Raw genomic sequence first — 55,206 nt, 5'->3', positions numbered from 1 at the left:
TTATCGTTGATTATGGGCGCAGAGCCGTAGAGTGCGATTGGCCAGGTTGGGGGCGCTAATATTTTGATCTGCTTTATAAAATAAGTGAGGTTGAGACAGAAAATAAGTCAGGATAAGAGTATCATGCCCAGGTACACACAAAATTATTGTTTGAAAGTCAAACTGAAAACCAAAGCAGACAGCAAAAAGGCACATAACTAAAACTCTACAAAAGGTAGAAGACTACGCTACGGTCCTGTTAGTCCACAGTAAACAACGAGCAAGACAAAGACTTCAAACTTCTACAAAACAGCGAAAAATATTGCAAACTTTTTCCGCTCGTTTTCTCAGTTTTATAGGAACAAGAGGAACGGAAATATGGTTATGGGCAGTAAAGCAGGCCGCCTTTATAAAGCTGTAGCAAAGATCGTAGAGTAAGCTAGATCAATTATGATCGAGATAAACCCGTACCATGAAAATGAAAGTCTTCTCGATGCGTGGATATACCGTTCTTCAGTATATCCACGCATACCAAGTTCGAATTGATAACTACACCATCGATCTCAACTTTGTGAGCGGGCATGCGAACGCGTTAGTTCTTCACGAAAGTCTTGTCGCCAGTAACGTCATTTGTTTGCTTTAGACAAAATATCACAAGTCTGAGCTTATCTAGGCAAACTTTCGAGATATCTGGCACAGCTGAATATTTCTGAGTCTTGCGAAATATTAGACTACTTCGCGGACTATCTTTGATCCAAAAGAAGATCGGATACTGTCGAACCCAGTTCAATGTGTTTGATTTTAAATGGAAGCTCGGAGTCTTTTGCGACGAATCTTGTTCGACATCCATTTTAGGATCATTTTTGAATGATATAGTTTGAAAGACAAGTCTGAATTTGAGAGTAAAGGAATAAAGTGGCCATCTATCTTCTCACGATATATGGCTGGGTGCAACCTATTTTATTATAAACTGGAACGAAGAATATGTGAAAAACTTAATCAGTTGTAGATCATAAAAGCATATTTTTTTCGTTTGTGCAAAAAGTTGGGTGGGCGCTATCTGGAATATAACCGGAATGACGTGCCTGCCCGTGGACTGGTAATTCAAATCTAATGATGTGCACCGTAATCAACAGTCCCTCAATCAATTCAAAGTTCCTAAAATTGTCTCCTCAATATACTTGATACACGGTAGAGTGCCATAGTCTTCCTGAAATTTAAAAGGTCCTTTTATGCCTGAATCTGCGGCAGGTCCGGACAAGCGTAAAGTGACTTAGTACTTTATGCGGTCGAAACCAACAAAAAATTAAGTCGCGGAAAGCTTCCACACTAAGACTTTGTAACGTTGAAACTCTTGAATGAGCTAGTTTTTGTCGCTCACAAATTTCCTGCCGGAGTGTCATATAGTCACACGTCGTGCTATCGTATGACAAGCGCCATTTAGCACATTTCGAGAAAAACGATTCTTAAAGAGTGAGATTGTATATGTTGAAATGTATAAATGTTAGAAGCTTTTCGTAAAAGGCAATGGATGCTTCTACGCTTTCTGTAGATACCTCTCGATTTATGCGAAGATCATTGACTATATTGACAGTTTTTGCTAAAAATGTAAACCAAAGTCGTTCGCATACGTGTCATAGGTGTGTATTTATGACAAAATATGTATGGCATGTGCACAGATGATGAATCATAAATGATTTGTAAAATTATACGCAGCAGCAATAGCAGGCTACAAAATAATGGCATTGATTCACACAATTTTACTCCCTTATTCGGGAAAAACAATAAATAAAAGTTATTGTTGACAAGCGACCAGACATTATAGAATCTTATTTCTAGTCTTAAGATAGCTGTAAAATTTTTCTTTTTTAAAAAAAATATTTCAACATTGTAACCTCCTAGTTTTAAAATATACAAAATGTAAAAACAAAAGAATTTGGCACCGCCAAGCTAACGCATTTGTGCCTATCAAATAAACGAAATGAATAAAAAAAAGCGACCAGACAAAAAAAATTCTCCTTGCATAATCCATCATTACATTTCGGCACACTTTCCCAAAATAGTGGAAAACTTAAAAGGAAATTTGTTCGATAATCTTGAAAACACATGCCAACCAAGCGCATAAAAAAACTATGGTGAGAAAAGTTTTGCTCCCAAGACGAGAACCTAGCTAATGATTATAGTTGATATGCATAGGAATTATGTATGTCATCAGAGACATCTGTTGGCTTTTTAGTTGCAATGCGGACTTGATGCCAAGATTGTTGTCTGGTTTTTTGTTGCCACAAGATAGCACAACTCGTTCAATCTAGAAATTGGCACTTGAAATAACCGTGTTTCGCTATATCTCAGTAACCCAACATAATTTCAAAATCCTGAAAAACGCCACTTTGAAGAGATTCAGTAACATAGCATATCTAATTCAGTTCACCCTAAAATGGCGTTTGAGTTTCAATGCCGCAAAGTACTTAGTGTGGAAGTTTTCTGTGACTTAGCTTTTTGTCGGTTCCGACAGCATAAAGTGCTAACCCACTTTAGGTTTGTCCGGACCTGCCGCAGACTCAGGTGATTCTCATTTAAAAATGCCAAAACATCCTGACTTCTGCGGACAAAAGATTAGGTCGGCGGGAAACTAAGCTTGCTCATATGACTCTATTCCACCTCCACGCTTTTCAAATTTTTCTTACTTCAACCCCTTGCTCTTGCTTGGGTACTATGGCCCTTAATATTAAAAAAATGCTTCACACCTTCCAGTCTCTTATTAATAAAATGTCGTTACAACATAAAATGGAAAAAATACCTCACTCTTAGTCGTTAATAAAAAAGGAAAAAGACTGATGGAATTAAATAAAGCACTGCGTGCTACAAAGGAACTTTTCCAAGGACGCCATAACTGTTAAACGAAAACGAAAGATAATTAACGCCTACTTTTTTTCATTTTCCGGCCACTGTGTGCCGCTTTTCTCTCAATCCCACATTTCTCGGGCAATTTTCAATGTAGAGACACGACATTTACACTGGAATTCGAAAAATACCCTCAAGAACTGCAAGAAACATATATTAGATAGAAAATAGCCATACATAGCAATTATTAGAGCGGCACTAAGTTTCAGACTGTTCGGGTAGAAACGTCAACGTACAACGCAATCCAATTAAAATTGGTTTTATATCGAGTTCACCGGTATGTGAGCTGGAACCTAACACTTCTAGATGCCGATTTGACAGACCACTTCACTTTTTTTCTGAAAGCCTCGGAAAATGAACGGGAAATCTCAAGTTTTCATAAGACACAACAACCATACCCCTTTTTGGATGCCAGTTAGTACTGGGGTTACCTTCATAGTCAACTTTGATTGCTAATAGCAAAAATAATTTCTATTAATGACTAATGTACATTACTTAGAACTATTAAAAAAAGAAAAAAATGTCATCTTCGAAAAATATGGGTTACCGCTTTTTGAACGCCAGCCATTCAATTTGTTTCGTTCATTTATTCAGAACAAGAAGTAGACGGCAGTTTACCTTGCATGATGTTAGTCCCTACTACTCCACGGCTTGAATTTCTGTTATACGGCCGGATCTTCTTATTTACATTTACGAAAATTTAAAAATATCGATATTTAAAGATTCTGATTAATATCTTCAGTTGCTCAGAGAGTTGCACATCGATAAAAAAGTAATAGAAATACCGACAGACGTATTAGTATGATTCGAAACATTCACTGTGTTAGCATCAGGCATGGTAATTTTCTATTTTCCAAATCCAAGTCCAAACAGTTTAATTCCTTTATTTTTTGTTACTAAGAGAGGGAATATTTGCGCACTTGATTATTTCTACGTTAATAAAAAAAAACATAATGTCGCCACCTATTGAGGAAAGCGATTATCAGTATTTTCATTTAAAAAGTTTTCTCATACCATTAACGCAAACCAAAAGTCAATGAATTTATTTTATCCAAAAAATATGGACGTGATTATTCCTTACTCGCGAGAATTTCGATGCCTGGATGCCATGAATGAGAATTGAAGACATCACGATGCAGACGAAAAACAGTCACCGACATTGCAGTAATTGCGAAGCTCTTCTCAATAGCGATATAGATTTCAAACGCAAGTATATACTTTTACTGCGTTTATGAATCTAGAACCGGAACCTCCTCTAATAGTTAAATCCAACAAATTTCTATCATCGCATTGGTAGTTATTGGTAGGAAATACAGAAAATTTATACAAAAATAGACATAGACTAAATCGTCATGTTAAGGCAGATAATAGTAACAAATAAACACATCAAATAAATAATGAGGCGCAAAAGAAAGCACTAATACCACTACAAAAAGTATATTTTCTATAGCAGTTTACTGGAAATGTGTCTTTTCCCATTTTAACACAATAAATCGAATTTCAAAATGGAGAGAGTAAAAACTGTAATTAACCATAGGAAAAAAAACCAAACGTCGTTAAGGCGCCCCAAACTGAAATACCACCAACGCTGATACCAAGCATATATGCTAAAGCTTCTCTCGTTTAGAGCATAAACCACGCACTTGGAACTAGCGTCAAGCACAATTAAATTAAAATTATCCCACCGCCCACCTGCGAAAAAATTACGAACATGAAACTGTACTAACCTCAAATCAGTTCGAAGCTTTTTCCTACTATGTTCCTTATTTTGTTCGCTGAAGAGACTAGAAGAGAGTAACAATTGAAAACGAGAATAAGAGTAAATGTAATGGTATTCTAGGAAATTATGTATTCCAACGACAACTAAGTTAACTAATAACGCTTTAGTAGAAGTTTTATTAGTATTTTCATTCATGTGCACAGATAGCAATGTTCCGTTGCCTGAAGCTGGACGTTGTTAGTTGTAGTCGTATAATGGTCGAACAGTTCTCGCTAATTACAATTACTACATAAAATGCTGAGTAGGAAACAGTTAAATTGTAAAGAGCATTTTCTAATCTCGGTGCAGGGTGCCGTAATGCTTCATAATTATTTTGGTTCTCTAAATTTTAAAATAGTCATAAATATATTCAAGAGTAGTGCAACACAGAAAATAGATTGAGTCAAAATTGCTCAAGTGGGCCATCAAAATTAGGTGATATCGCAATTTCAATGGAAGATCCAATGTTTCGGTAGTATTTGGCATTGCAAAACCAAATCCAAATGAGTTTTGCGAAATAAAATTGTTTGACCATAATATTGACATTTGAAGTTTTTAGCCCGTTTATTTTTAAAAATATATTACGGGCGACCTAATGACCGATTTTAACAAATTAACCAGCTATGAAATTGTCGCAAGACACAGATTATTTGTTATTTTTTTAGATTCGAAAAATTGATATTTTGTATATTTTTTAAACAATTGTTTATAAAAAATGAAATACAAAAGTGTTCTGCGCTGTTTTTGTACGTTTAGTGCCTAACAACTTGCCTTCGAGAAAAAATGGTCCGCCATTTATAACTAAGTTATTCCCTGGCTAACGTCAGCGCGTACAGATTTCGAACAATGGATTGATGGCGTAAACAGCTTGCTTTGCGGCGACTCTGCATGGACCAACATATCTGTTGCAGGTTTTATCGCATTATCAAAGGATAATAAATGTAAAAGCGACAAGGAAGCGTGGAAAACCATTATTCAGTTAATTTATGGAATTTATGGAGTTTTTTAAAATTTATAGAAAATATACAAAAAGATCATGGAAATATTAAGAAATTAAGAATTTTTACTAATTCAGCCCATATCTTTTAATCTAACGCAATGACATATTTCCAATGAATTTCGAAAAACTTTCCTCCATTAATTGTAGCTCGCATTAAATGCAATCGATTGGTTATAGACTTATGCAATGCAAAGTTATAGACTGTATAATGGTTTGCCACGCTTGCTTGTCGCTTTTACCTACATTTATTATCCTTTGATAATGCAAGAAAACCTGCAACAGGCATTTTGGTCCATGCAGAGTATGTATTTCATTTTTTTATAAACAATTGTTTTTTCGCTAACTGGAAGAACGACCACTTTGTTTTCAACAGATGGAGATGGCTTTTGGTCACGGTTTTAGCCAATATTATTTTATTTGGTCTATCGCCTACGTTTCGAAGGTCTACGCCTTCATCTTCAGGGCAAAAAACGGTTACAATAATATCATAATCACTTGACTATGATATTATTGTAACCATTTTTTGCCCTGAAGATGAAGGCGTAGACCTTCGAAACGTAGGCGATAGACCAAATAAAATAATATTGGCTAAAACCGTGACCAAAAGCCATCTCCATCTGTTATAAACAATTGTTTAAAAAATACACAAAATATAAATTTTTTGAATCTGAAAAATCACGAATAATCTGTGTCTTGCTACAATTTCATAGCTGGTTAGTTCGTTAAAATCGGTCAATTAGGTCGCCCGTAATCATTTTTTAAAAATAAACGGCCTAAAAACTTCTAATGTCAATATTATGGTCAAACAATTTTTTTTCGCAAAATTCATTTGGATTTGATTTTGCAATGCCAAATAGAACCGAAACATTGAATCTTCCATTGAAATTGCGATATCACCTAATTTGGGTGGCCCACTTGAGAAATTTTGACTCAGATGGCAAGCTAATGAGTGAAACGGTGAAAATGAATGTTTCGAAAAAATCTTGTTAGGCTCAACCTTTTTGACTCCATGCAATGACGTTTCATTCTGGACAACTCTTCTTATCACTTTACATGCTCTATTTAGCTCTATTCATAGCTTTCGTTTTATTTGGATATCTGCTGGACGGACTCGAGTATATTCAATATCTACAGTCATTTGTTGTAGAAATTTGGCAGTGTACAGAGCTATGTATAGGCTTGTTCATTTCTGCTTTCTCATCCAGTAGCAGAATGGGACGGAAGTCGCCATTGGTTTCAATTGTTTGATGATAGCGTTTAGAAAAAGTTTTGTACATATAAATATTTGAATATGTTTATCATTTCCACACTAAAGCTGTTCGCAGACAAGGCAACAGTACACACGCCACAAGAAATATTCACTATGGATTTTGTTCTAGCTATTCACACGCTGTTACTGATGCCGCGCAAGATAAAGAGAAAGAAAGGTGAAAACTTTTGCTACTTTTGAGTGACTTAGTTTTATACTTGTAAAATTAAACATGGCATCCGGGCCTCTGGAAGTAAACATAAACATGTAGACGAACATCCTGATTCTTTGGCGCACGATGAAAAGAGAGAAATGGACGAGCTATACCTCGGATCTTCAGATTCGGAGTGATTTTTATTTTGAAACTATCAATAAAAAATAATTATGATCGAACAGAAACAAAACTTATGGCAGCAGAAGAGCCCACTACGTCATTTGTTTATGGGTTTCTTCTCCATATCCTCCTGTTTTATAGGTCTCATCGAAAAAAATTACTACACTGATACATAGAAAAAATGTACCCATCTGTATGGTCATGGATTCCGCGTTAGAATAGCTAGAATTATATCCATATGGAATATTTTTTGTATAGTGTGTCCTGTTGCCTTGTCTGTGGACAGCTTAAGATATAAATATATTGGAAGGAATTTCCTGTTTTAACTACGTGGGCGCATGAAACAATTGGCTAAGATACTGCACGGTTAGTTTTGTACGAAGAATGATGGTGTTATCAATTTCTTTGTGGTCTCCATGGTTAGTAATTTAGAATGATTATATAGAATTTGAAAAAATCCTAAGTAACTCCCATATCCTAAAACATCTTTGTGATCAACCAATGGAATGAAACATTTGTAATGCGCAATTTTTACGATATACCGGTTTAGATACGGAAATCAGTTTAATTTACGAAAATTGTTGGAACCAGGATAGGATTGAGTTGACAGTTTTTACAGAAAAGGTTTATTTTTTTCGATTATAGAGGTTTTAATCTTAGAGCCAAACGCCACTTTTCTCGGTCAAAAAATTTCAAATTTTATGAGCATGAGTTAGTAACTGAATTCGGATGAGCTGCATTTATAGTCAAACGACTATATTTAAATATATTTTCTGAATCAAGGGACTTTTTCTTCAATCCCACAAGTTTTTTCAACGAAACTCTCATCATATGACAAAATTTAATTTCCATTACATGCTAAATTTCGCAGTCAAATTTAAGTTTCAACCATAACGAGTTTGGCCGTAGAGTTTTAGTTCACCATTAATTGAAATAATACTTTCGAGCAAGCTTTCGAGTTGCTGTACGTTATGGGTTGGAATTGGGCTCCAATAATTGATAACTTCATGATGATATGCATATTTAAAACTACGGTACAAGTTACAACAGTGCCATTGCCAACTAATCTTGAATTTATGTACTACTAATCAGTCACTAGGCGATTATTTGTACAAGTGATGCGATATCCCGCTTTATATCAGGAATATGATTTTTAACTTGTCATAGAACGACACATTCGCTTTTATTCCTTATAGAGCTATTATATGTTACAGAGCTCTTGAACATTGCCCAAAACAACCTTCTGCAAAAATAAACATACCAACTGGAATGCGCAGATTAACCTTTCCTAAGTTCTAATAGATAGGTAGCACAACAAATTATTTGGAATTTTTGGAAAATAATACCGACATGGTCAGAAATATATTCATATAGTGCTATGAACGGAACAAATTGAAAGTTTATATGATTACATATTTTTCAATCTTTAACGAAACAAAATTAATATAAATCATTATATTTATTAAATGTATATGAAAATGAACAGAAATTAAAAACAAATTATTAGGTGAAAGAAAAATGATGTACCATAGAGATGATAATTACGTCAACATATGTAAACATTATTGATGCAAGTAAATCAATAAAAGGCATGCAATCAGAAGTGGAACAGCAATGGCAGAATGAAGAGTAACGCGTTTGAGATTTTCATAGAGCAATAGTATTTAACTTACTCAAACGTGGCGTACATCAAATCAATTACAAACGAGCAAGATAAACGAAGGGGAAATCCTAACACCGAAATCAATAATCAGTTAGACTATATAACAAATTTCTCAAACCACACAATTCCAGGTGCATGTGGTTTGGGTAAAAAATTAACATGAAAACCAAAGCGATGTTATTCTAAACTGAGTGACATGAATACAGAAATAGAATCACAACGGAGTCTAACAAACAGATTGAAAGAAATAAATGATAAAACAGTTTTAGAGTATGGTAACAAATTATTAAATGATGGTAAACTGAAAACGGTGAAACGAAAATTAAACATCAGTGATCAATAAAAAACAAAGGTTAATATGATAATTATTATGAACATTGTAAAAAACTATATTATATATGTGACAAAAAGAAGAAAAGTAGAATATACCGTTGATACTAGATTATTATGAAAATAAATACACTATTAGGATTTTCCAATTCAAACAATGAACTTTAGAATAACAAAATCATAAAACAATTGACATAATAAAATCAACAAATTAAAAATAATTAATAAACCATCTCTGTGTGTATCAACATAATGGCTAGATTATTGTGATAGTGGAAAACCATGCTTAAATTTCAGCATGTTTATGTAATATTTTTCATTATTTTCGTACGCACCAACTTTCGACATTACGTTTTCCAACAGATGGTACAATCAATCAGTGTCACTTCAGTTGCTATATGTAATAAAAAATCCAAAATTCTTGAGAAAATTTCAATATTAACCAAAAAACTGACTTGAAAAATTCGTAGTCTAAAAGACTTGAAATAATTCACAAAAACTATTTTTTTCAAATATCGTTGAAATTAAAGAACAACGCCAGAATAAATAAATCAAATTCAAACCAAACCATTCAAACAGACGAAAGAAAAGCTTTCTTGCTTATACCTACAACAAACAGGCAGATGATTTTCGAAAGTTGAAAGTAAAACCATTTTGTTCGCCTATAACTAGAAAATCTTCCAGGAGATACACGCAGAAATATTGTCTCTGTATAGATTTTTGGTCCAAAATATGTTTTGATTAGAAATGGCGTAATTTAGTATAACACAATTATATCAAATTATATGTTATATTTTAGTATAATTTTGTTGCCGTAATTTCGATTTCCTGAGATATTCATTTGGTTGTATTCGTTTTGAAATTCGTTCAAACTGTAGTCTTGATCAGGGATGCCAAAGGTACTGGTAAACTACATTTTTTTCGGTATATTTACATTTGCACAAGCCGTACAGCCCGCTACAGCGACGCATCACTACAGCTCTTGCCAGAACGGTAGCCTAACCGAGTACATTTTCCCGTAGAGCAGTAGAATACATTTTTGTTTTGCTGCTGTACTCCGACTGCTCGGTGAGAGTGTGGCGTAGTAAAGTTTGTTCTCTCGCTTTGTACACTTTTCTCTGCGTAGTCAAAGGGAGAGGCCCGCACACGAAAGCGTTGATGCCGACTGTGGCGTAAACGAACCGCATTTATTGTGGTCGTTGGTGATTGAAAATATTGAATAGATTAAAAATATTAAAAAGTGTAAAATAAGGAAAGAGAAGCTGTACCGCTCGCGTCTGGTGGCTGTACTGGGGGCAGTATTTCTTTGTCATGTTACTGCTTTGCTTACAGACTGCCGTACAGCGCTGGGCGTACTGCAATAGCGAACGGCAGTAGCGTCAAAAGAGAAATGAGAATGTAGGCAGAAAAATTACAGCCGCAGAAAAGGTAGGCATTTTGCATCCTTGGTCTTGATTGCAACAAATATACAATAAAACATTTCGTTAGAATGGGTTATTTTTATTATGCGGTCTATAATTCTCACAAAATATTTATTTACACATAATTCGTTTATTTGACACGACTGAACGCTTAATGAAGCCGTCTTGTCTTTTACGTGTTTACAAGATGTTAAAAATAACAATTAAATTAAAAAAAAAACAAATTATTATTGAGAAACTCGCGCGCCACTTGCCACTGCGACTGGAGATCTTTTTTCGCGGCGAGAAACATTTCATTTCCTCGCCAACTGCATCTTCTGGGGGTTACCCATGTCTCTCTCGTTGTTGTTTACGCCCATGTCATTATCGTGATTGCTATCTTGATGTTCACGATCTAGCTTTTTAGCTTCTTGCCTTTAGGGGTCACGTCAACAAAAATATTGCTCATCAACTTAGAACAAAATTACAAAAGTTCGGCATGGATCTTGTTTTCAGTAGTAGAAACTACCACCTAAACTCAATACTAGGTTCCTCAAAAAGGTTCAATATTCAGACTGAGCAAGCTGTCAGATAATCGAGCTAAGGAACCGAAACTGATATCAAGCAAATTGTTCGACATCTACACTACCAACATTCATTTAAAAACCTTTGAAAACTTTCCAATCAATATACGTTGGAAATCAATGTGTCACTGTTTGTTGTGTTCATAAACGTGACCAAAATCTTTCTTCTAATGCGGTTTAAAAGAATTTTAATTACCATTTGGAAAAAGTTCAAATTTGTATAACAATTTATATATAAAATTTTATATGTGATATCACTGACCAACCCTTTCTCGAAGGTGAAAATTCAATCCCAACGAAATTAAAGAACAACTCATTTGTGGGAACATTCTATCTTTCTTTTAACCTCAAATATTTGTGCATATTTCTCCGAATATTTAAAATATCTATCAGTTCATTTTCTTTTAGAACCACCATTACTAATACCAGCTATACTCGTTACAATTTTCTGCCAACCATATACAAGATTGTTTTTCTTTCATTCGCGTTACCGAAATAGTTCTCACTGTAAATCCATCCTAAAAGACCGATAAATTTTATATGAGACTATAGAGCTGAACCTACAAAACGGAACAGAAAATAAACTGAAATACTTACAAACCAACATAAACGTAGCTATGATCGATAATAAAGTGTAGAACAGAAATTTAATTAACAAAACAAAGGAATGTGATTAGTTTCCTAGCTAGTAGCAAACATATACAATTGTAAATTGAAAATAGAAGTCCTTTTTCGCCTACGTTGATTTTTAGGATTCCAAAAGAGATCGCCAGGTAAAAAGATGTTGTATCGATTATAAAACGATGTATTACATCAAAATATATTTCAAAATAAACGAAAAAGGGACACGCAAAAAAAAAACAAAATGTAAAGGGCATGATACAAATGGTGTGCAAGTAACAGAAAAATGTATGGTACAAACTATTTAAAACAAATAATGCGTGTATCAGAAGTAAAGTAAACGTATAAACGCTTACATTTACACTGATAATAAATTACAATCACGTGCGCACGAAATCATAATGTTTTAATATATGAAAAAATGATCTACTAACTCAGCGGAAGGTGAAAAATGACAAAGGAAATGCAACAACGTAATAATCTGTGTTTGCTTTTTACAATAATTTACAATATTGTAAATCTGGGATAATAAAAGCAAACATAAACCTTATATATTATTAAACAATTGAATTGTACCGTTTCACTTAGCTGGTGGTGGTATCACTCGTATTCCCTTCGTTTCTAAGCAACGCGAAGCGAGAACAGACCACGTGCTCGTTCGTGCCCAAACATACCGAAGAATCGCATTGCGCACAAGGATCATCGTAAAAATATGCTATGAATCATGTAAATAGAGTGAGCCGAAATATGTTGAGACTCCAACTGCTGCTCTCGAAAGCAGTTGAATTTAGTTCGTCGTCCATCGCTGAGCGAGAAACATCTACGCAAGCTGTGAATAGTGCTACATTGGTGTTGGTGAGTGTGTTTTTATGTGCCATACAGTGAAAAAGCGGAAGTAAAAATAGGACCTTATCAGTACACTGCATGATTAATGTCACTTCGATTGAGTGTAATGGTTGTAATTGCGATTTTTACGCTTTAATCATGTGGTAAAGCTTTGAAGTAGTCCAAATCTTCTCACATTAATTTGAAGAACTCTCAGTTAAATAACGATTCGTCCTTAATATACCTGGTGAAATTTCATTAGAAACATCGCCTTCGCTGGATAATTATCTCAAAATCAATACTTGTACATGACTTCAAGATTAAGTAGTTGTTTAATTGAGCTGATGCGCCATCTTGAATCAATTGAATCGAACGGAAGCGCCATCTCGTGTGATTGAAGAGTGAAAATCAGTAGTAATGATAATCCCAAATCCCAAGAACATCGAAATCAAAACAAAAAGTTTGACAACAACACTTGGTAACATAGAGATTTTAGAATTTTCCTACTCTTTGAATTTACTTTGCTCATTGTGCAAAATATCAGTCCGTTAGTGGTGCAACTTGCCGTTGTGTGTGGAGACCTTCATTGCGGCGTGGAAACATTTTGGGAGGCCCAGAATCCATGGAGTGTGCCTAAATTGGTATCAGTATCATTGCTTCATTCTACAGAAATAGAACCATGATTGGCAGTTAAATTTTCAAACTACCGAGGTGTCGGCGTTCTTACTCATCTAAAACGTGACCACATGTTCAACTTTTGCGGATAAAATGAGTCGTATTCTCCGATTTATACAAATATAGTAATTATATTTCTATTAGTTAGGGTGTGCTACGACAAAAATGTAACTGAATGTCAAAAGCTAATGACAAAATGCCTTTGACAATCAATTAGATAATTGTGTAAAGGGTGTTACGATCCAAAAATGGAACTCCTTCTTGCTGACTTCTTCCGCGAGATTTCGCTTGATGATTATCTACATATTTTTGTTATATTGGGCGGAGCTCTGGCGTGCTGGGAGGGTTCGTACGCTTGGTCACTACCTGGACGTTGTTCGCGGCATATCATTCCATGGCCTTTTCCGTAATAGCTACATGAAAAATCCGACCAAAATAAAACCAATCAATTATGTTGTTTGAGGCAAGGCAACATAGGTGTTTTCAGGCATTCCTGCACATAAGTTTCCTGGTTTTGTAGATCCGGTTGAGATTTAAATGTCGCTATTCAAACCACAGGAACAGATGACCTGACACACGATATATTTCTTTGTGAATTTCGACAGTTTAATGTGTTTGAAAATCTCTGCTACGTTTGCTCTTGTAGTCGACGTATAATATTTCTGTCCAGAAAGGCTATGAGTCTACTTTGACGTTGGTTTCGTCATCCTATACCAAACAATCAAGGCATCTTTATGTACACCTTTCACGATCGTTCTTTGGCCTATTTTGCTTGTTTTGCTTATCATAACGATTTGGAGTCTCCACCTTACTGTAAGTCGACAGTCCGGCTCGTTTTTTTTTCAGATCGATACACAGTTGTAGACGGCATTCCTAGCTTGCGTGCAACATCTCGGATGTAGAGGTGGGGGACCGCTTCAAACAGCTGGCCACTCTTTTTTATCGTTGTTGCGGCCTCCAGCTTGCGATTTTCCCCGATCCTGTCTTCCTGGCTGTCGAGAAACGTTTTCCGAACACTTCTATTACGTTGGTGACACTTGATTTGACCATATTCAATAATTTCGACAACTTGGCATGCATAGTTTATTTTAAATTGGGTTCGATGTACGCACAAGACGGTGAGGTGCACTGGTATTTATTACACGTCCGAAGAGAAGTGCAAAAACAAGTGTCCATTTGAATTTCTGCTCGTAATGCTCCTGCAGAAATCTTGATAAACATGTTAATGAGAATAAGTTATTAAATAAGTCAAGATAATTGTGTCATTTAAAGGCATGCACTAAAGACTGTTTCGCGTAGAATCTGGATACGTTTATTTATATAGCAGTGTTCTAGTGGTCATATATGTAGTTTTGATAGCGAATTATCTAGGACAAGTAGATGGAAGACGAGAAAAGAAAATTTATCCTGCACGTCTTTGTCGAGAACCCAACACTAGACTGATCAGCTGTAAATTTTTGGCAAGATCGAGCCATTTGTGCAGTGGCCTGAGTCATGTTTTTCCGGTTTTCTTTAACTTCCGCCTGATAATTGTTATATTCTGCAGAATTTTTTTTTTGCAGACTTCGTTCGTGTAACATAATATCCTAATGAAATATCTTAAAATTAGTGTGATGTTACTATGTTTCAATTGCCGCTAGGTTCTACTGTATCGATTTTGTTGGCTATTTTCTGCATATTTAAGGCTAAGAGAAACGAAAGCAATGAAATTGTTTTCAAACAAATCGGGCGTTCCTCTAGGAAGTAATTTGGGCCCATTTTTGTTTACACTATTTATTAATGATCTAGCTACAATATTACCACCTGGGTTTTATGATGATGACGTCAAATTATACATGGTGGTCAAGTGCATCCGGGATTACTTAGTTTTACAGCAGCTCTTGGACAGATTCGATGAGTGGTGTTCCATAAACTTTCTAACAATCAGTATTCACAAATGTACTGTAATATCGTATCACCGGAAGCATAAGTCAATTTCATATGACTACTGTATTGGAGATCAGAACCTTGAGCGTGTTCTACAAGTGCGCCACTTTGGAGTCACTTATATGCACCCGAATGTGTGCTTCGTCGACGAAACTTTTTGCTTTTGGAACATAGGAACTCTTTGTATGGTGGTAATGACCCTATTCGCTTCATGTCTGTCACATTCAACGAAGTGTTTGCGGATTTCGACTTCAACGTGTCTTCTACTAACATCAAGAACCGTCTCTTAAGGAGTTTTTGATTTGCCTGAAATTTAGATTATTAGAATTCTTTTTATTTTTTTTGTATCGTGTTGTAATTTTTAATTTTTAGTCATTTATTTTTAAGAATTTCTATTGTATTTGATTGTAGTGTATGGCATTTTATTGTACTGATTATTGGACCGAAAAGATATGGGGTTTTTACGCCAATTTGAGAAGAGTTTACATGAGGCTTCACTCAGGCTTAATATTAAATATTTCATTAAGTCCGGCAAGCTCAGATGATAAAACAAAATAAAAAAAAGTAAAATAAATAAAATGAAGGACGGATAGGTATTCTAGAGCGAATCAGCTATAAACATAGAACGGAAAACTGGGACTAGGCAAGCTCACATGGACATGATCGAAAGGAAATGTGAAGAGTCCTTCGCCTTCCGTTAAGTAGGAGTTGGGCGTTGCACCCAAGTCTACCGCATGGTCTTTGATAGAACATAACTCATCATCATGTTTTACCGCCGACGCCGGTTTGGAGTTTTGTTCGACTTTTGCAATAATTCTTTGTGGAAGATATTGGTTTTGGTACGGATCCCTTCACCATTATTCTGGCATTTTATTTGGCTCCAGTCTGATAGAAACCTAATGGAACGGCATCTACCGGAGGATGTCATGCCTGGGGAGATATCGATGATTTTCGGAAATTCCAATACGTGGAAGTGGCTTGAATTTGAAAGTCAAAATGGAATCTATGTTTCTGTTTAGGTATGGTGGAATGAGGAAATTTTCTAATTTGAAAAGCGAAATAAATTTGATGATAGAAATGCTTAAATTGTTTATTTTGTACAGATATGGAAAATAATAAATGGAATGGGCCTTTTTCAAATTTTGCTCCATTCAAGACGCCATGACATCACCAAATCACCACAAAATTTGCTTATAAGTTTAATATATGGGAGCTGTCAAGTTGTCCTCGGGCTGTTGAGAATACACAAAACACATCATATTCTGCACACACCAGTTGTTGAAAGTATCTAGAACAGTAACGTTGTTAACAAACAGCGAAAATAACAGTGGTCGGAGCTTACTGGTTTGAGGAACTCTAGTTATGTTCAAAAAGGAATTAGATTGAGCAGCGCCAATTCAAACTGCAACTTGACGATGAACGAGATACGGTCGAAGCCAGTCACAGAACCTAGTCGTGCAGCCATCTGGACCTTTGTGAGTCCTAATGATAAAATGTGTATATTTCTTCAGATAAACTGGCTTATATATCCTGTTGTTGTTGTTTCAGAAAAAACTTGGTTTTGAGTCCACATCTACTAATTCCTTGTCAGATCATCAGTTTCCGGGTTAATTTATCGGTGAAAACAAATTAGGATTTACTGGGAATATCACGTGCTGTGGCCAGAAAAAAAAATTTGTCCGGAAACCTGCAGAAACGACTATTTTCAGTTTTTTGACATAGTCAGATTTTTGGCGTGGGATTTGTTGGATAAATTTTCTTTTCTCTTCTTCTGTCCACAACAACTTTTTCAGTACTGCACGTGTCTAGACGACATATTCTCCACTGAAATACGAGTATTTTTCAAACAATTAGCTATCGAAACATTCCCTATCCGATCTCCAGAGAATCTGCAAAAAAAAATAAAGTGTCCGAATTCTAATGCCGTTTTTGCTTGATGCGAAACTTCCAACCCCAACTGCTGTCAAAATGTTTGAGCTGATAGCAGTTGGGATTAGAATCTGACTCAGTTTCGGGATCAAGCAAAAACGGCACAAGCAGTCTTTTTGTTTATTGAAACTATACTTTTTCTTCTCGCATATTCGGAAATTTTATTATTTTAAGAATACATATTTTAACCCGTTTGAAGAACTTCGATCAATTAACAAAGTTTCAGCTGTTGGTACCAAGCTCCGCATGGGTAAATATATAAGGATATTTGAATAGTTAATATTTTTGATGCAATGATAGCCAGTTACACTTTTTATATGCTCAACATTTTGTTTATAATTGAAATGGGTGATCAGGCATTGCATTTATCGCTCATATGAGTAAATGCGCCCGGATAGTTTGCTACTGCGACAATAAAAACTCACATTTTCACACGAAAAGTTATTGGCACTCACACAACTTCTCCGGATAAATACAACGTGTTATTTCTCCGGATAAATAAAACAGCCGGAGAATGAGTGAATGAGTTTATCACGGTATCCTTTTGGCGTTCCCTGCTTTGCTGTCGTTATTCCAAAACACGATAAAACAAGTCCATCATACTTCTTTGCCGCTTTTCTTTGTAATTAAGTGTATTTTTTGAAGTTTTTATTGATTTCCACGAAATTAAAATTTTATCACCTTCTCCGGTGAGAAGGAAAAAGTCAAATAAATTTTATCCGGAAAATCATTCTCACGCTATTTGTGGAGACGGAGAATTTTGCGACTCATCTTATCTCGGAAAAGTTGGACATCGGATAAGCTACTTCTCGCGTGAGTGAGAGAGAATTACAACCCCTGTGGGTGATAGATAAGATAATTGAATATGCTTTAAGACACTCTTTGATTTCTTTTTATTTTCGATGAACCTAAGAGCTCCAATCTACTGCATTTCGACTACAAGGAGCCGGGAGGGAGCGAAACATAGGTTTCCGCATGATACTATAACTTTTTTGAAAATTAAAGTGTGTTTTACGATATGCAAAAAACCTCAATATATTTTGCCATCCCATTTTCGAATACAGAATTATTGGAAAAGGGTAAAAAACATGATAAAAACTCCAATGCATCATTAATATAATTTTTCGGAAGTTAAATTCAAAGAGAACTAGCTCTGCTTGGATGAGATGAATAGTAGCATCAAGAAACGAAAGTAAGAATAGATCTGGTTGGCGACAGCTTGCTGAGATAACTAAATGAGTTTGGATGCCCAAACCATGGGTTTACTGATGATTATTAATTTTTTTTCGATTGTGTCATGCCCGGATAGCTTAAAATGCCATCGGTTCCGATAGCACTCTCTTTACCACGAGCACGATGGCTCTTAATAACAAAAATGCTTTATATCTTCCATTAACAAATACTTTACGTCGAACAATCATTTTAGACTTTTATGCTCATGTAGTTTATAAATGACAATATTTTTGAACAGCTATAACTTCTGATTTACATTTTAACGACATTAAATTAGCTAGAGATTTTTGGGTAGGGAAAGTTAAAAAAATTTGGAGCCAAGTGAGAGCAAGGATGTGAAGTTTACAAATCGGAAAACTAAAAGTGTCAGGGTCATAAGAACAGGCTTAATATCGTACGGGCGTCTTCTGTTTGTGGGGGTCGAGCTTAGGCAGCATAACTACGAATCACTCAAGTCCACTAACAAGCCCTTAGCTCGAACAACTCACGGTCTGAGCTAGTGATAGCACGTCGAGGTCAAATAACAGAACTCAGTATTCTCATTTCTCAATACTATCAAGGAAGGAAAAGTTTTTAAATTCATGACCTCAAAATAATAATTAGCCATTTATCACACAAATATTCGAAAATTTTAAAGATCCAAACCATAATCTTATACAATTTAAGAAGCACAAATAATGCCTGCTGAAGATTCTTGTATGAGATTCAAATTTTCATACCCAAATACACTCGCAGGGATCGTCTGAGTCGGGTTCAGATATTGAGAGCAATATGCGATTTTTTTTTGGTTTTCACATTGCGAAAAATTGATCTCGAGCTACCCACATGGCGCATATTTCAAGGCGTGATAGCTCATGCAACAGTGAGCTCTTGCAAACGACTGAATGATTTCTATAAATTTATCAACTTTTTGTTGAACACACAGGTCCCGTTATCAACAGCTGCTCGCGGGAGAACGTAAAGACACCACGATTAAAAGCTGAACGACATGCGCCATCCAATCAAGAATTGGGCGCCATGCTGTCTGACAGTGTTGTTTATATTTACATATGCCGGCACCCTTGCACAGACTAAAGCGGACGAGCCCCCAACGAGCACACAAACATCAACGCAAGCAGTGGACGATTATCAAGAGTATGACGATTCGGCTACATTGACCGCTGACCTACCGACATCGGTTGATGACATGAATACAATACAGTTGCACAGTAAAGTGCAAATGGAAGTGCATAATACTGAGGAGGAGCTTGGTATCAGTAACGAAATATTGAAAAATGAAAACTCCGTTATCAAGGTCAAGGTCGACCGGCTGAGCGGGTCGTTCAAGAAAAGCATAGAAAAAATCAAAGCCAAACACAAAAGGGTGGACATTGTGTTTTTAATTGACGCCAGTTCCAGTGTGGGTAAAGCTAACTTCATAAGTGAGATTAAGTTTGTGAAAAAATTACTATCCGACTTCAACGTTAGCTATAATTATACACGAGTTGCGGTTGTTACATTCAGTTCACAGAAAAAAATTGTAAGCACACTTGTTGATATATAAAAAACTAACACTGTTCTTTTACATCACAGTACCGTAAAACTAACACTGTTTTTTTACATCACAGTACCGTCACATCGACCAAATTTCGCAATCAATTAGGGACAACGACAAATGCCTTCTTCTAAATTATCAAATACCAAAAATTGAGTTTAGCGGAGGTGGTACCTACACCTATGGTGCTCTAAAGGAGGCGGAAAGTATTTTCAAGTTAGCTAGAGTAGACAGCAAAAAGATTATCTTTCTGATTACTGACGGCTTCTCAAACGGTCGTGATCCTATTCCGTTGGCTGACATTCTTAAGCAAAACAATGTGGTCATTTATTCGATTGGTATTCAAAGTGGTAATTATGGCGAACTTTATAACCTTTCCAGCACACCGGGAGAGGATCACAGCTACTTACTAGACAGTTTCAATCACTTCGAAACGCTAGCTCGAAAGGCTTTGCACAGTGATTATAAAAGCGGAGAAAACATAGCAGTTAATTCTAGTCTATGTGATGCTTTATGCTCTAGTGATATCAAATATAACAATGACCGTAACGCAGGTTGTTGTGGTGGGCATGCTTCATGCAGTTGTAGTACAAGTTCCGGTCACTACTCATGCCTATGTCAACCAGGCTTCTTCGGAGATGGCATACGAGAAGGTTGCCAGCCCTGTCCCAATGGCACTTTTTGGGATGAGAAAAATCAATGTACAAATTGCCCTGATGCAAATCACGTAACACTAGTCATTCCAGCAATGACTGCTAGCGAGTGCGTCTGTAAGAATGGTTACAAAGCTGATGAAACAGGACGCTGCGAGGTAATCACCTGTCCAGCGCTTACTCCACCGGTGAATGGTTATTTTGTAAAGCAACCAAATGCATGTGGCCAAGTTCTCAACGCGGCATGTGGCACTAGATGTCAGTCAGGTTATCAACTGGTGGGTGATAGCATTCGTCTTTGCCAAGAGAATGGATCCTGGTCTGGAAATGATCCTAAATGTGTTTGTGAGTAACAACAGCGTGTTTTCAAGTATGCCTTCAATGAATCTTCAATATATTTCAGTAAAAACGTGTCCATCGTTAAAGATACCTTACTATGGTCTGGCTGTATGTAAAAATTCAGATTTGAATCTATATTTCGACTATTCGCCAAGAAATAAATCGTTCATCGCAAACTACAGTGTGTCGATTGAACGATTAACGGAACCGATGCCGATCGATACTGACTGCACAATAAAATGTGGACATGGATTTTATCTTGTGGGATCAAGTAACCGAAACTGTTTACCGTTATCCAAGTGGGATGGCCTACAAACGTCTTGTAAACGTAAGTAGCATTGTACAGAGACAACAAAGCCTTTCATTAATTATTTTTGTCTATGAGAAAAGAAAGATACGACAAAGGTGAAAATCAATCAGGTTCTAACCCCAATTTCTGTCAAAATGTATGAACTAACCTGACTCAGTTTCGGGGTCGAACAAAACGGCAAAATACCGTACTCGTAACATTAACGCATGGCACTACTGTTTCATGAGTAAGGAGGGGTGATAGAGGATCATATTTGGAGAAAATCGTTCTAAACATACCATTAAATCTCAACCGTTTGAGTTTTTCTGTAAAAAACTTGTTTATCTTAAAATAACTCTAACTTAAAAAGTATACTTTGCATATCCCTGTTTCAGATCCATTTGGAAGCTGAGAAAATTTCCTACCAAATAAAGGCCTCATATCTTTCAGTTAATGGAATGAATTAACCCCTTAGTGGTGAAGTAATGAAAAGTTGGTGTATTTTGTGAAGTTTTAATTTATATTCTCAAAATAATTGGTTATGAACATAACAATTCCTATTATTCAAAATACTTGTGAGTTTCAAGACAATCCATAATACGTTCTTTACCATAATTTTCTTATCCTTTCTTATATTTTTTGGCAATTTTACCATTATTATTTTTTTCTGAAGTCGACTTGTAAGAACTTGCCCAAATTTATACTTTATATTATCTTCTTATTTCAAAGGTTTCATTGGAATAATCGAATCTCAAATTCTACTGGACCAATTATTTTTAAATTTTGCAATCACAGGAGCTTTTATTTTTAGCTCGAGTTTTGAATTTTTCGTTGGTGTCAGTTACTGACGAGCGAAACACGAAACATAAAAACCCAACTGAGGTTGGGTTTTTATGTTTCGTGAGGTTGGGCCTGCACCAATCCGTGTTGCCAGAAACGTGTGAAACCGTTTGTGTACACTTATTTCTTGTTATCCTGTAGTAACACAAAAATAGTATAGCTTAAATAAGAAAACTGTTAATCACTTCTTCTATTGATTGTTACCTTTCAATTGTTTTAAGCAACTTAATAATTTATTTTCAGAGATACTTTGTCCTTCTCTCCCGAAAATACCCTTCGGCGAGTACGATCCAACGGACTGTGCAGATCAGAAATCAGCTCACGGTTCAAACTGTACCCTAATATGCAATTTTGGCTTTGAACTGAAAGGAGGTCCATCGACCAAGTCATGTGGAGGCAAACGAAATGGAGTATGGACCCAAAAGACAAAAACTCCGCGGTGCGTTGATGTCACTCCTCCCCATCTTATGTGTCCCAACAATTACACGCTTCCGATGCATGATGACTTCAATTACGCAATCGTCAAACGACTAAATCAGCCTTATGTCTTTGACAATGGAGGCGATAATTTCACATTTTGGAGTAAACCAGCGATTAAAGATCATGGCACTAAGTTGTACAAAGGTACTCATTTATTCACATATGTGGCGATTGACTCATTCAAAAATAAAGCAAAATGTAACTTCACGGTTACAATAATTGATAACATTCCGCCCGAGTTTGAAAATTGTTACGATCCTCCGATTTTTTATGTCACTTCATCAAAGAACGAAAATGAAACATTTGTGGAATGGGATGAACCGACGGTATTCGATAACTCCAATGAAAATGTTACTCTAACGCGAAGCATGGCTTTTGGGTACCTTGACGTTGGAAACTACCGGGTAACTTACTTGGGTGAAGATAGCTCTGGTAATATAGCTGAATGTACGTTAAATGTTACTGTGAGAGAGTATAAATGTGATAGTCTACCATCGCCGCCAAATGGCCAAACAGTTTGTGCAAAGAATTCTTCTCATACATGGTGCGAAATCACTTGTCAGCTCGAACATACATTCCATGATCAGGAGAGTAGTTCAGTCACTTTATTTTGTGACAACCGCCACTCGAAATGGTCCAATGACACTGTTCCAGAGTGTACTGCGGTAGAGAAACCAACGGCGGTCGAAGAAATTATCACCATCAGCTTAGGTCCAGATGCAGAATCATTGTGCAACAACGATGCCACGAAAACAGAAGTCGAAAGTATATTCGTCAGTAACATGAGGGAACATCTGTGTGGTAGCCAGGAAGATTGCTCGATCACTACTACGATCCCAGCATGCGGTAGTATTGAAGAACCTGATGAGACTTATAAATATCACATTGTGAAAAGAGAAGTAACTTCAGAACATAAAGCCAAACCTAAAAGGCAGCAAGGTAGACGGGATGACAGAGCAACCATCAAAATAAATGTTTATACGAAGCTCTCAAAACGTCTCGGACTCTGGAAGTATGACGGGAAAAAATCAGATAACATTAAGGTAAATATTCTTTTTTTTTTGTTTAGATTATAGACTTTTTAACCTAATGGTCATTCGTCTCTTTCCGGGTTAGAAAAATCTCTTTAGAAAAATTTCTAACCCTATGTGCGGGGTTGGGAATTGAACCCATGTGAGCTGCGTACTAGGCAATCGATTTACCAACTATGCTATGCCCGCACCTTGTATTCTTTGTTTGGGATCATTCAATAGTTGTTTGGGGATTATTCTTTCTGAAAGTCGTACCTAGCAATGTATTCACATCATGGGCGGATCAAGAAAAAATGGGGGGGTGGTATTCTAAAATTCGATTTTGAAATGAAGATTGTAGAATACGTAATATGTAACCTAATTTATTGAAAACCGGTGAAAAATCGGGTTTGAAATGATTGTGAGTTTGAAACTAATTTAAAATTTATCAACAAGTTGAGAATTTTGGTGGGTGTACCCCTGAGCACTTCCCCTGATCACACTTCCCCTCAATCAGCACCTGAATTACATCACGCAACTTTTTGATTTTTTGTCACTATCACCTGGATAGTATAAAGAGCAGACATCCATATTCGTTATTATGTAAACATTTGAACGAATGTAACAAATTTGAATTGACTAAGTAATGCAAGAAAACTGCGTTAAAAAGACATAAAGCAGACGCCAAAAATTGTTCGGACAGCTTTCGTTAAAATCCAAAACACTGAGATCCGGATCGTGTATGACCTCCCTTTGCAGCAAGGGCAACTTACACTCTGTTCTTCATCACTAGGACTAACTTCCGAGTGGTCTCTGGCGGAATTGTTCCTTTTTCCTTCGTGAAGACTGTTTTTAGTTGTTTCTTGCTAGTAATTGTATGCTCCCGAATTTTTTGTTCGAAATATTACCAAAAATGTTCCACAAATACTGAATTGGGTTTAAATCCGAAGACAAGGAAGTATGAGAAAGCGTCGAGTTCACATTGTACAGCAACAATTTCTTTTTTACTATCGAATTATGCTTCGGATCGTTATCACGGCTAAAACCAAAACTTCTTCCATATGTCCGCGCTAGGCTTAAAATTCTAAACGATACATACATCGTTAAATCAATGAAGACAAGTTTGTTTGGCATGGCATTTGCAAAAGCTTTTTAACGCCTGCGTTTCTTTGTAACATAATATGTTACAAAAGTTCTTAAGACTATCACGTAATAATAAAAATTCACTTCCTAATACTAAGAATAATCATCATTTTAAACATTTATATTTATATTCTATTTTATTGAATTTCATTGTAAACCTGTTGATAGTTTTTCTGTAGTTTTTGTTTTTTTCTTTCCTTTATTTATATTGTTTGATCTAACTGCAAACGAATATAATTTATTTGCGGGTAGCAAGGAACAAAAAAAAACAAATAATATAGCGGGGATAATCATATATGATAATTTATTGTTCTTGGGAAATGATAAATAGTAGCTGGGATCTGGCTTAACGATATTCAGTGCAAGACCAAACAACATGTTCAATGTCTTGGTAACCCTCTTCGCAAGCACATTGATTATCTTCTGCGAGCCCAATACGGCGGAAATGCAGACATCACACGAATGAAGTTTCGACGTACATCCAACTCTCTGAAACATGCATTCGTTGATACTTTACATGCACGAGGCATTTCACGTGGATTTGTCACAACCGTTTTTGTTGAAAGCTCCTAAAACAGGGTTAAGTATCTTTCCAATATAGAAGTTTTCTTCATGGAAATGTGGTTTTTGAACCCCAGCTATCTAAGCTGGTCCTTTATGCACAAGGCGGGATAGATTCATAGTTGCTGTATGTTTATGTTGAAGATTAATTTGTGCTTTTTTAATCATGATCGATCAGAGCACATTTCATCACCAGAACTGACTGTACAGCAACTTGAAGATATCAAACACGTTGGTTTATTGCCTACAGCGAACCTCGAAGTGGTATTAGGGACATGACCATCATTTGAATTCCACGATTTGCGAAGAAACCATCGGCCACTGTGTCAAAAATTCGCTTAACACCCACCCACGACACTGCATGCACGACTAGCATATTTCAGCCCTGCCAACCATTCAATCCTCGGCACGGAGAAACACCTTGACTTGAGGACTCCTGTTTTCAGTCACCTTTCACAACTTAGGAGTAGGACCCAATGGATCGATTGTTGGCTGTGATGCCACACGGCTTATAGGCTGGTTTTGTCCGGAAAAAGTTAGTAGACTGTTATCAACATTCCTAGTAGATCACAACCACTCGAATCAATGAACGCCGCTCCGACAAGATCAAACCAAAATAATTGACGCATGTACCACATTAGGCATAAATACGTTAGGCATACGGATGTTAGGCATACGTAAGTTAAGCATAATGGAAGTTAGGCATAAATTGACGTATAACTTAATAAACTCATTTTTGGCGCTGGGGGCGTCGGGTGGAACTTTCGTTTGATCTTGTAATATTTCTCTGGAAGCTGATCAAACTCGATCAACAGTTCACGTTGTTCAAAAATAAATTGTTTATTTAAAAAACAGCTCATTCATATGCATTCAACGTATATAAAAAGATTACTGCTTCCATAATGATCATCCTCCCGCCATACTATTCAGTTCAATGATTATATTCTTTTTGCTGCCAAAGGTAATACTACGGAAACTGTCTGATACGAGAAAGAGTTGTTTCCGTGTACTGTGACGAGTTTCCCAAACAAATAAGGTCGCAAATGTAACATAGGTGCTTGGACTGTGCAAGACACTGCAAGTTTTCATAGATTTCGAAGCGCTTCATTGTATGCACAAATTCCCCAACGGGAAAAATTTTGGACAACGCTAATTTTTTGTGCATGAGGACACAAAACCTAACATAACATGTTTTTTAGTGTTTCGGGTTCTCCTCGTAAATAACTAACACTAACTTAACACTAGTTAGATAAGTCTAGACCAGCACTAAATTGGCGCTAGTTAGGCACTAAAATCAAACGAGTCACAAATCTGGCGTGAACGCTAAGCAACACAGTGAAGACAACCGATATGCAGGGTACCTAGGCTAGAATATTGCACACAGTAAAAAGCAGTCGGGAAAAACTATGTATGGTCGGATGAATTGTCAATTTTGTGTGTTATTCCGCACTACTATGAATATTGATAGGAATAACACAAAAGCTTATTTTATTTTATTTTTTCTATCGGCATTTGTTATAGACGGCACCGTCCGATTTTAAGTTGACGACTATATCGATATGAAATGACAATAACTGTAAAATGCGTTATTAATTTGAAAATAATGAATTACTTTTTTTCATTTAACTCTATTTCATTGCATTACTATCACAAACATAATCTCTATTCACAGAAGATCAAATTTGAGTTACAAAACATAAATAGCAATGAGAAATTAAAGAAGCGACTTGGCGAGCTGAACATGGACCTTAGCATATTGAAATTAGATGAATCAATCCGTTGCCCCAATGGAAGTGTTGCCAAAAAGCTGGTTTGCGGTAAGATTAACGGGTAGTTCCTTCAGTGTTTATAAGATATTTTAAAGAACTCTTTCAGTTCAATGCCCACGCGGCACCTTTCACAATCACAGCACTAACGTGTGCACTTCTTGCCCGATTGGAACGTACAACGACTTTACAGGCCAATCTGATTGCATTCATTGTCCAGCGCATCATTCCACTCGAAAACCGAACAGTAAACATTCTTCGGAGTGTAAACCTCAATGCCCTCCTGGAACGGTGGCGAAGCTGAAAGTAATTAAGAGAGAGAAAAGTCAAAAATATCACAAAAGTCTAATGCCATTTTGTCGGCGATGTGACCCGGGTGAGTATCAAGCATTATACAATAGAATCAGTTGCGACAAGTGTCCACCAGATCATACTTCTCCGCGAGGGTCGACCTCTATCACAGACTGTGCTCCAAAACGGAACCGGCCATGCGAGATGGATCCACCCGTTTGCGGGACACGAGGACAGTGTGTGCCTGAACCAGTTAATGACTATCTTTACAGTTGCGCCTGCAACGAAGGATTCGTAGGTTCACACTGCGAGAAGGAACTAAATATTTGCGCTTCAGCTCCATGCGCCAATGGAGGAACATGTATAGTTACAAATGCAACTTCGTTCGAGTGTATTTGTCCACAATCCCATATTGGTATATATTGTGAACAGTTCGTTGATCCTTGTTGGCAAGGATTTTGTCAAAACGGAGGAACCTGCATTGAAGTTGAAGGGCGTCTGCTGTGTGAGTGTTCGTCCAACCACGAGGGAGAACGTTGCGAAAAAGTGAAAAATTTTTGCTTGCCAAACCCATGTGAACACGGAGGATTTTGTCACAATGAAGAGGTAGGATTCAGTTGTTCTTGTTCACCCGGTCGAATAGGAAAGCGATGTCATTTGAAACCTTGTGACTACCTTCCTTGTCCCAAAAATGCAATTTGTGTTGACATTAGTCAGAACAACGCAAACAAAGAAAGCTATCGATGTATATGTCCCAAAGGTTTAAAGGGTGCAAACTGTTCCGAATTAGACAACCCATGTAGTCGAAATCCATGCAAAAATAATGGATACTGTACGCCAGTCAAACTTAGAGATCTTAGTGCTGAAATTACCCAACATGCACATACTGATACCGATGAACTATACACAAGGGTTATCTGCGATTGTCCGCCTTATTTCTATGGACCTTATTGCGAAATCTTTACAACTCCGGATTTTATTATGTTGTTCGAGAAGTCCGGAACAAACGATTATGTTAAAATAGACGGCCCTAGGCGCAATCTTTCTGAAATTTCGTTGTGCTCTTGGATCCAAACACATGACGATTTCAACTACGGTTCAGTCATATCGTATGCAACGCCAAACATAGATAATGCCTTTACATTCACAGACTACAGTGGATTTGTACTCTATATATCTGGACAGTACGTTGTCACGAACGTTTATATTAACGATGGAAATTGGCACTTCATTTGTGTAGCATGGACCAACCAGAAAGGATTGTATGAAATTTATCTTGATGGAGACCTTCACACTACCGGATATAATCTTAGCGATGGAAACGTGATCGAAGGGAATGGCTTGTTTGTTATTGGTCAAGAGCAAGATTCGCTTGGAGGTGGATTCAGTGAATCGGAAGCATTCGTAGGCAAATTAGCTTACTTGGATGTGTGGAGTCGAGCTCTCAGTGGGTACGAAGTGAGAGAGTTCTACCATAGCTGTGAGCCATACCAGGGCGACCTTATCAAATGGACTGATTTGAAATCGAAGGTAATCGGCAATGTAAAACTTCAAAGATCAGAGTTTTGCCGAGCGTGTGAAAGAAATCTAACGCTACAGAATGGTTATGTAGAATATTACGAAAATCGTGCCTACCTTCGATGTGATGATGGATATAAGCTGCATGGATCATATGAAGTAGTTTGCCTACGAACGTCACGATGGAGCGACGCGAGCAGCTTCTGTAAACGTTAGTATGTTGGTTTTTTTCTTTGCGTTAATTAATATTGTAGAAATTATTTTCTTTTACATTATATCGACATTCCATCAGCTAGAGGTTACCTATCAATTCTGATAGTAAAGATTGTTAGTTTCTCTTTCGGTATGTTACTAGATTCGAGTGAGAAAGAATGTTTATCCCTCCGGAAGTCGCGTAAATGGCTCACTGAACAAGCAGCTGCTGGTGCCCTAAAACGATTTCGCTAGATTTGCATAGCGGCGTGCATACAGTCTACTAGCGCGAGTGATGGAAGGATACGATTTAGTAGAAGACAAAAGAATTGAGACATCAAATGCCCCTTCTAGGCTCACACACTTCAATGTTCACAACCTTTGCTTTCATTTGAGGGCTATATTTTATTACTTCCTAAACGCAATATTACCTAGAAAATTCAGTATTATTGAAATCTAGTAGCTTACGTTCGTCCCGATGAGCCGGCAAGCAATATCATTATGATTTTTTGAGAAATATAGGGTGATCTTCTATTAGAGTTTCTTATACAATTTCAAATAGCGTTACGTTCGATTTCTTGTTTTTCTGGGTGAAATCAGTAGATCGAGAAAACAAGACCAGCCAGCTTTTTACGTATCATAATGGCGACCAACATTGACCTGTCATCAATAGCCTTTATTTAGACAGTAGTCATTTACGCCATCGACCCAGTAAGACCAATTAATCTAACATTTGTTCAACGAACACCAAACATTTCTAATGGGATGTTGCTGAAAAACTGAAGTAAATAACGCCTCCCAAAATAGGAGCTATTTCAAAATATCGAACAAGACATCATTAACTATGGTCGCCAAAATGTCAATGTCTGTGAAATTCCATTCCAAAAGCTTCCACAGTTCTACTCGCTTTCGCTGCGTGTTGTGGGCATTGCATAAAATTAAATTTATTGCTTGTGACACTAGAAACTGGATTATAACCGCATTGCGCACTTACTATTCTTCTATTAAATTCTTCTCATAGACTGGTTAGTTCGACTGGTCTGTCTATGAAAGTACCATCTCTATCACTTGAAATACATGTGTTTTGACAGCTCGCAGTTTTCAGTAGCAGTTTGATCACTCGCACTTTAAAAGTGCGGAGTTCAGGTTGGTGGGAAGTGCGCAATAACTGGTTAACAGGCATATTCGATGACAAACACCAGGATTTGTTTTTGCTCGTTTTGACAATGTTGCATTTTTTTCATATCCGCGCAAAAGAGGCAAAGCTATGCGGAAATTGTTGATCCATATGGCCTGTGTTAAGGTCCTATACTCTCGAGGCCCGACATTGAGCTGTTTTTGAGTAATAAATTGCAAAGTATCTACTGAATAGAATTCGAAGACTTTTGAAGCTAAATGTTTCGAGTATTACATTTTAATTATGAAGATCCGAAAAAACATTAACAACCTTGAAACGTCATTAAATATTAAAATTCGGTGACAATGAAATAACAGTAACATACCGCTATAGTTTTCCGTGTACGATATGAACAATTTTATTTTGTTACATTTTATAACCTCTAATATGTGAAAAACTGATGCGGAGATTTAAAAAATTTACAGATCGTTACATAAATTTTACAATTTTCCAAATAAAAAAGACAAACTGAACAATTAAAAGGAATAGATATGATAAAATTTATTCCCGAAACTGTAGTAGTAGACGACTTAAACCCTTAAGCCAAAGAGGGCACGGCTTTGAGATTCATGTCTAGAAACAACATAGAAAGGATATACCTACCTAAGGTTTCCTTAACGTTCTACGTTATTGGAAAGTTAACGAAAAATGAATTTTCTCATGAAAGATACCAGAAAAGATCATGGCGTTCAGTTCGGCTTGACTTGACGCATGTCATAGAGGCTAACTTAATTTAAGACTCACTTAAGATGGTAGATAAATATTGTTCGCCGACGACGATACTCTGGCGGTGGCCAACAGGAAACATTAGAATGTGAACGAAACAAAAGTAAATGTCAAAACATTGTTTTTCATCAACACTGATGCAAATCGCATATGTAGGCACATGAATCGAAACACGGCCGAATGGCTGAAAACTACCAATATCATTGCTTAATTCCTAAGAAAAAGTATAATTATAAAAATGACAAGAACATTATTAAAAACTCTTGCTTGAGCGGTACGAAAATGCTGGCGCCTAAATTTTTACTGTCTTAAATCAAAACGTTAACCAACTCGTTGAACTTACATGAATAGCAAATAATAGTTAAACATCACCGTACCATACTAAATAGCAGCTTCTAGTGGGTAGAGTTACGATAAGAATGGGCTCACGTATTCTGATTCTCGAAAATATCTACGCTTCAATTTCTGATGATTCAAAAGATTTCCTCAAATCTTCTCTCACTTAAAATTCATTATCTTCGGTTATACTGATCGGATTATGCCATTATTTTATTGTAGCGCGCGATTTCACAAGCTTTTAAAGCATATTGACACAAAAATTTTATTGCCGTAGTGTTATAATTACGATTATACAATTGAAATTCATGAAACATGCCACCAACCTGAACTCATTAATAAATATACATTTTGTCCTTCTTAACTACACAATTTACTATGGGGTCACTTTGGATTGCGAAATATTTCAATCTTTCCGAGCGGCAGTCACGCAGCGTACCATAAGTCGAACCGCGCCGCACACGACGAGTCGGTATGAGATGTAGTTTGCCATCGAGCATGCTACAGAGTCGAATATTTCCATAACGTCATTGAAAAGCATAGCATACGGATATCATTCTTTAGTTCCTACAAACTTGAATCAATTAAAAACATCTGCACTGTCTATTTTACTAAAATATGCTATGTTAAATTGGAAAATGATTAATATTTCCGAGAACTCTTCTCGCCGCGCGCTGCGTTCATCATAATCTAATCTCTGGCGCAACGACTACATTTTGTTTACGTCCGTAGATAAAAACCATCTTAAAGAATCTTAATCATTTCACAATTACCATCAAGAATATTAATGATACTACATTTGACCCCACAGAAAAAATGGGGCATGCATGAATATTAGGTAAAATCACAAGAAACCTCACGAGAAACTTTAAAACTAGGACCTTTAATATTTCACGACATAACAAAACATCATAGATGATATTACTGTGTATAAAAAAGAATAGGGAAATGAATTCAAGATTTAAAGTTGTTTAACGATTTATGTAAAATCATTTCACCAAGTTCATAAAGAATAAAATAATGTATAAGTACTTTAAAAGTAATTATTGGTCGACTAAATATGTCCATACAAAGTTTTATAAAAAATTACATCATTCAACGCATTTATTAATCACGATATATTTTCTATAAAGAAAGGATTTCTTATTCCAAACTTTTAAAAAATACCTTAATGGACCGAAACAAGAATAAAAATATTTTAAAAAAATTAGTAGTGGATCGTATATCAAGTTATCAACCCAAAAACATTGATCGGAATTGACGAAATTAGAGAAGATTGGATCAAATATTTCTGAGAGCAAAATGGTGCGATTTAAGTGTTTCTCACTATTGGGAAAAAAAATTTGATGGAAAAAAGCAAGCGCTTATGCCAATGAGGGTGCAATTTTTTACCCTCTAAAAAGGAAAAAAATAATCAATAGTCCACGTGGACAGTTCTCATATCCCCACTCCCTCTCCAGGGACAAGCGTGGACTCTTTGGTACCCCCTACCCTCCCCTAAACCGTCCACGTGGTATATGGCCCCTAAGGTAAAGGACCGTAACGTATACGATTATGAGTCTATTTATCTATATATTTAAACAGGCGATATGTATCTATGTATTGGTCCCTTCGGTTTACTCTTTAAAGTTTCAAACACTAACTTTCGTGAACGCATTGATTTGTTTTGATATTGATTTTGGGATAAAAACGAAAATTTTAAAGAATTGATAGCTTTTTTTCAAAATGAAGCTTTAATGAATAAACCTAAGTGATATAAATTCATTGTATGGATAAACCATAAAAACTGCTTTCAAGGAATCCCTACCAACACATAGACATATATCGCTCATACAAACATATAGATAAATAGTACCCTTAATAAAGTTACTCCAACTTAACCATTACACAAGGCTGTGAAATAAAAATATTTTTTTTAATGTTGGATGAGAAAATATTTCTAGAAATGGGAGCACCCTCTTAAGAAAAGTAAAAATGCTAGCAGATTTATAGGCGCAATCAAGCTTCATGAAACTTAGCTGAAGAAACTCAATCACGAAAACATCAACGAGAGCTAAACTACTTTTGTTCACCATTTTTTCAGTTTGATACCACGGTGCGGTGTCTCACCCGCACTTGCGGCATTTCTCTCGAAATGACCTTCTTTTAAATGTTCATGGAAACTTGATGAATTTTTTTTCTTGGCAAATACCATTTCAGTATATTTTAGAGCATGTTGAGGAGTGTTTCAGTTCTAGATACATAATAGAACAAATAGAACGGAGTCGTATAACAGTTTTAAAATTTTGAAACATAACTGTTCGAAATTATAAAACAAAGCGCTCTGCTGGGGATGTGAATGTTTCAGTTCCAGTTCTACTTTGAAACTCCTATACAAAATAAAACGCTCCTGAACATGCCCTTTGATACTAGTCGCAATTGGTAATAATCATTTTATCAAATACTGTATGGTTTACTTTGATGCAGGATTTATTTTTAGAAATGTACGGCATCTCTACCAAAATTACCCTACACTTTAAAAGCATATGCAATCACGTAAAAAAATTACATTGATCCGATAAAAACCGACGATAATGAAGTTTAATTGGCAGAAGTTTTGACGAAATTCTGTGAATCATCAGATATAAATATGTCAATATTCTTAAAAATATTTTTTTTCACGAAAATGTTGAAATACGTGTGAAATAATTTTATGCACAGCAGTTTTATAGAAAAAATCAGATGATTTAAACATGTCAATGCTGGAAGGTGTGCGAATGGCCCATATCTCGATGTCGCTTACGGCTGTTTCGTTCATCGCACTGTGTGCTTTTCAACAAGCGCTGTCATGGAAGTGACGTTTTCATTACTCTTGTTTGAAGCGTGCGTTGCTGTATTTGCACATGCTTACAATTTGTTGGTCTACCTATTTTTTTACAAGTTCAATCATTTGTTATTCATAGTTTTTGTCATTCTATTTGATTTAAATTTCAACGGATATATGTTACAACTCTTTTTCTCATATTTGTTGTTAGACATTTTCATTTGATTTCGTTTTTGTATTTGCATAGATGAAGTAGAGCTTGCCCAAGCGATACTATTCCTCAAATAGTCGAAGATGACGCCATTCATAGAAGCGTTCTGGGTGCCTAAATTTGTTGTCTCTGGGTTAGGATGCGCAGCCTTCTGTAGAGAAATCCATGGTATTTTGAGAAAGCCATACATTATTCAAATCTTCAATGTCATAATATCAAAAATCTATACCAAATATAAACATTTAAAGATTCCATACGTTTCAGGATATCCTATTTTAATATGTATTTTAACGCATTTTAAAGGTATTTCCATGCACAAGTCTTTACTTCATACACAACTAATTTAAATAAAAAAAAACTCGTAAGCTAACGGGCCTTTGAGACCAGCTTGTCTTTTTGAAGGTTGAAACAGTTTCTTCAACGAAAATATCATTTCAAATCCCCCCTCCTTCCTTCTTTAATATTTTTGCGAGTATGGAAATGTCTAGTAGTTTAAAATGTGTCTTAAATAAAACAGTTTTTAATGCTAGAAAACTTACATAAAGTTTTATCTATTACAAATCGATGGCTCGAAAAATAACAGAATTTTAAACGTTAATAATCAAATATTTAGAATTTTGTTTCCTACAATCCTACGTTGTAAACGATCGCCCGAAGACTTTCAACCTTTTTGTATTTATCACCTATCGCTGGCTCACGGGTGCGAACGCGAGAATATTTTAAAATTATGGGAATGTAGCAGTTCTAACAATTTAAACATTTTATTTCCCTTCAGTGATTCGTTGTGGTTCTTTGGGTTCGATTCTCAACGGAAAGGTCATCATGTCTAAGACTAGTTACAATGGCGTTGTTCGCTTTGTTTGCGATGATGGATTTTACTTATCCGGAGTTGATGAAGCTCGCTGCACGATTAACGGAAATTGGTCTGATTCGCTCCCGGAGTGTATTAGTATGGTTAAATGTCCTGCATTAGTTCCATCTCAGAGATCTAATATAATTTATGCCTCTGAAAGAGGTGTTTTGATCAACACTTTCAATAGCTATGCAATAGGAACACTTGCTGAGGTGGGATGCGATGATGGATTTTCAGTAGATGGTGAAAATCTGCTAACTTGTCTGGAAAATGGAAGTTGGGACATGTCAATGCCTGACTGCATACCTCAGGAATCCATATTGAGTACTACCGAATTCTATTCACTGGCAGCAGGAAGCAGTTCAAAAGTACCGAGCATAATAAAAATCAATCGACGTACTGATATTCGGTTCTGGAAGCAATTAAGAGACTATTTATTCTACGGTTGTAAACCAGTAGATCAGACGAAAAAGTCACATTTCTGCCAGGATGGAGAGGAATTTTCACATGATTTGGGAGATCTCACTTTCTTTGATTTACCCGATTCAAACGAGTATCAAAACATGGACAGCAAGTTACTCGAACGACTAGAAAAAACTACAAAGCCTGACAATAATTTGAAAGTGTACAATCTATTGAAGTATATATTGTATGGTACAATTGGTTCAATCAGCAATTCGCAGCGTCTGTCGAAAGAAGCTGAAGATTCCTATAGGTTCGTGATCTGCTTGTTCATTGACATCATTATGATGGACCGAGAAGTTTCCTTCGATGAAGAGATTTTGTTGGACATCAATTCAAGAGAAAATACTAATTCCAAAGTAAAAAGCCTACTCAAAAACGTGGTTCAACCGATCTACGAGACACATGTTCGCATGCAAGAAGAAGAACGTCAGCGAGACATCATAAATCAGAGAAATGCACTTAAAAGGATTATTGCTTTAGCGGAAGAAAAGCGAACTCCAACTTATTCGTGTAGACTGAACTCTCTGCCAGATCCTCCAATTGATAGTAAAATTATTGCTATAGAGAATAGTGCTCTCACACTTCAAACGGCTGATTTGCGGATTGAAAAACTTCGAAAGCGCACTGAAACAGTTTCCATTGGAGTTCGTATGATATACGAATGCAACACGGGTTTTACAATGAAAGGCCCGGGATATGTCGAATGCTCAAAAGAAGGACAATGGAGTTACTTGGACAGTTTCTGTGAGGGTGTTCTCTGTGAGCAACCTCCATTTCCTCCAGGTATGGTAATAGCTGACAGCTCAAAGGATTCACAATACTATTATGACGATGAAATCGAGTACAATTGCCTGGAAGGTTATGCGATGCAAGGCCATCCTATAATTAAATGTTCTGTGGATGGAAAATGGTCTCCAGTGATGGCAAGATGCACGAGTAAATCATATCTACCTCATATTATAGCTCATACTAACTGCCGATTTTTTTTCAGAAATATCTTGTGGGAAACCAAAGGTTACCAACTCTGCAAAAATTATTGCAGGAAGTTCCTATCAGTTTGGCGAACACCTGAAAATACTCTGCGAGGATAGACGTACTATTGAAATAACTTGCCAAGCAAGCGGTACATGGAGCGTGTTCGAAGATTGTTAATATAGACAATGGAAGATTGTATATAATTCTCATTTTGTATGATTCATTATATTATTTTATTGTTTTCAAATGCAAAGGAAACTGTTAAAGAAGTAAACTAATTGTTATAAATTATGGAATAAGTACATCGCTGACCAGGGTCCGGAAGACTCATTCGCCTGCACTGATATAAGGAAATTGCTGGAGAAAAAACAATGCTGCATCAAAGAAACTATACAATATATGATGAAATTATTTTCATCAATTACGACAAGTATCTAAAATATACTAAAATGGTTTTTGTCGTGAAAAAAAACGAATTTCCACGAACATTTAAAAAACAAAGGTCAATTCGGGAGAGATGTCGCATGTGAGGGTGAGACGCCGCACCTTGGTCCTAAACTGAAAAATAGTGAACAAAAGTATTTTTAGCTCTCGTTGATGTTTTCGTGATTAGGTGTCTTCAGCTAAGTTTCGTGAGGCTTGATTATATCTATAAATCGGTTAGCACCTTAACTTTTCTTAAGGGGGTACTCCCATTTCCAAAAACATTGTTTTTATCCAAGAATCTAAAAATATTCTTCTTTGTTGATCTTGTGTATTAATTAGACTGGAGCAACTTTATTAAGGGTACTATTTATCTATATGTTTGTACGAGCGATATATATCTATGTGTTGGTATGGGTTCCTTAAAAGTAGTTTTTGACGGTTTCTCCGTACAATGAATTTATATCACTTAGGTTTACTCTTGAAAGCTTCATTTTGAAAAAATGTTGAAATACTCGTTTTTATCCCGAAATTGGCATCAATACAAATTAATGCGTTCACGGAAGTTAATGCCTGAAACTTTAAAGAATAAGCCTAAATAACCATACTTAGATGCATATCGCCCGTTTAAATATTTAGATAAATTGATTCATAATTATATATGTCTATAAAAATTATTTTACATCTCCAGTATTGTAATTCTTCGAAAGACAAACTCGCAATATCACATTACCGTACCAAAGTGATTCTATATACGAGATATAGAGAGTCCGGTATCTCACCCACCGCAGCATCTGTCCCGAAGTTACCCTACTAAAGTACCAATTCATACGTAGAAAGTTTTCTTCTTCAATTTCTATTTCTAGCCACAAAAGTTGAATAACCCATTGAACAGATAAAGCACCGAAAAATGAGTACCTACAGGAATGATGTCTTGGTAAAAAGTGCTCATTATCGAAAATCACCCCAAAATGATAAACCCGTATACATACAAAGCCTTATTCCTTATTTGCTCAAGTCTTTTAGCTCCATTCCTAATGTAAACTGCAAATATTTCCGGAATACCTGTGTCCGAAGTGATTCGTAAAAAATTTCACCCATAATTGGATTCATAGTTTACCTATTTCGGTGACTGGGAATCCATAACATAATGGGGCTGGGGTTACGAAGAGCACGGAAGGCACATGCAAACTAATGCTAGACAGAAGAAATGGGCTGTCGATATTTTCCGATAGCAAGTCAAATACTAAAATTCACTACAGAAAGATGGCGTATCCACTAGAGTGGGACATGGTAGTATGAAAAAAATAAAATTTTGCTCCGAGTATTTTTTTGGGTCCCATTTAGCTCCCAGAACAACTCTGCAAATTTTAAGCTCGATCGGTGGAACTATATTTTTGGGCCCACGGTTTAAAGTTTACATGGGATTTAGAATTTGACTGACCCACGATGTGTATGACAACGCGATACAGTATTCGTCAGTTGCAGAGTTCAAAAAGGCAATAAAATCATTCTAGGACAAACCCAAAGCAAGAAATATAGCAAATCTTAAATTAGTTATGAAATTTGCGTTCTGATGAGAGAATTCGACACTAACTTAGTGACAGGTCTAATTTAGCGCCGGATCGATGCTAACTCCAAAAAAACGGAGGAACAACTTGTGTTCCCGAGCAAACCCTAGTGAAGCGCGATGTCCGGCAAAAAAGCAAAGTTTCGTTCATCGCACTGTGTGCTTTTCAACAAGCGCTGTCATGGAAGTGACGTTTTCATTACTCTTGTTTGAAGCGTGCGTTGCTGTATTTACACATGCTTACAATTTGTTGGTCTACCTATTTTTTTACAAGTTCAATCATTTGTTATTCATAGTTTTTGTCATTCTATTTGATTTAAATTTCAACGGATATATGTTACAACTCTTTTTCTCATATTTGTTGTTAGACATTTTCATTTGATTTCGTTTTTGTGTTTGCATAGATGAAGTAGAGCTTGCCCAAGCGATACTATTCCTCAAATAGTCGAAGATGACGCCATTCATAGAAGCGTTCTGGGTGCCTAAATTTGTTGTCTCTGGGTTAGGATGCGCAACCTTCTGTAGAGAAATCCATGGTATTTTGAGAAAGCCATACATTATTCAATGTCATAATATCAAAAATCTATACCAAATATAAACATTTAAAGATTCCATACGTTTCAGGATATCCTATTTTAATATGTATTTTAACGCATTTTAAAGGTATTTCCATGCACAAGTCTTTACTTCATACACAACTAATTTAAATTAAAAAAAACTCGTAAGCTAACGGGCCTTTGAGACCAGCTTGTCTTTTTGAAGGTTGAAACAGTTTCTTCACCGAAAATATCATTTCAAATCCCCCCTCCTTCCTTCTTTAATATTTTTGCGAGTATGGAACTGTCTAGTAGTTTAAAATGTGTCTTAAATAAAAAAGTTTTTAATGCTAGAAAACTTACATAAAGTTTTATCTATTACAAATCGATGGCTCGAAAAATAACAGAATTTTAAACGTTAATAATCAAATATTTAGAATTTTGTTTCCTACAATCCTACGTTGTAAACGATCGCCCGAAGACTTTCAACCTTTTTGTATTTATCACCTATCGCTGGCTCACGGGTGCGAACGCGAGAATATTTTAAAATTATGGGAATGTAGCAGTTCTAACAATTTAAACATTTTATTTCCCTTCAGTGATTCGTTGTGGTTCTTTGGGTTCGATTCTCAACGGAAAGGTCATCATGTCTAAGACTAGTTACAATGGCGTTGTTCGCTTTGTTTGCGATGATGGATTTTACTTATCCGGAGTTGATGAAGCTCGCTGCACGATTAACGGAAATTGGTCTGATTCGCTCCCGGAGTGTATTAGTATGGTTAAATGTCCTGCATTAGTTCCATCTCAGAGATCTAATATAATTTATGCCTCTGAAAGAGGTGTTTTGATCAACACTTTCAATAGCTATGCAATAGGAACACTTGCTGAGGTGGGATGCGATGATGGATTTTCAGTAGATGGTGAAAATCTGCTAACTTGTCTGGAAAATGGAAGTTGGGACATGTCAATGCCTGACTGCATACCTCAGGAATCCATATTGAGTACTACCGAATTCTATTCACTGGCAGCAGGAAGCAGTTCAAAAGTACCGAGCATAATAAAAATCAATCGACGTACTGATATTCGGTTCTGGAAGCAATTAAGAGACTATTTATTCTACGGTTGTAAACCAGTAGATCAGACGAAAAAGTCACATTTCTGCCAGGATGGAGAGGAATTTTCACATGATTTGGGAGATCTCACTTTCTTTGATTTACCCGATTCAAACGAGTATCAAAACATGGACAGCAAGTTACTCGAACGACTAGAAAAAACTACAAAGCCTGACAATAATTTGAAAGTGTACAATCTATTGAAGTATATATTGTATGGTACAATTGGTTCAATCAGCAATTCGCAGCGTCTGTCGAAAGAAGCTGAAGATTCCTATAGGTTCGTGATCTGCTTGTTCATTGACATCATTATGATGGACCGAGAAGTTTCCTTCGATGAAGAGATTTTGTTGGACATCAATTCAAGAGAAAATACTAATTCCAAAGTAAAAAGCCTACTCAAAAACGTGGTTCAACCGATCTACGAGACACATGTTCGCATGCAAGAAGAAGAACGTCAGCGAGACATCATAAATCAGAGAAATGCACTTAAAAGGATTATTGCTTTAGCGGAAGAAAAGCGAACTCCAACTTATTCGTGTAGACTGAACTCTCTGCCAGATCCTCCAATTGATAGTAAAATTATTGCTATAGAGAATAGTGCTCTCACACTTCAAACGGCTGATTTGCGGATTGAAAAACTTCGAAAGCGCACTGAAACAGTTTCCATTGGAGTTCGTATGATATACGAATGCAACACGGGTTTTACAATGAAAGGCCCGGGATATGTCGAATGCTCAAAAGAAGGACAATGGAGTTACTTGGACAGTTTCTGTGAGGGTGTTCTCTGTGAGCAACCTCCATTTCCTCCAGGTATGGTAATAGCTGACAGCTCAAAGGATTCACAATACTATTATGACGATGAAATCGAGTACAATTGCCTGGAAGGTTATGCGATGCAAGGCCATCCTATAATTAAATGTTCTGTGGATGGAAAATGGTCTCCAGTGATGGCAAGATGCACGAGTAAATCATATCTACCTCATATTATAGCTCATACTAACTGCCGATTTTTTTTCAGAAATATCTTGTGGGAAACCAAAGGTTACCAACTCTGCAAAAATTATTGCAGGAAGTTCCTATCAGTTTGGCGAACACCTGAAAATACTCTGCGAGGATAGACGTACTATTGAAATAACTTGCCAAGCAAGCGGTACATGGAGCGTGTTCGAAGATTGTTAATATAGACAATGGAAGATTGTATATAATTCTCATTTTGTATGATTCATTATATTATTTTATTGTTTTCAAATGCAAAGGAAACTGTTAAAGAAGTAAACTAATTGTTATAAATTATGGAATAAGTACATCGCTGACCAGGGTCCGGAAGACTCATTCGCCTGCACTGATATAAGGAAATTGCTGGAGAAAAAACAATGCTGCATCAAAGAAACTATACAATATATGATGAAATTATTTTCATCAATTACGACAAGTATCTAAAATATACTAAAATGGTTTTTGTCGTGAAAAAAAACGAATTTCCACGAACATTTAAAAAACAAAGGTCAATTCGGGAGAGATGTCGCATGTGAGGGTGAGACGCCGCACCTTGGTCCTAAACTGAAAAATAGTGAACAAAAGTATTTTTAGCTCTCGTTGATGTTTTCGTGATTAGGTGTCTTCAGCTAAGTTTCGTGAGGCTTGATTATATCTATAAATCGGTTAGCACCTTAACTTTTCTTAAGGGGGTACTCCCATTTCCAAAAACATTGTTTTTATCCAAGAATCTAAAAATATTCTTCTTTGTTGATCTTGTGTATTAATTAGACTGGAGCAACTTTATTAAGGGTACTATTTATCTATATGTTTGTACGAGCGATATATATCTATGTGTTGGTATGGGTTCCTTAAAAGTAGTTTTTGACGGTTTCTCCGTACAATGAATTTATATCACTTAGGTTTACTCTTGAAAGCTTCATTTTGAAAAAATGTTGAAATACTCGTTTTTATCCCGAAATTGGCATCAATACAAATTAATGCGTTCACGGAAGTTAATGCCTGAAACTTTAAAGAATAAGCCTAAATAACCATACTTAGATGCATATCGCCCGTTTAAATATTTAGATAAATTGATTCATAATTATATATGTCTATAAAAATTATTTTACATCTCCAGTATTGTAATTCTTCGAAAGACAAACTCGCAATATCACATTACCGTACCAAAGTGATTCTATATACGAGATATAGAGAGTCCGGTATCTCACCCACCGCAGCATCTGTCCCGAAGTTACCCTACTAAAGTACCAATTCATACGTAGAAAGTTTTCTTCTTCAATTTCTATTTCTAGCCACAAAAGTTGAATAACCCATTGAACAGATAAAGCACCGAAAAATGAGTACCTACAGGAATGATGTCTTGGTAAAAAGTGCTCATTATCGAAAATCACCCCAAAATGATAAACCCGTATACATACAAAGCCTTATTCCTTATTTGCTCAAGTCTTTTAGCTCCATTCCTAATGTAAACTGCAAATATTTCCGGAATACCTGTGTCCGAAGTGATTCGTAAAAAATTTCACCCATAATTGGATTCATAGTTTACCTATTTCGGTGACTGGGAATCCATAACATAATGGGGCTGGGGTTACGAAGAGCACGGAAGGCACATGCAAACTAATGCTAGACAGAAGAAATGGGCTGTCGATATTTTCCGATAGCAAGTCAAATACTAAAATTCACTACAGAAAGATGGCGTATCCACTAGAGTGGGACATGGTAGTATGAAAAAAATAAAATTTTGCTCCGAGTATTTTTTTGGGTCCCATTTAGCTCCCAGAACAACTCTGCAAATTTTAAGCTCGATCGGTGGAACTATATTTTTGGGCCCACGGTTTAAAGTTTACATGGGATTTAGAATTTGACTGACCCACGATGTGTATGACAACGCGATACAGTATTCGTCAGTTGCAGAGTTCAAAAAGGCAATAAAATCATTCTAGGACAAACCCAAAGCAAGAAATATAGCAGATCTTAAATTAGTTATGAAATTTGCGTTCTGATGAGAGAATTCGACACTAACTTAGTGACAGGTCTAATTTAGCGCCGGATCGATGCTAACTCCAAAAAAACGGAGGAACAACTTGTGTTCCCGAGCAAACCCTAGTGAAGCGCGATGTCCGGCAAAAAAGCAGTTGGAGTGAGCTGGAGCTAAAACTAACATTAGGATGCGAGAAACCTGCCTGCAGTATATTAAATGGAGCCTGTCAGAGTGAAAGCGGGCAGTCGGCGCAGATCCGCTCGGCTTTCACTCTGACATCATGCATTTGGTTTGCAGCGAGCAGGTTTCTCGCATCTCGCATTCTAATGTCAGTTCCAGCGCCAGCTCAGCTTCTCGCCGCCACTCTGACAGCGGCCTTAGGGTGCTAACAGAAAGGCGGCGAGAAGCTGAGCTGGCGCTGAAACTGACATTAGAATGCGAGAAACCTGCTTGCTGCACACCAAATGGGTGATGTCATAGTGAAAGCCGAGCGGATCTGCGCCAACTGCCCGCTTTCACTCTGACATCATCCCTTTACTTTGCTGCAGGCAGGTTTCTCGCATCTCGCGTTCTAATGTCAGCACCAGCTCAGCTTCTCGCCGCCACTCTGTAAGCGGCATTACAGGAGATGAAGGTCATATTACAGACATACATACGTTCATTCGACTACCAAGTTTCCGACCTCAGGGTTCTACGTCATCCCGAGGCTCACTCGTACTATTGCGACAATCTCTTCGTTGTTCCTATTTGTATTTGTTTGGCCGAATTTATACTGGAAAAGTACTGTCAACATTTGTCCACGGGGTACTCACAAATCGCAATGGATACGACACTTTCCTCTGTCTGATTCGAACCGGATTTACATGCAGATGCTTTTGAGCCATGTCAGATTCAAGAGGCCATTTTGTAGCTCGAGGAGATTTGATTAGGTACCAACACTAGATTACCGGTATTGGAACCGCTGGAATCAATGTAAACAGCTGTTTTACTGTGAAGTTTTCCAGCCTGATGTAAATAAATAAATAAATAAATAAAAGAGAACACGCGAAACGCCTAGTACCTGGTTGCCCTTCACATATTTTTCGATGTTCATCACCACCAGTAAATCGCCTTCAAGTAGGCAACACGCGACAATACTTGTAGCAGTACAACGGAAGCGTGAAAATACCTGTTATAGCTCGGATTCACAAAACACAGACTTTTCTCGGCATTGTTGCAAAAACAGTCTTTGCAAGAACAATTCCAAGGCAGCCTATGCAAGAACAATTCCAATTATCATAAAGTATTCATAGCCTACCGTAAGGTCCAAGCAGAACCCACGTTGTACTAGAAAATATTTGTCGAACGGTGGGAATTCTGGGTTTCAAGGATTACAAATTTGTACAAAAATGTTTCCATGTGATACAACACGTTTTGTATGCTTGAACCACCCAGTTTAATGTGGGACGTATATTTAAAAAAATAAAATTATTTACTTATGTCTACACATTCGACAATTCAATAGGAATAATCAGTTCTCACTGAATTTGTTGCAGGGTAGTGTGATATTACTGGAATAATCGTTGGTGCTTGCTGTTGATCAGATATTGGTGGATTCAACGACAGTGGTTGTTCTGGCAGTAACGATTCATTATGGACTACTACTGCATGTTGTTCAGTAGTTTCAGTCGGCCCGTTTTTGCGAACCCGGGTTAGTTCACGCCGGTCTTGGTTGTGTACTGTTTTCATATGCATTTTCCAACATGGTTTCATTGCAAACGACCTTCCACATATTTCACAAACGTATGGACGTTCACCTGAATGTTTTTGTTCGTGAGCTTTGAGATAACTCCTATAAACAGCATAAAACATATTTTACATGATACTATAATATACCTTGTTTATTGGATACTTACTTAGATGTGAACTTCTTTCCACAGTATTGGCATTCTACTTTCATGTCTGAATTATGCATCATCACATGTCGTTTAAATGTACCTGCTCCTTTGATGGATCGGTTGCAAATACTACACTCATAACGAAGAATCTTATCCGAGTGGACTACCATTTTGTGTTCCTTGATTCCTCGTAGACCATAGAAGGCGAGTGTACAGCCTGCTTCATCACAAGAATAGGGACGGCGATCCAGGTGTTTGTTCACATGACCTTCGATCTCCCGCTTATGAACTAGTTTTCCACATGTTTCACAAGTCACATGATGTTTTTCCCCAGAATTGTCCGATTTCACGTAATACTTCCACGTACGCTTCTCAGCGGTGTCTTTCTTATCTTCATATTTTTCAGTGCCTTCCTTCTTCTCGTGTCGTTTAATATGGGAATCCAAATTATACTTTAAGGCAAAGCGTTTTCCACAAATTTTGCATTCGTGAGGGGTTAGACCTATAAAAAACCAATATCATTATTTATAGGCTATTGCATCACACCCTACAAAGCTAAAATTTTAAACTCACCGGTGTGCGTGACCATATGTGTCTGAAGCTGAGCTTTTCTGCGAAATTTACTTCCACATGCTTCACAAGTGAACTGAGGACCCTCGGTATGAGTTTTCACGTGCCGTCGGAACCACTCTACTCCTTTAATGTTCCTGCCGCAAATCTCACAAACATGATACGTTATCTGATGTCGTTTATTGTGTGTCCGGAGATCATTTTGTGAAAAATAGGAGCGCCCACAACCTTCGTAATCGCACTTGTACGGTCGAACTCCGAGATGCTGGTTGCGATGCGACTCCTTCACAAAATGGGCAACCGTTTGACCACAAATATCGCACACGCTTGGGTCTGATTTACGTATCTTTTTTCGACGAGGTCCACGTTTTCCCGGAATTTTAGGTTCACGCTCATCATCAGATGGTTCATATTCAATAGTGTAATGGCTTTTCCTTCTTCTCTGGCGAGGCACCTTGGAATGGTCAAAAATTACATAAGAAATTTACAATAGAGTGAACAAAGGTGAATTATTACTTTATCCTCCCTGGACTCGTTGGCTTTCTGCATGAATTCGTCTTCAAGAGATGACTTAGAGTGTACTTTTTTTCTACGCCCCTTTGGCTGCAAAATGTATGCGCAAAATTTTCTTGATGGACGTTGACAGGTTAACATTTACTGACGACTTACCATACTTTTCTTTGAATCGCAGTCAATTTCCGGATCATCTGAAAAAGTCGAAGCATATTCGTCATATTTGAAGTCAGAATCATCTACTTCTTCATCGTTATATCTAGCAATTGGTTCATTCAATTCCGATTGAAGTTTTTCTACAGATAGCACAGGTTCGTTCTGGCACGATTCGTCTTTAACGGGCGATTCACAAAGAACCATTTCCGGCTTCAACAATTCGCACTGTTCATTTTTAACAGCCGTTGGTTCAGATACATGCTTCTCTCCAGTTACAATATTTACGGGTCGCTCAATTTCATTTTTTTCGGATACAGGTATAACGATGGTTCCGCTAATAGTTTTGTCAACCTCCGAGCGATGGGTAAGAATCATCTTTTCCGTGATTTTTACTGCATTTTGCTCCTGACTAGTCCAGAAAGTGTCATACAATATGAAATCTTTCCGATCATGGTGTAGTTGATTAGTTTGCTTACATACTGCCTGGAAGCTCTGAATAATGTCGATCAGTGTTTCGCAAATTGTGCAAATTTTTGCCTGCTTTTCGCTGCGATTGATCTGTTTGTTGCAATATAGAGCAATATATTTATACATAATCGATACATAACATAGATTATAAACAAACCTTTACACCTAAAGCACTGATAACTCGTTTCGATATATCCTGGTGTTTGTTAAAAACTTCTACTAGCTGGCAGTTATTACCTGCATGGAAACATAAACGGCAACGGAGGCGTTTAATTTCTTCTTGGAATTCTGCCGAAGACTCCATATCAGTGATTTTTGTTCCAAAGTTAGGATTCGGCAATAAAAACTTATATTTACTACTAAAGTAGTAACAATAGATATGATACAGTTACAGAAGTGTCATGTTGATCACGGCTCACCAGCGATGCCACATATTTTTGTGAAATGTCTGTAGAAGAATAATTAAAATGTCTGTAAAAGTCTGTAGATGGTTGTGTAAATCCTATTTGCACTAGGTCATTACTTTAAAAGTAGTTTGAAATTAGTAAACTACTGTGAAGGAATCACTCGTATTCGGATCAAATTATTCTAGTGCAATTTTGTTAAACACTGTTACTATTTTAAAAGTCTGTAGACTTCTGATTACGTCTGTAGGAGACCATCAAAAGTCTGTTAAATACAGATATGTCTGTAAATCTGGCATCGCTGCGGCTCACAGAAACGTACCTATATTGTGGTTATCACTGGAAATCAGTAAAAATGGCGAAAAAACAAAATAGCGACAAGATTGCGAAACCGCCATTTTTAAGATTTAACCTTTTCAATTCTGCAAGGCTACAAAAATGTAATTTGAATTGATTTTTATATGAAGTGTTCGAGCGACTATTGCTCTCGAACCAATGAAAAACTTAGGAGGATGCAAAAGAATCGAGTTAGGCATCAAAAAGGCACACTAAACAATAAATTAAATGGGTACCAAAAAATAGTAACAAATAATTTCCGATTTTCGCTCAACAGGTAGTGAAGAGGTGAATAAATCCATGAACTGTCAATTCATGACCGTCCGATACCTGACCAACAGGGCCTATATATTGCTAGATGTTTGCTTTAAACTAGGCAGATGGAGCTATCAGGGTATATTTTCAATTCTTTCGCTATTTTGAATTGATTCCGCTAATCTTCGATGAAAAGCACAATATGTAAGCCGTGATGTTGCTGCACGGTCAAATAAAACAACCTCCAGAATAAGTTTTTTTTAACTTAATTTTGAGTTGTGCGTCGCTTTCGCACTTATTCCCGGTCAAACCTTTCGGAATTTGATTCGGAATCCTGAATGGAGTCAGTATGGATTCCAAATCAAATGCAACAACCGATTCTGAGTCGGAATCGGTTGTTGCATTTGATTTGGAATCCATAATGACTCCATTCAGAAATCCGAACCCGGAATGAGTTTAGCTGGGTTATGCCCAGTTTACATTAGTACTGGTTGCCCTCTGCTGGTGCCAGCATGCTGGCAACCAGCACGCTACCAGCATAATGTAAACGCTTGCCAGCAGCTGGCACCAGCAGATGGTATGCGTTTACATTAGAAAAACTCATAGTAAGAGAACTGCGGAGAAAAAAAAGCAGCATTTTTGGCAACGTATGCCCCGGCATTGTATGGCAACACGTCCAATGTTATAACGATAGGCAATGTTCGATTGGATTCGTTTTTTGACAGCTAAACGCGAATCCAATCGACCCAAAATGGAGTCTCCGCAGTTCTCTTTCTAGAGTTTTTCTAGTTTACATTATGCTGGTTACCGGCATGCTGGCATCAGCAGAAAGCAACCAGCACTAATGTCAACGCTACATTAGTGTTGTCAAAAACAAAACGAGATTCGACTCAGTCGAGGTCTTCCGTGGAGGAAGGTACTTTTGAGTTGTTTGGGATATACTCAAAATTAGGCAAATTCAACTTACCTCTACGATACCCCGAGATTGAGTCAAAAGAACTCAATTTTAGGTAGTTTTTCGTTTGCGTGTATTGTTGCATTTTGACGTTTTTGGTTCGAGGTACGGTGATCCTAGGATAGGATCCGCCAGCTGGCTTCTTATATTTTACTAATCCCTGTTGAAAACGACAAACCCCACTCGACCAATGTTGCCAAAATATTTGTTTTGTTTCGGTCGTATATTTGTTCTGATTAAAATATTCTATATTATGTACCAATTTCATGCTTCTGGAAAAATCAAAGATTTAGTCTTTATATCCGCATTTAAACGATCATAACGTTTTTTTTCCATCGGAATACAGAAAAACAAAATAATATATATATATATATATATATATATATATATATATATATATATATATATATATATATATATATATATATATATATATATATATATATATATATATATATATATATATATATATATATATATATATATATATATATATATATACATATATATATATATATATATATATATATATATATATATATATATATATATATATATATATATATATATATATATATATATATATATATATATATATATATATATATATATATATATATATATATATATATATATATATATATATATATATATATATATATATATATATTCGTTGTTGGACATTACGAAAAATATCTTCATACCTCTTCATTTTTGTAAGTTGCTTTCTGAGTCAAGCAACCTCTGTCACAAGAATAATCTTCTCTGTTCGGATTTATTTTAAGTATTCTAACACTACTTTTCTGCAAGGTTTAATTTTTGTTTTGGAGCAATGTATAGGTTTGTTCCAGTACTACATGTGATCGTTTCGGAGAAAACAGCAGTAGAAAATACACGCTCCTATTTACACCGATGATCGATTCAGTTGAAAACTGTAAAATTCAACTGTATCGATAATAACAAAGGAAGAACAAGAAGCGACTTCCGGGATAACTTTCTCCCTGGTTGCTCAGTACTTCCAATTTACTCGGTACTGGAACAAAGACAATTTTTACATGAAGTTCAAAATATTGTCATACTTACGCTACACAGCCTGTTGATTTCGAAAAGCGGCATTTTTGCATTATTCCGCACACAGAACAGAATCCACGATAACCGCGCTACCGGATCTCTCGGGAACTTCAGTTCTGGATAATATGTTTGATTTCGTCTGCCAAATAATGCCTGCACTTCATAAAGCGGTATCTCGAGAAAACAAAAAAATCAACACAGTTAACAATCGTCGTTTTATGTTTGATATCACAATATGACAACACTTCCAAGCAGCCCTTTAGTACTTTTAGTTTCCAAGCCGAAGGTTTGCCTATGTCACTTTCATCCAATCACGAGCTGGTTCAGAATTGGTTCAAAAACAGGGGACAGAGCTGGCGGATCCTATCCTAGCGGTGATCATCCGTGAGCCCTCTCGTAATTTTCGACGTAGATTATTTCGACATAGATCTTTTATCCTTTTTGCCTTTCTCAATAGAAAGGTATTGCAATTGATCTGAAAACCGACTTTTTAACGGAGGCCCGGAGGGCCGAGTGACATATACCATTCGATTCAGTTCGTCGAGTTCGGCAAATGTCTGTGTGTGTATGTATGTGTGTGTGTATATGCGTCTGTGTGTGTGTACGCGAACACAATCTCACTCACTTTTCTCAGAGATGGATGAACCGATTTTTACAAACTTAGTCCCAAATGAAAGGTGCAACGTTCCCATAGGCTGCTATTGAATTTCTAATCGATCCGACTTCTGGTTCCGGAATTACAGGGTGATGAGTACGAATCACGCAGAAAATGTCGATTTTAAGAAATTCTGCAATGAATGTATAATGGTGAAAATTTTTCCAAAATGTGACCAAAACTGCTTCGATTTGTAGTACTAGGTCATTAACAGCCATTCAAAGTCTCTTTGGTCACATTGGCCACCATCATCGGTTCCGGAAGCCCCGGCGGAAGTATTCAAATTCAGACTAACAGTCACATCGGTTTCTCGGAGATGGCTAGACCGAATCAACCAAACTTAGTCTCAAATGAAAGATGTTGCGTCCCCGTAAATGGTTATTAAATTTTATCCCCAACCGACTTCCGGTTCCGGAGTAGTTACTGGTTGTGGCGTGCGATCACATAGCAAATTGTGATTCAAACCGATACTCCGATGGAAGCAAAAAAGGTAAAAATTTCGCTAAAATGTCTCTCAAATAACTTAACTTTGCAGTTCTAGGTCACCGACGGCCAAACAAACTTTCGTTGACTACATTGACCACCATAGACGGTTCCGGAAGTGCCCGGGAAAAGCGGCCATCTTTCAAAATTTACGAACTCACATCAGTTTCCCTTTAATGGTTGGGCCGATTTTCACAAACTTAGTCCCAAATGATAGCTATAATATCCCCACAGATGTCTATAAAATTTCGTACGGATCGCTTATATGGGTCCGGAAATATAGACTAAATCGTCCGGTCACATATGAAATTAACAGCAAGCTCCCGTGCTGATCGGTCGATTTGTACTCAGACGTGTCTAAAATCGAAGTTTGCTCGCGAACAATATCATACGTTTTTTGCTTTTATCATCGGTGTCCGAAGCACTGTGCGATTGTCGCAGCGGTGCTATTCCACGATGCGAGAAAATACATTCCGCGTGGACTACTCGCAATTTCCGAAGCATCCCTCCCACGATGTGATTCTGAAACTCGTCGGGAAGGAACTCGGTCTCACTCGAGAAAACGTGCTCCAAATCCAGCCAAGCAGAAGGCTGGGATGTACCTTTGTAAAGGTCAACAACCTATCCCTAGCAGAGAGGATCGTAGAGGAACACGACAGCAAACACGAGTTCGTTCTCGAAGGAAAAGTGTACAAGTTACGGATAACGATGGAGGATGGCGGTGTGGAGGTGCAAATTTTTGATCTTCCCGAAGACATCACCAACGAACAAGTCTCTACCTTCCTCGCCGAATATGGTGAAGTGCTCAACGTTCGAGACCTCCTGTGGGATAATCGCTACGGTGCTTTTGAAGGCGTGAAGACCGGTGTTCGTGTCGCTCGGATGGTGGTGAAGAAGAACATCCCTTCTCTCGTCACTATTCAGGGAGAAGAAACTGCCGTTGCATACAAGGGACAGCGGCAAACATGTCTACACTGCCACGAATTCGCACACATCGGCATCCCTTGTGTGCAAAATAAAAAACTGCTCGTGCAGAAACTCTCAGCAGACCAATCGTATGCAAACGTGACGAAAATGTCCGTACAGCAGAAAAAACCGGTAAAGCCGAACAAGCCCATGCCGAAACCGGCCGATTTACCACAACCATCGGGGTCAAAGCCCTCGTCACAAGATTCGATGGCACTCGGTCAACATGCTCCAAAGCCCCGAGAAACCATCGAGACACGATCTGCAATGGCACAACAGAAAAACACCATGGCTCCCCCCGCGGCACCAGGTTTCACTCCTCAAAAACCTTCAGTGGGCATAAGCCCGACCGGGTACGTTGTCACACAGCGCAAAGTTGATGGTAACGAGACGGACTGCTCGCAAGCATCTCAAAACTCGGCATCTAGCCGACGCTCACGAAGACTACCGCCGGGCAAGAAAATGCGGCATGGCGAAGAAGACTTCACCTCCACCACCGAACAAGCACGCGTCCAGATTTCGGATGAGGAAATGTAAAAATGGTGGACTACGTCAGCTGTAATATAGGAACCATAAACATCAACACGATCACCAACACAACAAAACTTAACGCTCTCCGCACATTCGTTCGCTCGACGGATCTCGACATCGTGTTTCTTCAAGAGGTTGAAAACGAACAACTCACTATTCCCGGCTACAACGTCGTCTGCAACGTTGACCATGCTAGGAGAGGAACAGCAATTGCTCTAAAAGAACACATTAAATTCTCGCACATAGAGAAGAGCCTGGATGGGAGACTGCTCGCCCTCCGTGTAAACAATATAACACTGTGCAATATATATGCCCCGTCGGGTACGGCCCAACGTGCCGAGCGTGAGCGATTTTTTAATACAACAATCGCCTACTACCTTCGTCACCGCACCGAACACACCATCTTAGCGGGGGATTTTAACTGCGTACTGCGGTTATGTGATGCGACGGGAAACAACTCTAGCCCTGCTCAAGTCACCGTTCAACAATTGCACCTTCACGATGTCTGGCAGCGTCTCCGATCACGCGAGATCGAATATACGTATATTACGCACAACGCTTCCTCCCGGCTCGATCGTAGTATGTGAGCGCAGGCCTCCGAAATCAGCTGAGATCGACAGCGGTCCATGTCTGCTGTTTTTCGGACCATAAAGCCGTCACTGTGAGAATTTGTCTTCCTCTCTCGGACAGACCGCATGGTCGTGGCTTCTGGTCACTCCGTCCCCATCTTCTAACCGCTGAGAACATCAACGAGTTTCAAATACAGTGGCAATACTGGACTCGTCAGCGCCGAAACTTCCCTTCGTGGATGGAGTGGTGGTTGTCGTGTGCCAAGCCAAAAATAAAATCTTTTTTCCGATGGAAATCAAAAATTGTTTTCGATGATTTCTATCGTGAACAACAGCGGCTTTACGGCTTACTACGCCAGGCATACGACAACTACCAAAACAACCGTTCGATGCTCACCACCATTAATCGACTGAAGGCTGAAATGCTCACACACCAGCGTAACTTCTCTGAGATGTTTATACGAATCAACGAAACACATGTGGCGGGAGAACCTCTCTCGACGTACCAGCTAGGGGAACGAGTGAGACGGAAAACAACTATCGAGCACCTACGGACCGAGAGAGACGAAGTCATCGATGATTCGGCTACCATCCAGGATCATATGGTTCAATATTTCACCGACCTGTACGCACGTGGCGAAGTGGAAGAAGAAGAAGAAGATGGTCCCTTCCAATGCAACAGAGTGATCCCTGAGCACGACCCCGCAAATGAAGCCACTATGAACGAAATTACGACGACTGAAATTCTGACCGCAATCCGCACCAGCGCATCCAGAAAATCACCTGGTCCCGACGGTTTGCCAAAAGAATTATATCTACGAACATTCGACGTCATTCACCGCGAACTAAACCTTATTTTAAATGAGGCAATCAGATCAAATTTACCCTCACAGTTCCTCGATGGTGTGATCGTGTTGGTCAAGAAACGTGGTGCAGGGGAAACCGCGCGTGCGTACAGGCCAATAAGTTTAATCAACTATGATTACAAAATCCTCTCTCGGATCCTTAAGCAGCGCCTCGAAAATGTACTGCAATCGCATGATGTACTAACCGACTCACAAAAGTGCTCCAATTCCGACAAAAACATCTTTCAGGCCACCCTTGCACTGAAAGATAAAATTGCTCAGCTAAAAGCAAACAAGCGAAGAGGCAAACTGGTGTCGTTCGATCTCGACCACGCGTTTGATAGGGTGGACCATCAGTTTCTCTTTCGTACCATGCGTGCGCTTGGATTTAATACTGCGCCAGTGGCGTAGTAAGAAAATTTTTTATGGGGGTATGAAATTTTTTTGTATATATATGAAAAAATGTTCAAAAATATTCTGAGCAGGAAAAAAATGTTCAAAACCAACAACTCAGGGAACGGATTTGGGTAGTCAAGGTAGGAAAGCTAGCTGTTGGTATAGAATCAATGCTCTTCCCCTACGAGGACAATCTGGGCGGCAAACTTCAGACTGTCTAATTTACTAAGCCCTTCAGTTCCCTTGTGCAATTCAGTACCACTTCCTCGTTGAGCTTCCGACTGGTTCGCGAACTACTCGGTCTAGTCCCCGACGATAGATCTAGTCTACTCCAACGAAAAGTTCCCCGGCGAGAGAAGTTCGAAAGCTAGCCAACCAGCCAGGTGCTGCGGTCAGTTCGGCGATTCCGGTAGAGCAGGGCATCCGGTTTGATGGAGCCCCGGCGCGGTGTATCGTTGTGATCTACGCGGTCTCGTTCCCGGCGGTGAATTTGACTCGCTGACGGAGAGGTCCCAGACGAAAGAAGTTCTCCCGATACCGATTCTTATTTGGTTTCAGTACTACAACTTCTTGAGCCCTTTGGCTCCATGACCGGTACAATTTAGCACCGCAACGGCTTTAAGCCCTTTAGTTCTCTTCTTGGGCCACTTAGCACTACTTCCTTGATGATCCATTCCGCTCCTCGACTTGTTCGCGAACAACTCGGTCTATTCCCCGACGATGGACCTGACCTACTCCGACAGAGAATTCCCTGGTGAGAGAAGTTCTCCCGAGATCGAGCTAATCAGCTAGGTGCCGAGGTCAGTTCGGCGATTCTGGTGAAGCAGGGTGTCCGGTGCACTGGTGCGCCGATGACCTGCGACTAGTGGTGTCTCGTCGCTGTCTACTCAGTCTAGTCCCCAGCGGTGAATCTAGCTTACGCTAACGGAGAGTTCCCTGGCGAAAAAAGTTCTCCCAAT

At 37.6% G+C, this 55,206-nt stretch overlaps 3 protein-coding genes across 3 annotated transcripts; 2 read left to right on the top strand and 1 right to left on the bottom strand.

Annotated features, from left to right (window-relative positions):
* The first annotated feature begins 12,626 nt into the window (after positions 1-12,626).
* On the top strand, positions 12,627-37,052 carry LOC131677450 (sushi, von Willebrand factor type A, EGF and pentraxin domain-containing protein 1-like). Its single transcript, XM_058957288.1, has 9 exons — positions 12,627-12,678; positions 19,337-19,930; positions 20,019-20,943; positions 21,002-21,265; positions 22,310-23,589; positions 26,933-27,077; positions 27,136-29,046; positions 35,056-36,534; positions 36,590-37,052. Exons 2-9 carry the CDS (start codon positions 19,400-19,402, stop codon positions 36,748-36,750), a joined length of 6,696 nt encoding a protein of 2,231 aa, XP_058813271.1. The 5' UTR covers positions 12,627-12,678; positions 19,337-19,399; the 3' UTR covers positions 36,751-37,052.
* Positions 37,053-39,501: 2,449 nt separating this feature from the next.
* On the top strand, positions 39,502-41,396 carry LOC131677461 (uncharacterized). Its single transcript, XM_058957298.1, has 2 exons — positions 39,502-41,180; positions 41,236-41,396. Exons 1-2 carry the CDS (start codon positions 39,749-39,751, stop codon positions 41,394-41,396), a joined length of 1,593 nt encoding a protein of 530 aa, XP_058813281.1. The 5' UTR covers positions 39,502-39,748.
* Positions 41,397-44,281: 2,885 nt separating this feature from the next.
* LOC131677442 (zinc finger protein 718-like) lies at positions 44,282-47,429 on the bottom strand. The gene is made up of 6 exons (XM_058957277.1): positions 46,939-47,429; positions 46,314-46,871; positions 46,161-46,247; positions 45,648-46,098; positions 45,093-45,576; positions 44,282-45,028 (listed from the first exon to the last, which is right to left on the bottom strand). Exons 1-6 carry the CDS (start codon positions 47,083-47,085, stop codon positions 44,695-44,697), a joined length of 2,061 nt encoding a protein of 686 aa, XP_058813260.1. The 5' UTR covers positions 47,086-47,429; the 3' UTR covers positions 44,282-44,694.
* Between the last annotated feature and the right edge of the window lie 7,777 nt (positions 47,430-55,206).

Source organism: Topomyia yanbarensis, chromosome 1 (genome assembly GCF_030247195.1).
Source record: "Topomyia yanbarensis strain Yona2022 chromosome 1, ASM3024719v1, whole genome shotgun sequence".
NCBI lineage: Eukaryota > Metazoa > Arthropoda > Insecta > Diptera > Culicidae > Topomyia > Topomyia yanbarensis.
The sequence above is the reverse complement of the archived record's forward strand: the minus strand, read 5'-3'. Positions and strand labels throughout refer to the sequence as shown.

What these genes read in the sequence shown, in the direction of transcription:
- LOC131677450 (XM_058957288.1), top strand. Translation starts at nt 19,400, where the DNA reads ATGCGCCATCCAATCAAGAATTGGGCGCCATGCTGTCTGACAGTGTTG. An exon ending in CCTACAAACGTCTTGTAAAC is followed by an intron (nt 21,266 to 22,309) that starts GTAAGTAGCATT and finishes ATTTATTTTCAG; the next exon opens with AGATACTTTGTCCTTCTCTC. An exon ending in TGCCAAAAAGCTGGTTTGCG is followed by an intron (nt 27,078 to 27,135) that starts GTAAGATTAACG and finishes GAACTCTTTCAG; the next exon opens with TTCAATGCCCACGCGGCACC.
- LOC131677461 (XM_058957298.1), top strand. Translation starts at nt 39,749, where the DNA reads ATGTCTAAGACTAGTTACAATGGCGTTGTTCGCTTTGTTTGCGATGAT. An exon ending in AGTGATGGCAAGATGCACGA is followed by an intron (nt 41,181 to 41,235) that starts GTAAATCATATC and finishes ATTTTTTTTCAG; the next exon opens with AAATATCTTGTGGGAAACCA.
- LOC131677442 (XM_058957277.1), bottom strand. Translation starts at nt 47,085, where the DNA reads ATGGAGTCTTCGGCAGAATTCCAAGAAGAAATTAAACGCCTCCGTTGC. An exon ending in TCAGTGCTTTAGGTGTAAAG is followed by an intron (nt 46,872 to 46,938) that starts GTTTGTTTATAA and finishes TGCAACAAACAG; the next exon opens with ATCAATCGCAGCGAAAAGCA. An exon ending in ACGAGTCCAGGGAGGATAAA is followed by an intron (nt 46,099 to 46,160) that starts GTAATAATTCAC and finishes GACCATTCCAAG; the next exon opens with GTGCCTCGCCAGAGAAGAAG.